Source organism: Lygodium microphyllum, chromosome 7, assembly GCF_053477565.2.
Source record: "Lygodium microphyllum isolate KBCC chromosome 7, Lygodium_microphyllum_v1.1.10, whole genome shotgun sequence".
NCBI classification, from domain to species: Eukaryota; Viridiplantae; Streptophyta; class Polypodiopsida; order Schizaeales; family Lygodiaceae; genus Lygodium; species Lygodium microphyllum.
In genome coordinates, this window is record NC_141141.1 from 65,105,654 (window position 1) to 65,177,742 (window position 72,089).

The following is a 72,089-nucleotide window of genomic DNA, read 5'->3' on the forward strand; positions in this document are numbered from 1 at the left end:
TACGTGCGATAGATCTCAGGGACTACTCTATCTGTCACATGTCCACAAACAGATGAGCACAAGGCCGAGATGGCCAAGATTCCCTATGCCTCAGCCTTGGGCACTCTTATGTATGCCATGATAGCCACCCATCCAGATATAGCTTTTGCAATTGGGGTTGTGGCACATTATATGGCTATACCTGGCAAGAAACATTGGGATGCTGTGAAGGGTATCATGAGGTACCTGAAGGGCACAATAGATATGTGTCTTTGTTATGGCAGACAGGATACAGGAGTTGTAACGTGTCTACCTGTTCCCTTTCAGGACACGTCTTAGCAGTCCATCGGGAAGAGATTCTAGAAAGCTCCGCCCGGCACTCCCATGGAATGTTATGGGGTTTGCGATCTAGGACTTCTCGAGTCTGCCATGTAGCGGAAGTATTCCGACCATTCTCACTTAGGACGGTGTTGTATTGTTGCGCATCCGAGATGTGGAATCCACCAAAGTTGTGTGTGTGACCTTTGTTACTTTGTACATACTTAGTTGTTGTGTTTGCATTTTTGTTCTGTGTGGGCAGTATAGTGGAGAGGGGTTTGGAGCAAGAGGAACCTATCTGCTCTAGTTGGCATGTATGCCAAGTATGGAAACCTACCAGATGCTGATGCACAAAAGTGCAGTTTTTTTTCAGACATGTTTCTTTGCACATGCAGATTTTAATCAGACCAGTACAATTCTGAATGATTTGAGACTACCTAACATTATTCTAGTTCATGGGGAGGCAAACGAAATGGCAAGTTTAAAAGCCAAGTTGCAGATTCAGTTTCAAGAGCATAATGTGAATGTTTTGTCCCCAAAAATCTGTCAGATTGTAGAGATGTTCTTCAAAGGAGAAAAGACAGCAAAGGCAATTGGCAGGCTAGCAGAGAAGCCCCCCAAAGAGGGAGATTCAGTGAGTGAACTACTTGTGAGAAAAGGTTTCACCTACCAGCTCATGGCTCTAGAGGACTTATATGTTTACACTCACTTGACCATGGGTAGTGTAATGCAGCGGCCGTTAGTTCCTTACAAAAGTGCATTTTTGGTTTTACACCACCGCATACAGCAGATGTATGAAAGTGTGGAGATGTTGCCAAAAGCAGAGATGCCCTCCCTAAGAGTGTACGACAAAGTCACTATAAATCAGGAAGGCTCAGATTTCGTTGTCTTGCAGTGGGTCTCAGATCCACTCACTCACATGGTGGCTGATTCCATTGTTGCCATCATTCTGAAGTTGAATGCATGCCCAACTTCTGCTTGTCTCCTTGTTTGGGGATGTGACAATTGATGCAGAGCATCAGAAACTAATGCTTAAAGTAAATGGGAGTGGAAGCCATCATCAACTCAGAAAGTTAGACAAGTGCCTCGAATTAATAAGAGCTGCCACACGCAGAGTGGGTGGTGTGCATGCATATTCAAATCAACAAGGCTGGTGATGGATTGTTTTAGCTTTGACACGATTTTACTGGATTTTATCATGTGAGCTTGTGGAATGACATCATACATGCATGTGTGCATCATTGGCAAGCTATGAAGGCTTTTCATCTCTTTGATTGAATTGAAATTTACGAATATGTAACAAGCGACCCTTAGATACAACATTGTAAATGAAGTTCATGCAAAACTAAGGCTAGTGTTGACTTAATCCATTTCCAAGCATTTTTTTCATGCAACTTACAAGTCTGTGCTTCCATTCCCAAACCATGCAATTGTCCAGGGTTTCATTTTTCATGCCGTGCAATGGACGTTAACAACTCTTTCCATGCGAGACATAACAAGGGAATTATTGACTAAATGCAAGATACTCTTTTCCTTCATGGCCAATGCACTTAACAATTTCCTCTTAACCCTAGGCAATATGCGTTTTAGACTTCCGCTTTGAAAAATACATGACAAGGCAATTTGCAACTAAGTTCATAGGGTGAGTAAGATTTACATTCATAACTTTAGAGATGCAAACGATCCAATTGCATGATATGCACCAATCCTTATCTATCATTCAAATAGATAAATTATCAAATGTGCTTTTATCACTACCACATGAATTAATGATAAGCATAAATTTCATTCTCCCTATGGAATTAAGCATGTTCAAAGCATTTCTTATACGTAGGATTAAATTTGAAAAACTTGGGCTTGTGGATCCGCAGTGATGTCCACGTGTAAGTTCGGGGAAGAACCTCCCACGAGTGTGCCTTGTGACTTCTTGGGAGCCATCGTAGATGTGATAATGGATTCCGCAGATTCCACCTAGCCTTTACTCTCACTCTCCGAGGTCGATACCTTCTCCTCGCATAGGAATAGGAGCTTAATGCACCCGGTTTTAAATCGGGGAAGGGCACGTAGGAACAAGGCCTATGGGCCTTATCCCTTTAGAAGCTTCTTAAATAAGCTTCTAAGAAGCTTCTGATTGTCCAGGACCACATGGGAGAATGGTCAATGATTGGGGAAAGGAGAATTCGACAATGAAGGGGAAGATTGACTCAATGGTGGCAATCGTGAGCTAAGGCGGCTGTAGAGCTGCAATGGCGGCAGTGGGCGGCAGGTCTGGGCGTGGCGGGGCGGTCCTCACAGTGGCTTCTTCCCAGCACGGCAGCCTCTCTTCTATCCTCCCTTCCCCCAAGGCTAAGGGGGGTTCTTATAGCTTTAAAGGGGGAGATGGTGGCCACCACGTGACTGGTGCATGCCTCCCCCCCCTCATACACCTCACTCCACCTCTCTTACTTCATCTCACACTCCCTCTCCTCCAGCCATGCATCGGCTGGGGGAAAGGGATAATAATAAAATATTTGGCCAGAAAAGTATTTGTCTAGAAATGGTTGTCCAAATGGGCCTCCTTATATGGGACAAATACATTTTTGGACAAATACATTTACTTTGCATGAATCTATGGAGGAAAGCACAAATACTAATTGTTCTAAAAGCCCTGGAATAGAGGATAAATCTAATGAGAGCTAAAATATTGAGCAAAACTATGCTTGGTTATATAGAGATTTGCGTCATCGTGCCTCGTTAGACAGGGATAAGACAACAATCAATATGGTGCATCAAAAGAATATGGCAAAACCCTTGGGTATGCGGGAATATTCTGTCCACTATTCTTCAGAAAATGATAGTGATAGTGATATAGCTAATTGGTTGACCACCTCTAATAGTGGTTTATCTAATCTACTAGTAGTTTCTGTGGATGAGGAAAATGTTGGAGATGAATGGGGGATTACTAGTTTAGATGCTAGAAGCTTAGTGGGGGAGAGCCCAAGGTTAAATGTCAATGGAGTACAAGAGCACGATCATTATTCAAGATTTATTCTTTGAGTTTAATTCTTGAGTCAATACACATGAAGAAGAAGCACAAGATGGAATAGAAGAGATGAGTGATGAACCAAACATTGAAGAATTTACACCAGTGTTAGAGGTTAATGAAAGGGAAACATAGAACCTACTTATTACCTTTTCTTCTCTGGGGATGGATAAGATTCCATTTGGGTTTTTGACCAATTACCTTTTTCTATTCAATAATTTTACTTCCATTATTGGAGAAAAAGAATACAAGAATCTCATGGTAATGGGAGTTGTAGGTCTTTTCAATCTCTATCTTGTAAAGAACATGATGATGATTCTCCCAATGGTGCAATTGTCTCCTGTTATGTTACCATGATAGATTGGGAAGAGAAGTGCGGGGATGAGGTCAGTTATCACAATAAAGCTATGGAGATGCCCTCAAGGGAATGTGTTTTACTCAATGGATGCATTGGAGGAGAAAATTTTGTGTAATAAAGATGAGGTAGCAGATGATAATGATCTCATTCAACTGTTGCTAAATAAAATCACTCAACTACAAATAGATAAATATGCTACAGATCATAAAGGATTAAAGAATAAGAAATTGGCTCAATCTTTACAATTATATCATAGCGAGGAGATAAATTATCTAGAGGACATTGTAAGTCAAACTGAGAATTTTGTCGAGCAGGTGTCACAAGAGAAGCAACATATAAAACAAGTATAATTTCAATTGATGGAATAGTCAACTATGAGGGATGCAACCATCAATGTTTTGCAAGCAAAAGTGAGCTTGACATCTCGTAACAACTTGTCTTCAGAGAGAAAAAGTGAAAGCATCCTAGTGCCTACTAGGGGCCAAGGGGCTACAAATGCCCATTGGCTCTATCATCAACTACGTCAACTAGATCATCCAAAAGGGGGAGTGCCTTTGAGATCTAGGATGGGAATTTATTTTCAAATGTAAGTGATGAGTGTGGAAAGAGAAAGATTCCAACAAATTTTACAGAGCTAAAGAGAATTATTCACTATTTAGGCTGTTGCATACAAGGAGAAGAAAATGAAATTATTCACTTGATACTTAAGCTAAAATGTAAGATATGGAAGTGGACTTTTCAAGATCAATGATGTCTTTAGTTTCATAATCAGATTTTGCAACGTTATCGTCAAGGTTTACATGATCAAAGTAAGAATAAAAACAAAAGTACATGGTATTATTAGAAGGACTTGCAAGAGTTAATTGGAAAGCAAGATGTGTTGGATGATTATATGGTTGAAATCACTAAGCTTTCTCCATTAGAGGAACCTTCCAGTGCATTAATTGTGTATTAAACATCTTGCAAATTGCCATCTCATGATCCACAATCTAAAGTTAATGATGGGAAAAATGTGGGGGTGGGTAATCTGCTATGTCATGTACCCATGATGAAATCCACCGATGTACAAGTTATTAAACCTAATAGGGTTCAAACAACTTATGTGCACAATTCAGAAATTGAAACAACACGTTTTGAAGTGGCACCTAATAAATTTTTATTATTGGGCTATCAATTGCAAGGTGTTGCTTTGGAGAAGTTATAGAATGTTTTAAAGAAATATTCTCATGTGTTTGCTTGGAGCTATATGTGGATTTGAAAGGCATGAAACCTGAATTGTATCAATATTATATTGATATTGAACGAGGTGTTAGACCTATACATTAGCATCAACGGTGTACAAATCCTAACTATGCAGATAAAGTATATGCTTAAATTACTAAATTATTAGATATGGGTTTTATATATCATGTTGCATACAACGATTGGGTTTCACCTACAGTCATTGTTCCTAAGAATAATTCCAATAAAATTTGCATATGTATGGATTATCATGCAACTAAATAAGCACACTCATAAGGATAATTTTCCTTTGCCTTTTCTTTGATCAATTATTAGATCGTATAGCAAGATATCAACTATATTCTTTTATTTATGGTTTTAGCAGCTATAATCCAATTTTGATTAACCCTAAAGATCAACCCAAAACTACTTTCACTCTGGAGTCGGGACCTTTGTCTACAAAGTAATGCCATTTGGTTTGTGTAATGCCCCAGCTACTTTTGAAAGAGTAATGATGGCAAATTTTCAGGATTTTATGATTAAATGGATGGAAGTTTTCTTAGATGACTTTTGTGTGCATGGTGATGAGGATGATATGGCTGATCGATTGGAAGAGGTATTCCAACGTTGTGAGAGTACATGTGTTTTTTTAAATTGTGAGAAGTGTGTTTTTGGAGTACCACATGGAATATTATTAGAACATGTAGTTTCAAGTGATGGTATTGCAATGGATATGGAAAAAGTATAGAAAATTGTTGATTTATCTTCACCACAAAATTTGAAGCAATTACGAGGGTTTCTTGGCCATATAAATTTTTATCGATGCTTTATTGAGTCATTTGTAGCAGTAGCTTTGTCTCTAACTTCTTTACTTAAGAAGAATCAACCTCATGATTGGGATTCAGTATGCCAAGTTGCATTTGAGAAATTGAAAGCTAAGTTGGTTGAAGGTCTAATTTTGGTTTCACTTGATTGGACTAAAGAGTTTCATATCCATGTTGATGCTTCTATGGATATAGTGGGAGTTGTTCTTTGTCAGGGAGACGATAAGAATATAGATCATTTGATTTATTATGCTATTCCAAATTTAAGTGATGTTGAGAAAAATTATATAACAATTGAGAATGAGTGTTTATCGATGGTGTTTGCTATTACTAAGTTTAGATATTATTTGTCAGGAAATAAGTGTATTTTTTATCTGGATCATGAAGCATTAAATTAAAATATTTATTAAATAAACCCGAACTTAGTGGCCTAGGTTACTAGATGGATGTTACTTTTTCAAGAATTTAATTTTGAAGTAATTACTCGTGTGAGCCCATCACATGTTCTTGCGAACCATATGTCTTGATTAATTACTGATAATACAGAGAAAGGTGTAGATGATGACCTACCTAATGCTCAATTGTTTGAAGTTCCTATCACAATATCATGGTATGCTGATATTGCTAATTTTCTTAGCACGACTAAATATCCGCCAATTGCACCAAAGCATGAACATCGATATACTTTATTGCAATCACGGTCCTATGTTTTGACGTCAGGCTATTTATATAAGTATTTTCCTCCTGAGAAAATTTATTGAAGGTATGTTCGAGAAGATGAGGTACCATGGATCTTAACTGCATTACATGATGAACCTTGTGGTAGTCATTTTGCAGGAGATTTGACATCAAAGAAAGTATTGTTTACTAGTTATTGGTGGCCTACTTTATACAAGGATGCATATGAACATTGTAGAAAGTGTGAGAAATGCCAATGTACTAGGAGACTGACTAAGTGCTCTATAATGCCATTAACTCCTATATTAGCATTGGCACCTTTTGAGAAATGGGGTATATATTTTGTTGGTCCAATTAATCTGCCTACATGGTATCGTTATAAAAGTTATATTTTAGTGTGTACTGATAATATAACTAAATGGCAAGAGGCTAAAGCACTTAAAACTGATCGAGGCAAGGATATTGCTCTATTCCTTTATGAGAATATTACTACTTGATTTGGTTGTCCCCTAGAGTTGGTTAGCGATCATGGATATCATTTCTTGAATAATTTAATTTCAAAATTGATGTATCTTTATAAAATTAAACATGGGAAGTCTACTCTGTAAAGAAAAATACCCTAACACAGAAACATAAATAGAAACCGCACGACAAAGCACAGACTAATAAAAAGAACACAGTTAGGGTTAGGGTTAGAGTAACTCAGAGACAATGAACACAGTGAATAAATGAAATGATATGACTACTAATAATATGACGCTCATGCAGCAAACACACTATGCAGTGAATGAATACTGAACCTCGAACTCCTATATCTCTAGGATCAGGGCAGGGGTAATGAGCTGGAGAGTGTGTCGTACTCTGAACGGATCCCAAATCACAGCAAGGCAACCTCCGGATGTTGAACACCAGTAAATGCAGCAGTGAGAAGTTGGATCTGATGTAGACAGTAGTGCGGAGAGAGAAAGACTAAAAACGGAGCCTGCAGGAGAGAGAAATACTAAAAATGCAAGCAGGACAGCTTGCAGGAGAGAGAAAATCTAAAAACAGAGCCTGCAGGAGAGAGAAAGACTGAAAATGCAAGCACGACAGCCTACAGGAGAGAGAAAGACTAAAAATGGAGCTTGCAAGAGAGAGAAAGACAAAAAACGTAGGCAGGACAATCTGCAAGAGCGAGAAAGACTACATCGACTATAGAAAGGAGAGAGAAAACTGTCAGGGCGGCAGTTGGAGCCTACAAACGTAGCAGTTTGCTAGCGTGGGATAGACTGTACGACAGCAGTGCAGATGAACAATAGTCGTCCCCAGGCAGAAACATCAGCAGTTAGCATGTGGAGGGCTGGAAACAGGCACCAGATTGTAGGGAACCGTGATGGATAGCAAGGGCTGAGATGTCCTCCGTGACCGGGGTGTGGGCAGCAAGCTGGTAACACCTGAAACCTGCAAAAACAAGATTGTAAAAGAGTGAAGGCTGGTTGCCAATTTATAGAAAATTAAGGTTCTAGATCCTCTTCCACTTAACTTTCTCGATCCACTCCCCGTTTTAGGGTTTTGGCTAAAATAAGCCTAAAATAAGCATGTTTTGAGGTTGTTTAAGTGGCTAAGTGCATTTCTTAGCACAAAATACTCCTTATTATCCACCAGGAGCCAATAGTGCTATAGAAGTTCCTAATCATATTATAATGACAATTCTAACCAAGACAGTAGCTGAGAATAGACATGACTGAGATGAGCGTTTGCCAGAGGCACTCTGGGCATATCGGACTGTCTACAAGGTGATGACTAATAATAGACCATTTAGTTTGGTTTATGGGAATGAGGTTGTATTTCCTATTGAGTTGGAAGTTCCCACTTTGCATGTTGCATTGTCTTATTGCCATGGAGAGCGGGAATCTCTTACTAATCACTTGTATAAGTTAGTTAAGCTTGATGAAGATCGTATGTTTTCTTTACATCGTATTGAAGCCCGTTATAACTGATGCAAAGCTTGGCATGATAGACATTTGAAGCTTAAGGGTTTCTAGAAGATCGATTTGGTTTTGTTGTATGATAGCCGTTATTGTAAATTTCTAGGGAAACTTCCTATTCGATGGTTGGGTCCATTTCAAGTTAAAGAGGTTTATGATAATGGTTCTGTGGAAATTCAAGACTTAGTCATAGTGCATGAATCTTTTAGAGCTAATGGTCTTCGTTTGAAACCTTTTGTGACTTAGTTGAGAAGTTTGGATTGAATGGTGTAGATAAATTATTAAAATGTTTTTCTTGCTTATTTTGGTGTTTTGTTTATTAGGGAAAAAATATTCTTTATGGGATACATGTATGGAGATTTTGTGGATGGAGGCCCTCAGACCTCATCTTGATGATGATAGTCCTGACCCTATGCATACAGGGCCTTATAGCATTCCTCATTTTTAGACGCATAATAGGTTTTTGTATGCTGCGAGAGGTGAGGCATGTTGTGGTACATCTTTTGTGATTCTCGTTTGTTTACAGTATCATCCTCAATTTAGTTGCTGGCCTTGTCAGCGTCATCTTTATGTGCACGCCCATGTACTGTGTTGGCAGTGTGTCGAACTTATTTCCAACATTATGGTACCACTGGCATGCAACAAGCTATTGGGCACACTTATCAGTGCTATGATTATGCTAGTGTATTTTCTCCTGAGCGTGGTGTTGCCCAGTATAGGGTGGATAGAGAGCAACAGGAGTTTGCTCATCATCAGGATGCTCTTTATCGTTTTACTCCCTCTTATCATGGTCTTGAGTTGGATGATATTTGTCCATATACTCGGATTATATTTGTGCTCACATGGATTTGGTTGAGGGTAGTACCCTAAGAAATTCGCATGTGACACCTATGCCACCTTATAGATTGGTACCTGATGCTCCCCTCCATGAGACGGAGAATTCTAGTGATGCGTCTTATGATGCTTTTGATATATCTAATGTGAGTATGTTAGGGATTCTTCAAGATCATCCTGTATGTTGTGATTTGCCTGATAGATTTGATGTTGACAGTTTAGATGATTTCGGGTTACATTTATTGTTTGTTTTAGATGATTTATGGGATTGTGATGATTTTTGTTTAGATTCTTTGTTTCCTTAGTTTACTTAGTTTGTGTTCTACTTTACATGAATTTTAAACAAAAATCAAACCAAAATAACAAAAAAATATTTATTTTAAAAAACGATTCACTTTTAATGTAAGGTTTCCTTTTTTTTAAAAGTTTTTCACACATTAGCTTAGTTAACTTTCACTTAGTTCAGTAGTTAGATACATGCACGATTGGGTTTACCTTTCAGTGTAGATTTTCTTTTCAATTGGCTATGGGTACTACGAAGTTACGATGCATTATTACCAAGTGTTTTCTTTTCTTGTTTTTTTTGAGTTTTTTGTTACTACATTTTCTCTTTTTAGGTGTTTTTTTTGTTATGATAAGAATGTTGTACTTATGAATGTTATGTTCTAAAGAGGGAGGGGGGGGTTCCTGACTCATGCATGACTGTGTATTTTTCCAGTTTGAACTGGCAGAATAGAAACTCACTAGAGTATATCCCCTATGGATTTGTTTCATTTCTTGTTTGGGTTTGCAAAGTCACAAACCATCTCTTCGTGAAATTTTGACTAGTTTGTATGTGATGAAGTTACTTTTATTGAGTCTTGTGAGATTAGCCTAGTTGTCAGATGACTGGTTAGTATAGCTTTTTTGATTAAGTTTCTCGAGGAGGATTGTCGAGCTAGAATGTTTGAATGTTCAATGCTAAATAGTGACCATGTAAATACTGTTAAAATAAACAAGCAAAACTCTTAAATATATTTAACCCCCTACATTAAGTCTTGAAAAAAAAAACAACAAAGTAATGACAAGGAAGAAATAATTTAAAAAAAAAAACTCTTAAAAGTAGATATCCATCGCCTCTCTGGTCCTGGTAGGTTGTAGGGATTTCCTTAACAAGTGCCCTATGTTCGATGCCTTGCATCTCTTTGGGGTGGAACCTTTTGAGCATGGCTGAAACCAAGTCTTTAAAAAAATATATATCTGATAAAAGGAGATAGAGGTGTACTAATACTTATATTCTATATTGTAACCAATTAGTAGCTACACAAATTGTCTCTTCTTTCATGGAGAGTTAGTAGTTCTGCCCTAGAGACTCTATCTTTTGGAGTGTCATATATATGAGTTTTGCTAAGGTCTAGTGTTGGTCTTGCAAGAGTAAGCAAAGTCTTTGTTATGGATATTTGGAAGAAGAGTAGCATAGGATTTCTTTGCTTTGAGAGGTTTTTTGTTGCTTAGCAGCTCTTCTAGTTTTCTTTTTGGTTGGATTCTTGCTTGGGAATCGCGATGTCATGCACATCATTGGACAGAGTGGTTTGGGGACTAGTTTTATTGTCACATTAAGTTAGTTCTTAATTGTAGAAGGCAAAGCTTATTATTTTTTGGAATATACTTGTTTTCTTTGTACTCCTTGCAGGATTGTTGCAAATGTCACTGTGCTCATGGGGACGCTTGAGATTTGTGGGGGGAGAATAATTATTTTTTCACATGACCTATGGAAGCTTTCTTGGATATTGTTGCTATTGAAGCTGTTTTTGAAGACTGGAATAGTTGTCTTTTTGTTAGTTCACAGGAGCTCACTCAAGCTAGTAAGGGAGGAATGATAACTGCTTATTGTGCACCATTTTTACACTATTTTTTGGCAAAACTAGAGGGCTTTGGCTCTGTATTATCCACAAATTTTCATACAATTTAATTAAAATAAAGTTTGTAAAGTCGTATTTAGATTGTGCTAAGGTGAAATTAGAAGGTGAGAGTTAGGGCATTTTTAGATGAAGAATTTAGGTATCGAAAAAAGTATAAGTGATAGAAGACGGATGCTGAAAATTTTTAGTGAAAAGCATAGATATTTTGGAGACGGGTAGAAATACGAGTATAATTTAGCATGCATACATGGAGTTTGGGTCAAGAAGTTGTGGGTAGGGAAAAATTAGGTCTAGAGATGTTAAAGAAACCGGTTCAGATGGAAAAATGGTAATTTTTTTAAAAGAGGTTATTCAAAAAGTTGAGAGGGGGGTTGTCAAGTGAAGAGAGGGGAGTTGTAGAGAGACAAAGAGACAAGAAAATATATTTTCTTAGTGAAAAGAAAGAAACCCTTAAGAACATGTTCTAGGCTTGAAAACCTAGATTGAAAAAGAGATGCGTCTATTAAAGACATTACCTTGAGAATGGAGCTTAGAAGGGAACACCAAAGACATGGGGAACAAACTGCAAGAATATCTATCTTGTTTCACCAACACAAGCTTGATATTCATGCTTTAGAAAACTGCAAGAAGGAAAAGGAACACCAAGAAGAAACTTTGTACGTTTCGTATTACTCCCATGGATTTACTATAGATCACTACACATTTTTCATAGCAGCAAATTAACAATGATTTGAACAAGTAAACACTCAATTTTGAATGGAATTCATCACATAGATATCATTATTTATGTTTCAAAGTTTGCTTCTCTCAATCTCTCACAATATCTCATATAGATACATTATTTTCAAGCTTATCCTCTTCTAAGGTTACAACTTTAATTTCCTACTCTTTAATAGTGGCTTGGGGGAAGAGGGGGCAGGGAAGGGGCAAACCAACGGTGGGGAGGGGTAACGGGGTAGTAAGGGGTTGTGTGGGATCTAGGTTAGTTGGGGGGTGGAAAGGGGATGGCGGGAATGTGGGTGGTTGGGAAGGGGATGGAGGGTGGAGAGGGAGGTTGGAGGAGGGAGAGAAGGAGGAAGTGAACTCAAGGAGGAAGTGGAGGCATCGGGTGGCGGTGGCGATGTACTAATCAATAGCAGCATATTGAGGGGTGAGCACAGTAACCAGATTGGCTAGACATGAGACGTCAGAGGGAGAGGCAACCTGGACAATATGGTGCTAGTCACGACGAAGGCCATCATGTGAGAAAAGTGCTGGTGGAGGGTGGTGATGGTGAGGACACTTGGTGGAGGTGAGAGATGATTGAGAGGAGAAAGGAAAACAATGGAGCAGAAGAAGAAGAGGTGAAGGGGACGAAATATGAAGAGGAAAGAAGAGGCAGAGAAGAAGAAAGGAGGAGGAGAGGGGAAGAAAAGGAGACGAGTGAGAAGAGGAGGGGATGGAGGGAAAAGGGTGAGGGGGGTGGGGGCAGGAAGCAAGGAGAGAGAGCGAGAGAATGAGAGAGAAATAAGAGAGAGAGGGAGGGGGTGTCGGGGAGGTGAGAGAAAGAAAGAACGAGAGAGGGAGGGAAAAGAAGAAGAGAGGAGAGAAAAAGGGAGCGGGGGATGGGTGGTTACCGAGATGGTAGGAAGGTGTTTTTATTGTTGTTGGATTTTAAGATTAATATATGTTCATTTTATATTTGGTTTTTTTTAAAAATAAAAAATAAAACATGGCCCCTATTCATGCACATAAATGCAAGTAGAGTAAACAAATTTGAACTAGTAGGATCAGATAGGAGCAAAAGGCCATACATGAGCATGAGCAAGGTGAACTTGACATGTTAGACATGTGGCCGTGCACAATGCAAGTCAAAAACAAACTTTCACATGGGAACACGGGAGGTTGACGTGCTTAAAAGTGTAGAAAAATAAAATTTGGGCAAATCAAACATTGGATTAAAGTGCCGAAAAAAGGAAAAGTGGGTAAGGTGGCAAGGGGAATAGGATGGGTAATTCAAATTGTGTTTTTTATGTTATAAAGGCACATTCACATGGAAAATAGACAAAAAAGACACATGTGCTAGTGCTTGAAAATTAATATTGTGAGATTTTTCCATTGGAACAAAGTCCAGCAAAAATGAAAAAAATCCAAGATGACAAGCTGCACATGGTTCTCTAGTCAAAACACAATTTGAATGTGAAAGGAATGGGTTCTCATAGAAAAATGTCAAAAATCACACATGCAAGATGGATCAAAAATTAATTTGAGAAGATCCATGAGTCAAAACATAAGGCAATGAGAAGAGAAAAAATATCAAGGTTCAAATGCTCGATAAGACTAACAAGTGAAGATGCAATTTTGGTGGCAATGGAGTACATTTACATGGTAAAATGAAAAAAACACATACAAAAACACAATAAAAAATTAATAACAAGAAACCTGTGCTCTGGAACAAGATTCAAGAGACAAAATCTCCAGTTTGATGAGTCGCAGAGGGCTATCCTATTAGAACATAGTTTTAATGAGATAAACGATGTTCAAATGAAAAAATAGCAAACACAGGTAATATTAATACTCGTAACCATGCAAAAATTAATAATGGCCAATCCATGCATTGAATTAATAGGCTATAAAAATAAAAAATATCCAAGGAAAGGGGAATGTAAGGGTTGTCATGTCCAATCTTTGTTTTGATGTGAAAAAAGTGTATTTTCATGAAAACACATCTGATTCATGTAAAACTATGATATCAAATTTAAGTCTTAGTTAACTTAGGAAACATTCATATAAAAAACTCGTGAATTAAAAAATGGCAAAATGGAAAGGGAAAAACCCCCTGGTATGGGGGTGATATGATAGCTAGATGGGGCAGGGACCTAGCAAGACATAAAGAAGAAAAAAATTCAATTGGTTAATTGTAAAGACTATTCATATGTATTTATGCAAGATGGATGTGCAAGGATGCATCTCCACACTTATGACTTTACAGGATCAAGCAATGACAACCTATAGCAGCTATCCACTATGACAAACAATTGGACCTTGATGTTCTCATACTTAAGACATTACACACACATATATACACAAGATTAGGGTTAGAAATACTTGACTTGTTTAGTAGGTGGTCGAGAAGTAGATAATTATTGTGGCACGAGGTGTCATAGTCAACTGTGCAGGAGGTGCCATAGCTTAGCAAAGCAAGGGAACACATGGCACGGAACATGTAGCGATACCCATGGAGGTCGCATAGTTGATGAAAGAATGCAAGTTGTCATTATCGAAGCAGATTGCCCTCAAACTTACCAGGCACTCATGTTGACAGAAGAGATCATTGGCCCATCCCGTTTACTCACATTGCATAACAGATGTTGAAGGATCCATATCTTACACACTAGTTTAGACTTTGATAAGATGAGGAGACTTAAAAGAAAGTATATCAACATGTGCAATTGTTGGTGTATCCGTGTGTCCCAAACTGGCTACCATGATGGGTGCAAGAAGGAAGGCTAGGGAGACTCGTAGTGTAGTGCATAGAACAGAGTGACATGACTTGTGGCGATAGGAGGGACCCATCCATGTGTGTAGGGGAAAATGAGAATGTACTTAATTTTTCCAGTTATCTTAAATCTTGACCCCTTAGTTGATTGAAGAGAACATCACTCATACTTCCCCCCTCTATCTCATGCTTAATTGATATATATAAGAGGAGGGTGCAATGCTTCAGTCCACACATCTTACCTTCCATTGATAGAAGAAAAATGACAAGTCACTTATCCCTGCCTCTGTCTCACTCTTTTAATAGATATAGAAGGAAGCCTATACTCATATCCCCATTCTATTGTTAGGATGAAAGCTCACATTGCTCAAGGGTTATCGATGAGAATCACTCATCATTGATGTCAGAGTGTTTGATGCAAAGCTGCATCCAAGGAGATAGCCAACAGATCCAGAACTTGGTTTAGGTGTAGGATATATCGTCTATTTATAGGAGTCATATACCTTTTTGACATGATAGGATACATCACACCAAGGGAGACGGCTTCGAAACTACATCATAGAGAGTTCAAGTGATGACTCAACTAATCTAAACAGTGAGGTATTGCTACCTTTCCCATAGCCAACTTCTCGCCCAAGGGTATTGTCATTTTTCTTGGATGAAGGCTGCTATGATAGGGTATTTTTTCCTTTTCTCCCATAATAGATTGTGTTTTTTATTTTGTTCTTTATCCTTTTATTTTTATTTTCTCTTTTTTCTCTTTCTATTCGTGAGAAAATTTCCATTAATTTTGAAAACTAGATCAATATGATAGGGACAAAAGTCATTTTCGCCCATTGAATTTATTTTCTTTAAATAATGGCATACATACCATCCATTAGAACCATCTATGCCACGTCTGTTGGATTGAAAGGGAAGGTAACAGAACATGGGGGTTAAAGCTAGAGCTGAGGGGATAGAAGCTTCATCCACCTCATCAGCATAAGAAATAAAAATATTAGTTGACACCATGAGAATCAAGAATGAGCAATGCCTAAGAGGGATAGGGACTGTTGACTTTTATTATCAAGATCCCCAAGGAGGAAAGTACTTCTTTAGAAAATAGCTATTAATCAGGAAGGGATCTTAAAAGCATCAATGGCTTTTATCTAAACAAAGCTGTTAGGTTGATTGCTAGCACTTTATAAGGGCCCCATCTGGTGTTGTTGGAGCTTTCCTAAAAACTTGCTGAAGTGGGAATCTTAGGCTAGAATGATGTTACCTTTCACGAGTTATTTGTGCAGCTATTGTGGTAGGCCACCTTGCATTGAGTTTATGTGGCTTCCATGCACTATAGGGCCATCTGATGTATTTCATCTAAGCATTTCAAGTGCATAAGATGATCCTACAGGGAATCATCATCTCCGAGGCACTGTTTGGTATTGCAAAAGAGGGAAGGTCTAGCTCCACAGGGAAATAACTTCTGTGTCGTACACCAACTAAAATGGTGTTTATCCTACAACCACCTTGTGAGAGGTTCTATACCCCTAGAGGGCCTCTGTAAGTTGATCATCGGAGTCATGATGATATGTGATAACCCTCCATATTGGAATTAACTAGAAGACGCAATTGGTAACTTCAACTTGGCCATTGGCTTTGGGGTAGTAAGGTGTGGACTTGCCATGGTAGATCTTATAAAGCTCTATTAGCTCTTCGATAATATTGTTCAAAAATTGAGTGTCTATCACTTACCAGCTCTAAGGGACTGCCAAAACGGGCAATGATATGCTTGTATAAAAAAGGGCCATGCTATTGCCATCATTCCGCTTGAGAGCCTTAGCTTCATAGCATTTTGTAAGAGAATCAATACATATCATTATGTATCTGTTTTGCTTCCTTTTAGTGGTTGGAGTATGGCTTTAAGGGAAGGATTGGTTGTAGCAATATGGCATTGGAATTGGTGGGCTTTCCTATACCTTGACAGGCATCGCATTTCTTATAGCAATTAATCCTAGGCATCCTTATGGAGGGTCGACCATTAGTATCTTGCGAGCAGAGCCTTTCTAGTTGTGGCTTCTCCTACGAAGTGTCCTCCACATGACTTATCATGGCAAGCCTTTAGAAAAATCCTGATCTCATCTCTTACAATACATCTCTGTAGCACTTCATCTTTTCCTTTCTTGTATAGTGTGTCACCTAACATAGTGTAGGGGGTTGATTCCAATAGAAGCTTCGTTTTCTCTCTAATAGAGAGACTACGAGGGTATTGTTGAGTCGGAGGAGGTTGGCAATATCTACATACCAAGGGATAACAATCTAGACCAAAAATAGGGAAGCATCACGGTGGTTCCGATCATCTTACTCCTTTTCTTTACTTTAAGGAATCCACGACAAAGATCGGCTAGGATATGGGAGTGATTGAGCTTGCTAACCACTTCAAAGTCAGGATCCTAGAATATTAGGAGTCATCTTTTTATTTATCCTTTGGCATTTGCCTTGTTCATTAGGAAGGACAATGCTTCATTATCTATGTAAAATTTGAAATGGGTTGATATCAAGTAGTGTCAAAACTTTTGCAAGGCAAGCACCATCACCAAGTACTTGAGCCCTATCACTATATAATTTTACACTTTGTTAATAACCTTTCATCTTGCATAGTAAATCCATTCATCCAACTTTGAAGAGCCCTGATGCTAGAAGGCATATTCCACCGTGGATTCCGTGATTATATTTATTTGCAGGGGTGCGCACACAAGGTTGATTCCTTGTGCGAGAAGTTGACGAGGACGCATATCCTTTTTGGATGTTAGATTAATTTATTGTGCACATGGGTGATTCCACAGCGGGTGATTATGCAAAATACATATTAAATTAATGGATGCTTATGAGTTTAGAATGCGCACTCGAATTAAATTAAGGTTAGGATAGAGTTCCAGCCTATTTAATTATTTTGTAGCTAAAGACAGCTATATATTCACGTTTGTCGGGTTTTATCTAATTATTTTCTAACAATTGTGAATGCTTTAGTTGATGTGTAGAGCAGGCGACGATGGAATTGGGTAGCACCAGGCCATGACATGAATCCAAATGCCTAAAAGAGTTACTATTTTTTATGGTGCGTGCCTTATCACTAAAATCATGGCACCAATATTTATTTTAGCGCACTTATTTATTAAAGTGCTTGACAAAATATTTATTATCTTGTATGCGTTGTCGTACTGCTGGCATCCACCAAAAAGTTGTGTGTGTGACATTTGTTACTTTGTACATACTTAGTCGTTGTGTTTGCATTTTTGTTCTGCGTGGGCAGTATAGTGGAGAGGGGTTTGGAGCAAGAGGAACTTATCTATAATGCTCTGATTGACATGTATGCAAAATCTGACATGCTTGGAAAAGCCCAAGAAGTATTTGACAATATTTCAGCTCGAGATATCATATCATGGAGTGCGTTGATTACAGGCTATGTTCAACATGGATATGATGAGTAAGGAGTGATATGTTTTGTACAGATGCAGCTTGAAGGTATGTCTCCAAATGCTGTTACATTTGTTTGTAGCTTGAAAGCATAGGATCCATGAATGCGGGCAAACAATTATATATGGAGGTTGTGAAGAGAGGTTTGGAAGTGAATATATTTGTGGGAAGCATAGTGGTGGATATGTTTGGGAAGTTTGGCTCAGTTTCAGAAGCATTAGAAGATCGATTACCATCTACCTTGGATCTTGCAATGGAGGTTCCTGAAGTTGAAAAGCTAAGGGCTGCAACAGAGGTCATTAAGGAAGAGCATCTAGTCCTCCCCACAGAAGGTCCACTGAATCCCAAGGCCAATAGAGAGAAGATGACATAAATAATGTTTGATACATTCAATGTGCCTACTATGAATGTTGCAATTTAGGTTCTGATGTAAAGTTTTTTACTCTTCTGGGTCTTCTATCTTCATGATCAATCATTCTCTGCTGTCAGACCCAACTGATAAAACAAGATCACTTTGACAGAAGTGAAGAACACGGTCTTTTTCTTTGTTTCACAAAATTGTTGGATTTTTTTTTTGTGATATAAGAAATCGCCGTTGCTCAGATCAACATCTTTTTCGTGCCATAAGGACTTGCAATTTCTCAGATCAGCAACTTTTTGTCAGATAAGCAGATTGCAGTTGCTTAGATCAACAACTTAACTGATAAGGCAGCAGACAGTCACCACAGGGCTTCTCCCAATTCCCTCTTTCAGGATGTGTTTTCACAAAGGCAACTGCATATAAGATTCTTATCTAATGCAAATGCTTGGTGGACTAAAGGTATATATTCAATCAAATAGCTACAGTCAGCCGGAGAAAGTGGCATTAGCACACATAGCATTTTCTTTGTAGAGTCAATGAAGATGGATGTGGTACCTTACAGTTTCTTTTTGAGAAGTCCATGCCAGACATTATAATGTTGCCTTCTCAAGGCTCATATGCAGTCATCATAGTTTTTAGATCATACACAAATATCTCCTACACATAGCTAGTCGTAATCTTTTGATCAATCAAATGTATATCTGATCATACATCACTTTCGAAGAGGCAGAACACAAAAAGCTTGACAGTGTCTTGGGCAGCTTGTAAGTCGAGATGATGTTTTCACTACATGCTCAGGCCACAATGTTACATTGCATATTTGGACTCCAGAGCAGGATGTTCCCCACAAAACAATACGAGTCATCTAGGAATTTTTGTACACAGTGTGAAGAAGAAGGCTTCCGGAAGATCACATTTTACCAGGATCGACCTGATGTTATGGAAAAATTTACCACCCGCATAGAGGCTCAGAAAGATTTATATCCGGTTCTTTTATCCAATGGAAATCTAGTTGAGCAAGGAGATCTTTCTGAGGGTAGACACTATGCAGTTTGTGAGGATCCATTCAAAAAACCATGCTACTTGTTTGCTTTAGTGGCTGGGCCGCTTTTTTTATCAAAAAGGGGGATTGTTGTTGGCCGCCTGGGGGAAAAAAAAGAGGGAACGGAAACAGGGGGGAGAGCTATTGTAGAAGGAACAAGCAATTGTGAAAAAAAAAAGCAACTTGGAGAGGCTTTGATCAGATCGAGAAGTTTTTGGACCAAAGTTGCTGTGAAAGGAAGCTTCTTGTTGAATAAGAAAAAGGATCATCAGCTCAGGACTGTGCTCTGTGGGAGATGCCCCTTATTAGCTCATGGCCAGATGATTCCTGCAATAGGTGGGCATGGTGGTTATGCTAGAGGGAAAATATTTGTTTCAGCCGAGCAACTTCGTTCACAGTTGTCACATATTTCTAACGAGAAAGCACTAATAATATAGCTGGTAGATATTGTTGATTTCAATGGAAGTTTTCTTGCAAGAATTCGTGATCTGGTTGGAGCCAATCCAATCGTATTGGTTGCAACAAAGATTGATCTTCTTCCAAAGGAAACTGATCTGAATGCTGTTGGTGAGTGGATCGTGGAATATTTGATAAGAAAGAAGGTTAAAGAAGGAAGCGACCAAGACCAGATTTTTGGGATCCTGCACCAGTCTTGTTCTGGAATCTAGCTCCAACTAATCTGTCTGCTTTGAATTACTTCTTAGGCCTTCTTTCCTCATTTAGAGAGAATTGAAAAATCCTTTTGTGATCCATACTTTTCAGCGTGCTGGTCTTTTATCCAGAGGTACTGAAGCTGTAAAATTAACAGAAGCAGGCTTTCAATTCCTATTAATGGATATAAATTACCAACTGTGGAAAATTGTTCGAGAATACATCTATGCTGCTGAGATTTTCAGGATAGAGGGATCAAGAATGTGGAGCTGATTTGGTTTCTCCTTGAACTTGGACTTCATATTGTTGGGGAGAAAAAGCAAAGGGAAAGCACAGAAGATTGCTAAAAATTTAGAAACATATTCTCAAACAGAAGTATGCAGTATATGTGGTGCAAAAGTTCCATACCTTTATGCAGAAATAGGGGAATGTGAAGGACAAAGAAAGAAGAAAAGACTATCAGCTGTATTTTCAAAAATGGGACTATCACCTGCACCTCTTCTTGAATTGAGATACCATCTTGGTCATCCCACTCCACAGTGGCTAGAAGCTCTTGTAATATATGCATTGCTTGTGACCTGTTAGAGGTGCAGGCGTGATTAGATCTATATACAAGCAGGATAAACTCTCCCAATCAGGTGTAGTTGACTGTATGTCTCACATTATCTGAAATTGAGCTTTCAAATTGAATTTGATATCGCTAGATTAATCTTCTATCTTGAAATTTATCAAGGTCCTCTATGGATGCGACTTCGCTTTCGAAAACCCTTCGACATCTTTGGTGAACCCGAAGTGAAAGCGTTGCATTAAATTTTTTCAAGATGGTAGATACTTCAGCATCACTTTCAGCCTCTTCTACGATTCCTGCTTTGTCCTCTACTTCAGCTTCATCATCGACTTCTGCTTCAAGTACTTCTATGGATGATTTAAAGCAGATTTTGCAGAATATGTCTATGTATATGCAGCTTCAAAATCAGTAGACACAATTGTATATGCAGTAGCAACAACAGTTGCATCAACATTAATAGTTGTCTCAGCAAAGGCAACTATATTCGGAGCAAGAGAATGCAATCAGTGCGACTAAGGCAATTGAAGCAGTTGAGAATGAAAAGAAGCTATTTGATGGTTGTAATGTATCGGCTTATTTGAAGACGTATGAGATCAAGATGGGGTTTTTTGGAGTACCAACAGGACTTATGAGTAAATATTTCCTTCACCTTGTCACAGCTACCTTGAGGGTAAAAGTGACTGATATTTTCCTTCAAAATTCACATTGGAAAGATTTTAAGAAGGCCATGAAAGAGGAGTATTTTCTTGAGGACTTTGGAATGGCTACACGGCGGTCATTCCGAGAGTGGGTCTACATGCCAAACAAAGGTCTAGGTGCTTTAGAATTGATACAAGAATTTGAAGAGAGGTATAGTCAGCTTGATGCCATTGAACAAAGAGCATTGGATGTTGAGAAAGTTGAGCTTTTCTTGCAAGCTGTAGATCCTGCTCTTCAAGAAGAATTAGGAGAGCTTCTTGATCCATGACACCAACGCCGTCTTCTGCTCCTATGTCTGCTTCTACCCCTATCATTTCTTCTCTTCCTCAGCTAGTTACTTGGCCTATGCTAGTGCCTATTGTTTCTAATCCTCATGTTCCTCCTGTTCCAAGATGGATGCTGGCTCCTTCTGCTCCAAAACCATCCGCTCCATCGGTTCCTTCCTCTCTTGATGACATACTCAAAGGCATAATGGATTTGACACTGGAGTCAGTTAAATCAGAATTGGTGGGGAAATTGAAAGAACAGTTTGCTTCAACTGCGCCTACTATTTCTTCTAGTGCTCCTACTGTACCTAGGAGTGCTCCTAGTGCACCTAGGAGAGATCGAAGATGTATTTGGTGTGATAGTATGGACCGTCAGCATTGCAAGGATTGCGAATCTTTTCAAGATGCAAGGAGGAAGAATTTGGTATTTTGGGGACAAGATGGCAAGATCTGGTTGACTGAAACAGGAGCTCCGCTTGCTACCAATTTTGGGAAAGGCAGAATGAAGAAATTAGTAGATGATATGGTTGCGCGTACTTCTTATGTGGCAACTAGAGGAGGTGCTTCTGCATATGGAGTCTAGATTGAGAAAGGATCAGAGAATCAGTCAGTATTATGGACCTATGCTATGGAGATAGCAAACAAGGGGAAAATTCAGCAGACTGTTTTGACTAGTGCAGGTTCTAGCATCAGATCCGAGATAGGTTGGGATTCGCTTGTTGACAGGTACACTATTTATGCCTACTTGGCTAAGTCTCAGGGAGCAGATGTACTTGTTGAGGAGAAGCGTAAGAGGGATGAAGAGAATCCAAATGCAGCTAAAAAGACTAGAGGGGGTGAGTTTGTTACTCCACCTACTGTAGGGCCGTCTTTGAGACCAGGGCCAGAATGACAAATGGAGGATGCTCAAAAGAAAGAAAAGATGTAGAAACCTAGATAGAGAAAGCAGCCAGGGTTTAGATTGATGTCCGATATTGAGACATCTACGGACATGAAGAAAATCTTTAATGATAAGATACTTGGCAATGAGGTGACTTTTACTATTTCTGAGGTTTTGGGCATCTCGAAAAGAGAGTTTCAAGATCAGTTCCAAGAAGTCATGAAGAGAAAAAGACATGCATTGCCTACTACTGATACACAGGGAGTTTCGATTGGGGAGTTGGATGAGGATGAGGATGAGGTTATGGTTGAAAATGCTTCTGTTTTTCTGCAAACAGAGAAGAGGGTTCAGCCTATGCATTATGCTGAAACTGATGAGCCTATCTTGGTACCGTGTAGCCACTTTTCGCGGAATCATTGGGCTAGGGAAACTACAGAAACAATGGTAAAAATTGGAGAGAAACAGGTGCCTTATGTTGCTTTGTGGATCATGGTTCAGAGATTAATCTCATAGTTCATGGAGTTTATGAAAGTAATAGATGGCCTATGGATGCAGAGCATGGGTGGCGTATGAGAGCCGCCAACAATACTGCAAGTGATTTGTATGCTGCCTGTCCCAGTGTCAGTATTTCTATTGGAGATGTAGAGGAGGATTTCCATTTCTTTGTGCAGGATTCATGCTCTTACCCCATAATCCTTGGACAGCCATTCATCACAGAGATGCGCATGGAGACGAAAGTAATGGATGATGGATTTGCTTATGCACGGATTTGCAGTAAAGATGGTATGAGAGCAGTCCAGTTTATGACTATGTGTGTAATCATGCTAGAAACAGGGATACTCTTTGAGATGCACCTTTGCCCACTATGAGGGATTCGGGTTCTTATTAGGTACCGCTGTCCCGCGAGACGACGGTGGTACAGAACAGAGGAGATTCGAGTTCTCACCTCCTGGTAGCAGTGTTTTCTCCTCCAATTTTGTTGGAATTTTAGCAGACAGTTCGATGAGTTATCAGAAGATTTCTAAGTTGCTTAGATTTGCCAGGCAGTACATATGCAGGAAGGAGAAAGATTTGAAAAATGCAGGTATTTTAGAGGATGATGAGCATATAGATGGGATGTATGATAGTATGGTTTGTGCAGATACAATGACAGAGATGGAAAATATGCTGAAAACTGATATGCAGAGTTGTCACAGTAATGTATGAGTGCAGTCCATGGACATGTTTCATGAAATTTTAGATTTTGTGTCATAGATAGAGTTAGAGGCTGAGGTGACTCAGCAAAAAGTGTTGAGTGCTGAAGAAATTCAACAAACAGAGTTTCTGGCTGATTATGATCAACCTACAGAGACACAGAGGGCTGAAAACTTTCAGCCAACAGAGTTTACTGATGAAATATTTCAGCAACTAGAGTTTATGGCTGTTCCTATGCAGTCCATAGAGCAGAGGGCTGAGGATATTCAACCACCAGAGTGCATAATTGTTGATTTACAGCAAGATTTGAGTAATGCAAAGGATCATAATGAAGCCAGGGTTGACACGAAATACAAGATTGTGGATAAGAAGGTAAAGTTGGTAGCTGGACCGCTTCCACCTAACAATGATGAGCAAATAGAGAGGGCTGCCAAGCAGCCAATTTTGAGGAATCCAGAGCATATAGGCCATAAATTTTCAGCAGAGACTCTTGCTGAATTAAAAATTGGAAATGGTGATTTCTTGCTATCCTTAGAGAATCAATGCTTTCAGGATATGCTTGAGAGACATGGAAGGGGGTTTGCTTTCTTCTCGCATGAGATTGGATGTGTGAATCCAGATATTGTTGCCCCTATGGTGATCTTTACTATTCCTCATATTCCATGGAACCTCCGACCTATTCCAGTGCTTAAGGCACACTTGCCAAAGCTAGTTGACTTGTTGAATGAGAAAATCAGGATGGGAATCCTAGAGCCATCATCTACACCATACTCAAATAGGTGGTTTACGGTTCCAAAGAAGAATGGTACTCTCCAATTTATACAGGACATGCAGCTAGTTAAACAGAGTTACTATCAGGAATGTTGGTATAGGTCTAGTTGTGGATGAGTTTGCAAAAGCATGCTATTTGTAAAGTGGGCTATTATTGAGCTAAAATATAAATAAATCTATAAATACATGCCTTGTGAAGCACTCAGACAAGGCATGGGGGGAGATTGCACACAATTTGTCTTTTTGGTCTCATGTCGTGCAAATTTTCTTTTGCTTTTATGAAGGTTTGTAGAGTTCTTTATTCTTGGGGACCTTCCGGCATTCGCTACGCATGCATACAACATTTGATCTATGCACCAGTAATATTAGAGCGAAGCTGAGATTAAGAGCTTCCAATCGCTTACCATCTTGCCCGAAGGCAAATCTCCTAGAATGAATGGGCTCTATAGGCTATCTCACAATGAACTAACAATACAGGCATGTTCCTCGCATTGAAGAACCCTCTATTGTACCCTCTGATCGCGAAGGACCTCTCCCAAGAGGTGGAGGACCACTCGGGAAGTCTCCTCTTCAAGTCATTTTTTCCTAAGAGATTAAAAAATTGATTTATAAGAATTGTCAAGCTTAATGTTTAAGATTCGAAAGAGCTTAAGCTCTAATCCTTCAAACCAATAACGCGGCATGTCATTGAAGTCGTCGCCATAAAAAATGTGCCGCCATCCTGTGCTGCCAATGTTTTGCTTAGGCTTTTGTTTTAAAAAGCTTTAAGCTATTTACTAAGATTACTCTTAACATTAAAGTTTCAACTAACAATCTCTTCCATAATGGGTGTTCACACTATGGTATTCCCGAACGAGTTTCAAAGTTCCAGCAAGCCCCTATTTCATGTTGCAACTTGGCAAAGTCGATTTATAGCAAGAAGGCTATCACGCGCAATCTATGAGGAAGACTATTTTTCTCGGAAGAATATCATTTTCAATTGTCGTACGTGAGAAAAACAAGATCGTAAAAGCAAAGGTATCCTAATAACCAAAGCAAGTTCGTGGTGATCTTCTTCACACATGACTAGAAGACAAGTGACGAATCTTTATCAAATCCCGAATGTCAGATCATAATATGGACGATTCTATGGGTGAAGGCAATTTGCCAGAGCCGACTATGGAGCAAAAATTGGATCTAATCATGATGCAACTTCAAGAAGAGTGAAGAGCAGGCCAAAACTTGTAGGCATACTTGGCTTCACTTCAAGAATCCACTGTCGATCAAGACGGAGCGCAACCTGAAGATGTTATTCGACGTACTATTGATGCGACACTAGATGCATAGGCTCTTAGCAAAGAGGCCAAGATAAGTAATGGAAATTTCAAATTCCGTACATTTAATGGGCAACACGATGGAAAACATTTTCTTTCTTTCATTAGTCAGTTTGATGACTATTTTCATGAAGAACAATATGTTGAAAAAGATAAACTTAAATGTGTCAAGTGTTGTTGAGAAATAACAAACGATGTATGCTCTAGGAAGAGATGTCCTAAATCCCATATGCACAATGAGGAGAATGGAACAACTCAACTTCTATAAAGCATTGTACTTGACTATGGAATGAATACAATATCATGATGCTCTGTACTTTCACTTAGTGTCTTGTCAAAGTTAGTTCATTACACAAGATTGTCTTTATGAGTCCAAGCTAATCTATCTTAGAACCTAATTCACTTGTGCAACAGTTGGTCTATCTTTGCCTATGTTAGCATGAGTCTTCTCTTTGTCTTTCTTCCTCCATAGCTCCATAGCTGAGCATGGCATAGCTCCATATACTACTCTCCTAATCCCTCCGCACCTCTAGTCATCTCTCTTCAGTTCATTGCTGGCCCATGACTCCAGTTTCCAGCTTCACCTTCAACTTGACTTTGTGACTGCCATAGCCAACTTGCATCCACCTTTGGTTGAGCTCTTGGATCTCCTCAGCCAGATCCTATCTCAACTTGCTCTCTTCAAGAGAGTTGTTCCCTAACTTTAGACACTCCTCCTTGTCACGTCAAATGTGAGCATTGTGCGCCCTAGCACCCGACATTGCAGAGATTGCAACTCGCTGCTAGAAACATGAGAGTAGACTGTCATATAGTTGAATCTCCCCGTGCGCGCTGCTGGATGCGCTGTAACCATAGGGCTTTGGAAGCTTGGGTTATAAGATTCCTCTTTATCAAATGATTCACCATATAAGTGTGTCTACGAGCTGCCCCAAGTAGAAAACCAGTCGCCTCTCTGATTAACCCTAATTCCACCATAGCCACTTTAACTACAAGCTCATTCTCATCTCATTCCCTCACTATATGCAGTACACTAATGCTATTGCCACTCTAATTGCACTGAATTTGAAAGTTTGAACAAGAATCAGAATACTTTGAAGATTCTTTTTAAGTGTTGAAGACCTCGAGCAATAGCATCAACACCAAGGCTTCTTTCTTTGCCTCATTCTTCCTCCATTTGGCAAGGCAAATACTGTCACTCTGATCTGAGTGTTTACTCAATGATTTTACTAGCAAGGAGGGGACTCAAGTTGAAGGAAAATACAAGCATCAAATAATCACCATCAAGAAGGAAAAAGAGTCAAGCTCAAAGACCAAACATAGTATCTCTTGATACTACAAAGTGCACATTCACATTATCTTACACTTGTGTCTCTTGACACATCAAAATACAACTCTTTTTCTGAATAATTGAAGCTTATCAACATGGCAGAACTTGAGCAAATAGCAAATTTTAATAGAGAAGGTTTCCATGCATGGAAGGAAAAGACCATGTACCACCTCGTGAGGAAAGACCTCTGGGATCTCTTTGAAAATGATGAAGGTGATGCAGATGATAGGGAAGAAGATTCAAAAAGCGGAATCCTTGCAGTAACTTCATCAAAAACCAAAGAATGGAATACGATGAAAAAAAAGGTACTAGGAATCAATGCTTGGGACTAATTGATGATGTGCTACATCATATCTCTGGCATTAGAGATGCTAGAACCGCTTGGGAGGAACTTGACAGGATGTTTGATACCCAAACGAAGATTTCAAAGGTAAAATTACTCATGCAGTTTTATAAACTTGATATAAAAGACAGTCCTTCCATGACCATACACATTAACAAGTTCAAGAGCCTAAAAACCCAGCTTGCAACTCTTAAGAAGAATATTGATGAAGATGAAGCAATAGCCGTATTGCTTGCAAGTGTAAATAAAGATCCATATGAGAATCTTATGTCCACCTTAAATAATGTTCTAAGTCTCCCACTTAAAGATATTGAGCACTCTCTTCTTGATGAAGAGAACAAACAGAAGAACAAGAATGCAAAAGATGGTATTCCATCTAGGGAAAATCTCTTATACACCAAAGGAGCTGCTAGACCCAAAGGAAGAGGTTGAGGATTCAACATCGACAACAAAAGTTGGATGACATGTCATTATTGTGGTAAGAATGGTCATATAGCTATTGAATGTTTCCATAAGAAAAGAGCACAACAGTTGTAGAATGATCACCGTCAAAACCAATACATGAATGAAGAAGAAGAAGAAGATGCTTCCGCTACAATCAATAACTCTGACAGATTGTTCTAAGGAATGTGTTCCCATAGTGGATCTCTATGTTTCCCTTAGTGGATTTGCTTTGTAAAAACCCTTGCCAAAGATGTAAAGTCTCAAGCTTTAACTTGACTAGGATGCCTATGAGCTAGTCTCAAGGGCCATGTTATCATGTAGGGGGGGCAAAAGCCATCAAGTGTAGGGACTCATCATTTGAGGGGGGGTGTTGAGAAATAAAAAATGATGTATGATCCATGAAGAGATGTCTTGAATCCCATATACACAATGAGGAGAGTGGAACAACTCAACTTCTATAAAGCATTGTACTTGACTATGGAATGCATACAATATCATGATGCTTTGTGCTTTCACTTGGTGACTTGTCAATGTCAGTTCATTACACAAGATTGTCTTTATGAGTTGAATTTAATCTATCTTGGAACCTAATTCACTTGTGTAACAATTGGTCTATCTTTGCCTATGTCAACATGAGTCTTCTCTTCATCTTTCATCCTCCATAGTTCCTACCATGCTCTAGATCTGTGTTTTTTAACATCACTAACTATCTAGTAGATAGATCATCATTATGGTGGACTGTTGTCCACAAGAGTGTTGATTGTCCCTCTACTTGGGAAGCCTTTCAAAAGAAAATTTTGCTAAATTTCCTTCCATCTCAATTCCATGAGAAAGCTATCAAATAGTGGGATCTCCTGCAACAAAGAGATCATGAATCCATCTCACAATACATTGAGCATTTCTGGAGTACCTTACTTTAACTTCAAATGCTTGAAGATGTTCTTAAGGCGACCCACAAGTGCAAGTATATATGTTTGGTTTTCTTGGCCAATTCTATGTGAAAGTGAATATGTTCAAGCCAAAGACTTTCGAGGATGCGATTTCTTTAACGCATGATGCGAATGATAAAATTCGTGAACAAGAAAAGTGATCGCAACAATTTTTGGTTAATGGTAACTTTGATACAAAGTAATTCAATTCTAACTTCCAAAGATTCAATCAAAATCACTTTGCTCCTTCTTCTTTTTATAAACCCTGGACTCGACCTCCTGCTTTACCATCAAATAAAAATTCAAACCCTAAGCCTTCCCTCTAGTCAAATCCCAATATACCTAAACTTCCAACCCTTCCCAGTAATGTCTCCAAAGCAAAGCCTATGGTTTGCTACAAGTGTCATCAGCCTCGACACTTAGCAGTGAACTATCAGTTCAAGAAGTAAGCTGTTCAAATCAATCACTTGGGAGCACCTGATGATGAGAACCATGAAGATATACCAGACTTCAGTGAAGATAATGATGAAATCGGTGATGCTTCAGATACTTTACTAGGTATGCCAAATCCTCAAATTTTATTGCTAACAATGAAATGTTTTGTGCATGGTCAAGCAAAGATTGTTTTACACAATGATGAAAGAACACATGATTTTATTTCTGCAAATTTGGTAAAAGAATTGAATTTACCTACTATTCCAACTCATTACTGCATAAAGGCTGCATTCTTAGGCACTAGATACAATGGTACACAAGAAGTACGTGATTTAGATATTAAAATCGGTGATTATATTGAGCAAAGAAATTTCTTGGTTGTGCCTTTGCAAGCTAGTGATATTATTTTAGGAATGCCTTGGCGTCACAAATATAATCTTGGCATAGATTATTCCACACATTCCATGAAAATTTATTTTAACAAAAACCAAATCATATTATATGGATTGCAAACCTTTGATAATTTTCCACTGCTTAGTCACACACAGGCTAAATGTACATTGAGAAAAGGTAGTGAATCATATTTAGTATGGGTGAATGAAATTGAAGGTAAGGAAAATAAGATGTATCCTAGGCATGCACAATTTCTTTCACAATTTAAAGATTTTTTTGTTGCTGATTTACCACCTACACATCCTGAAGACCATAAAATGGATTTAATCGTAGGTTCTCAACCACCATGTAAAGCACCTTATAGACACAATCACATTGAACAAAAAGAAATCCAAATACAAGTTGAAGAACTGTTGAACTGAGGACTCATTAGGCCCAGTAGTTCTCCTTTTGGTGCACTTTTTCTATTAGTTAAGAAGAAAAATAATACCTATAGGATACGTATTGATTATCGTGCCCTAAACAAAATCACTATTAAGAATAGATATATGATCCCTAGGGTAGATGACCTCATGGATAAACTACAAGGGACCACTGTTTTTAGCAAGATAGATCCCAAATTTGGATATCATCAAGTACATTTAGATACCCTTGAAATTTTTAAGTCTGCATTTAGAACTCAGTTTGGTCATTATGAATTTCTTGTTATGCCTTTTGGTTTGACCAATGCACCAGCTATATTTAGTCGTATGATGAAATATATATTTTTGAATTATTAGAATTGGGTGATTTTTTTCTTTGATGATATATTGGTTTTCAGTAACAATGAGAATGAGCATTGTGAACATCTATCTTTAGTTTCCAAATTGTCAAGAGAGAATCAATTATATGCTAACCCTGACAAGAGTAAAATTTTCCAAACTCAGATTGTATACTTAGGTCACATTGTTTCTTCTAATGGTATTCGCGTTGATCCTAAAAAGATAGAGGCAAATTTGAATTGTCCAATCCCCAAAAATGTGTATGAGTTATGTTCTACTAGTCATCACTAATGCTAACAGATCATGAATAGGAGTTGTCCTCATGCAAGATTCACCACCCATAGCCTATTCTAGTTGCAAAATTAAACCTTTTGAATTGAAGTATTCCACCTATGATAAATAATTATTAGCTGTAGTTTAACCCTTATGTTAATGGAAACATTATCTGATGGGATTCGAATTTATGATTAAAACTGACAAGCAAAGTGTCAAACCTCTCCTTAGTCAGCCACAAATTTCTGACCGTCATATTAAATGGAATGCTTTCATTCAAAGTTTTTATCCACTTGTCCAATATCAGCCAGGAAGAGAAAATGTTGTTGCCGGTGCATTGAGGAGAAGACCAAGTATCCATAATATTTCCCTTCTATCATTTGATTCCATTACTCCTATGAAGGATACCTATGACCATGACTCCATTTTTCAAGCTGATTGGAACAAATTAGTTGCTAATAAGTGGATTTCAATTGATTCTTTGTCTTATTCTAATGGATTTATGTTTTATGAGAAAAGTTTGTGTATCACTATTCAATTTAGATAATTTGTGTTTCACGAAATTCATTGTCCTCCATATCAAGGTAATAGAGGTATTATTTTCACTTTAAGAACATTGGTTGAAGATTTTTATTGGTTGCAAATGGAATCTGATGTTCCTAACTTTGTTTCTGAGTGTTTAATTTGCCAAAGAGTCAAGCGACACCATGGTAAGCAATATAGTTTGTTAGTGCCTTTATCAATTCCTGACCGTCCATGGAAACATACTTCAATGGATTTTATAATTGGTTTGACTAATACACAAGCTAATCATGATATGATTTGGACTATATTAGATTGATTTAGTCAACAAGCATATTTTCTACCATGTAAGAAAACATTAACTGCATCTCAAGCTGCACAATTGTTTTTGAAGACAGTTTTCACTAATCATGGTTTGCCAAAAGTTATTATTTTTTATCATGATTCTAGATTTTGTAATAATTTTTGGACTACTTTGTTTGCTAATTTGGGTACTAAGATTGATTTCTCATCTACATTCCATCCTGAAACCAATGGGCAAACAGAAGCTACTAATAATACAATTTTAAATCTTTTGCGTACATGCACAATTTCAAAATCACAAACATGAGGTACACATTTACATCTACTTCAATTTACGCACAATAATACACCACACACAATTATGAACAAAGCACCTTTTGAAATCATTTATGGACATAGATTGCCTACACCTGTTACATCATTGCCAAACAAAGTTAAAGCTGCTGATGATATTGCCAATATGCATGCTACTATTTTTCCTCAAGTTAAAGTTATGATTGCGAAAGCCCAGTAATCATACACTCAATAAGCTAATAAGAAAAGACAAGCCATGAGTTTCAATGTTGGTGATTATGTTTGGTTATGCATTGAAAAGAGAAGATTGCAAAGTGTTGAGAAACACCATGTTGTTAAATTAGCACCTAGGTTTTATGGACCTTTCAAAATAATTCACAAGATCAATGACAATGCATTTAAATTAGAACTACCCAAACATTGGAAGATCCATAATACTTTTCATATTAGTTTATTATGACCTTTTAGAGGCCAATTACCTGTCCACACCCTACCTATAAAAACCCTCCTTTGTTAGAAGAATAAACTGAAAACCTTGACCCTAAAACTATTCTAGACACTGACTTTATGACCACTAGAACTGGCCGTAGATATTCTAGATATTTGGTTAAGTTTAAAAATCATCCTGTTGAATAGGCCCAATGGATGCATGCCCGTGACCTAAGTGCTTAGCCCTCATTGCTCGATCCACAATGAGCTAATAGAAATTGAGGACAATTGTTATCCCACCCTCAGGATATGATGCCATGAGGCATATTCCATGGTGGATTCCATGATTATATTTATTTTCCAGGGCTTGTACACAATATGGATTCTTTGTGCGAGAAGTTGACGGGGACACTTGTCCTTTTCGGGCATCAGATTAATTTATTGTACACGTGGGTGATTCCTCAAAATACATATTAAATTAATGGATGTTTATGAGTTTATAATGTGCACTCGAATTAAATTAAGGTTAGGATAGAGTTTCAACCTATTTAATTATTTTGTAGTTGAAGACGGCTAGGTATTTACTTTTGTCGAGTTTTATCTAATTATTTTCTAACAATTGTGAATGCTTTAGTTGATGTTTAGAGCAGGTGATGATGGTGTTGGGTAGCACTGGGCAATGATGTGAATCCAAATACCTAGAAGAGTTACTACTTTTGATGGGTGTGCATCTTATCACTAAAGGTGTGGTACCAATATTTATTTAAGCGCACTTATTTATTAAAGCACTTGACAAAACATTTATTATCTTGTATGCGCATAGGTATTTGGTTAAATATTTCATTATTTGACATTTGTATTTGGGCACAGCCTTTGGATGCCCAAACACTTTATTCTATATTTGGGCAAAAGCAAACACAAAAGCCAAAATCATGCTATTTGTAAAGTGGGATATTATTGTGCTAAAGGATAAATAAATCTATAAATACATGCCTTGTGAAGCGCTCACACAAGGCATGGGGGGAGATTGCACCGAATTTATCTTTTTGGTCTCATTTCGTGCAAATTCCCTTTTGCTTTTATGAAGGTTTGTAGAGTTGTTTGTTCTTGGGGACCTTCCGGCATGCGTTGTGCACACATATAGTGCATGCATATAGCATCCGATTTGCACACCAAGCCCTTTTAGCATAGGACAACACCTACCCCTTTGACAGATGCATCCGTGTGCACATGAAACTCCTTCATCCAATGAGGTTGTAGGATCGATGATTTGATGAGGCATTGCTTCAGGGAATTAAAGGCATCTATTTGGTTAAACTTGGTATGTTTCCTCAAGATCCTATGTAGGAGAGTTGCCTTAGTCACGCGAAATATGCAATGAACCTCCTACAGTAGCCCACATAGCTAAGAAATTTCCTTAACTGTTTGAGGTTAATTGGTGAACTCAAAGTGGCAATCTTCTCAATCTTGGCAAGGTCTATGGCTATCTCCTATATAGAAATAATGTGGCCCAACAAGGCACCTAAGAGACTCCAAATATACCTTTGTTAGGGTTGAGAGAGATCCCATACTCCTAGCATCAATCAAAGCACTACTGCAGGTACCCTAGTGTTTATAGAGTAGACTGAACACACAAAAATCCTCTAGGTATACCTCAATGAAATCATGTAGATGATTCTAGAATGCAGCCATCATCACTCTTTGGAACATGGTAGGGGCATTGTAGAGCCTAAATGGCATCACCTTGTAGGCATAGATCTTCCATTTTGTGGTGAAGGTTGCCTTGGATTGGTCCTCCTCGATGATCTACACCTGATTATATCCACCGATTCCATTTAACAATGGATAGAGCTTATGTCCTACAACTGTGTCCAATTAACTGGTCTATTAAAGGAATAGAAAAGTGATATTTCTTAGTTTTGAAATTTAATTTGTGAAAGTTCACACAGATGCAAAGCTTTCTCTTCTTGGGTACTATTATGATAGGTGAGGCCCATTCACTATTGGCTACGGGGTAAATGGCGTCATCAACTCTATTTTCACCAAGACTGAGTAATTTGGATTCATTCTTCTCTGATGTTGCCTTACTAGTTTGGTATTAAGTTCCAAATTAATGTGTTGTTGACACACTATGGGATTAGTCCCCTTCAAGTCTTTGTAAGACCAGACAAACATATCCAAATTCAACACTATATTAGAGAATTTGGAAATTTTCCGAGTCCCAATTTCAAATAAGTGATAAACATTTGGCACGTGGCTAAATATTGATCCATATTTGAAAGTGGGATTTGGAAAGGTAGCTTATGTAGCCTTTAGGGTAGATTCCACCTTTAAGTAAGACAATAAGATTTGACCATATGGTCAAATAATAAAGGTATAGGGGGTTCCCAAACTACATGAAAATTTCCAAATTCCCTAATATAGTGTTATTCTCCTTTAAAAGGTTCTAAAGAACAATAACTCCTCATCAAGGAGGCCACTTCCACTTTCAGGTGATGCTCAATACCATCTACGTCAATAAAGGTTGACAGTTTCTAACCTTCCATTTCTTTGATGAAGGTCCCGTGGATTGCTTTTGGGTATAGATCCAAATCCTTCAAGGCAGTGGTTTCTTCATCTGATACTCTACTAGAACCAATGTATTTCTTCATTGATTTTATCTATTGAGAAATAAGGCATAGCCTAAGCCTTATCCTATGGTTATATTAAGTAAGTGTGTGAGACACTGTGTAAAGTGTCCTAAAGGTCAAAGTGTCTATCATTTTGTAAGATACTTGGAAAAGTGGACGGTTGAGAAGATAGAATGAGAAGAATGAAGAAGAAGAGAATGAAGAAAGCTTGAGCCTCCATATCCATGTCTCAACCAACTTCCATTGTGCATCCCCATTGAATCTATCATCTACTTTCAGTCGGTATTAGAGTCGAGGACAAGAAAGGCTGTAGCTAATATGACTGCCACTAATAAGCAAGAAGAGAAGGAAGGTGGACCCAATGTCAATTCTGGTACAGAGTTGCAAGCGAAACTTGGGAATGAGATAGAGGCAGCAAGGATAAAAGGACTGGAGGTATGGCTGCTACAAGCTCCACTAGGGGCAAGGATTTTATTGGTGGTCTTACATGGGGCACTACCACAAAGATGCTTTTGGATCACTTAAAGAAGTATGGAGATATTACTGATTCGGTAAAAATGAAGAATCAAAAGACTGGTCATTTGAGGGACTTTGACTTTGCTACATTTGCAGATCCGTTTGTCTCTACAACCAGATCTTGGAAAATACCCATGTCATTGATGGTAGGACTTGTGAGGCCAAGCAAACTGTACCTTGAGAGGACATGCCATTGGGTGATGCAAGAAATTGGTGCCATGAATGGCCACTAGCAGCTCACTCTATTGATTTCATTTTTTAGAAAGGCCTATTAAGCCTTAAACAGTAAGGCTTATACTCCATTCACAATTGTCTTGTGTTCACATTGGAAGTTGGAGGAATTTTATATTTTGTGGAATGTCTTTCACACTAGAAGGAATACATGAACTATTTATGCTGAGAATTGGTTCACTGAACAGAAGGTTCACTGAACAGAAGGTTCACACTGCAAGCAGAGAGAACTAGATGTTTTGGAGGTGTAGAAGGCCAGTTTCATGCCATTTTGGAGGCTAAAAATTTGCAAAAAGAATTTGAATTTTTTTTAATAGCTTCAACTTGATTGGGACTTCATTCTTGGCACAAAGAACTATAGGAAAATAGCAAGAAAATTGATCGATTTTAAGCCTGCATTTTGATGGTTTTTTGGGTCATATGATCACTGTTTGAGCTCCGTTTTGGATGTTTCTTACTGAACAACTAATGTATGATGTATGGGCATCATGTATGAATGTATATAATAGAATTGGAGCTCATGTGAAGTAGTCATTCTCTTGGACATGAATTCACATGTATTTTTTAAACCTATTTTTGGTGCATTTTTTGTCTCGAGTTAACCATTTGAGGCAGTGGATTGGTTCATGTTGCTAAATGCTTGATTGGGGCAACACATACTACTAGTTTTTCTAAAATTGTAGCTATTAAAATGTCAGCGACATCTCAAATTACTTAGATTGTTGGAGATAAACTGACCAAGGACAACTCTCGGGTAAGTTACTCATGAATATATGTGTGCATCACGTGGGTTCAAAATAAGGTATTTTAAAAATACAAATTTTATACATTTTTTACATAAAAAAGGATGTAATATAAAGGGGTTATTTACAGATTGAATAAAAAATAGTTATGTTTTATTCAAGAAAAATTCACTGATAAGGATATTCATAAATAGGCCTTGAACGCACGTAATGTAGAGGATATATATATAGTAACTTCCCCGAGGGACAACTATAGTGTTTGGTCATACAGGATGGAGAACCTTTTGATGGTGGGGAGAGGTCTCATGGACCCCATTACAGGTGATAACGCATATCCACAGCTTCCTGAGGAGCCCACAAAATAGCAAAAGAAGGCATACAAGGATTGGACTTGAAAGTACAAGAAGGTTTTGCATTGGATCTCTATATGCCTATTAGAGACTTTGATTCCTCATATCAAGAAGGCAAGTGCTTGTAAGGAAGAATGGGATATTGTGGAGAAGATGTATACGACATGTACAGAGGCAAGGAAGGTACAACTTCAACAAAGATTGCAAGGAGAATGGAGAGGAAACTGCACCATTAGTGACTATGTTGCAGAGATCAAACATGTTGCAGAAGATCTTGCAACTATAAATGTACCAATGGATGATGATGACTTGGTTTCAGTCACCCTAAATGGACTTTGGCCCAGCATATAAATCATTGGATACCACTATTTCACTTGGAGGAGGGTCCATGCGAAACTTTGAAGAATTGATTGCTTTGCTACTCATAGAAGAAATAAATTTGGTTTTGAATGCATCTAGCAGTAGCAAGAATGCAAGTGGAGATATTGTCTTCTATCATCACAGAGGGCATGGCAGCCCATCTAGAGCTAGAGGCTCATCTTATGGCCATGTCCATGGATTAGCGTGCAAGGTATGTGAATTTTGAATACCCGCATTATGCATGCAAGTTGAACAAGGCATTGTATGGACTAAAGCAAGTACCAAGAGCTTGGTGTGAGAGGATTAGCGAATTATTTTGTAGCATGGGATTTCAACAGAATATGGTTGATTACTCACTCTATGCGGGACATATAGAGGATGGCATGGTTGTGGTTGTTATCTATTTTGATGATCTCATTATTACAGGTACAGTTGAGTAGGAGTTTGTTGAAGTTAATCATGGTCTTCATAAAAAGTTTGACATAAAGGATCTTGGTTTGTTGAGATAGTTTTTGTGCATTGATCATGGTATTTGGTTGGTACAAATACATTATTCTTTGGAGATGTTGGAGAAGTATGCCATGACAGGATGTAAGCCAGTGGATACTCCTTTGGATCAGAACATTAAAATTATTGATGATGGACATTATGTGGATGATGTCACTATGTTTAGATAGTTGGTAGTCTTACCTACTTAACCGTTACAAGGCTAGATTTTAGTTATGATGTTGGATTGATCGACCAATTTATGCAAAGACCATGTAAATCACATTTGGATGCAAAGAGGAGAGTTCTAAGGTATATGAAGAAAACAATTGGATATGGCTTATTCTATGAGAAGGGAATAAAGCCTACCTTGTTCGGGTATACTAATGAAAACTAGGTAGGTAATCTTATGGATAGGAGATCTACTAGTGGTTATGCATTTTCATTTGGATCATCCATGATAAGTTGGAGCAATAAAAATAAACCTACAATTTCTTTATCAAGTATAGAAGCTGAGTATTGAGGTATTGCATTGGCAGCATGTGAGCAGACATGACTGAGATTGTTTTTATGTGACATGGGGATTGAAATTGATGGTGGAGTCATTATGTATTGTGACAACATTAGTAGTATAATGTTGGTAAAGAACCGAGTCTACCATGCTAGGACAAAACAAATAGAACTGCACTATCACTTCATTAGAGAGAAGGTCATTGATGGAGAGGTTGACTTGGTCTATGTCAAAACAAATGACCAAGTTGCTGATATCTTTACCAAAGCATTAGGTAAATATAAGTTTGAGTATTTGAGGAGTGCACTTGGAGTATTACCTTTGCAATCTCATTTTGAGCTTGAGGGGGAGTGTTGAGAAATAAAGCATAGCATAATCCTTATCCTATGGTTGTATTAAGTAAGTGTGGGAGAGGCTATGTAAAGTCTCCTAAAGGTCAAAGTGTCTATCTCTTTGTAAGATACTTGGAAAAGTGGATGGTTGAGAAGATAGAACGAGAAGAATGAAGAAGAAGAGAATGAAGAAAGCTCGAGCCTCCATATCCATGTCTCAACCACCTTCCGTTGTGCATCTCCATCGAATCTATCATCTACTAAGGCATAGCCTAAGCCTTATTTCTCAACATTATCTAATCCTTTGGATTGCTAGAATGGTACCAAGGATGTTTTTGTTTTTGTTTTAGGGGTAGTCCCTTCTATATTTGAAAATACATCTTTGGAGGATGTATCCAAGAATGCCAAATAACACGAATCTTCCATGTTTCCTTGCTTTGGTTGATTTAATGCCTATTGTTGGGGGTCATCATAATCTTCTCTCCAAAATAAAAGGCTAGGATGGCAAGAGGTTGGTGAATGAAACCTTCAGACACTTGATCCATTGCTTATGTGACTTTTGCATAATTTGCGATCCATTAACCAACCCAAATGACACCATCCTCATTCCATAAAAAAACCTAGGATCCTTAGTCTTTGAGGTCTCTATGATATCTTCATAATCTTGCTTTTCACTTTCATCTTCACTTTCATCATCTTCCTTTGTAGGATTTGTCTTTGTTTTGGAAAGGGATCTACAGGAGAAAAAGAGGTTCTTTGTTTCAAAGTCATATTTTGTTTGTAGCTCCACTATTGCCATATTATAGAGCAAGTAGTACATCCATGCTTCTATTTTTGTATTTGAACTAATTTTAGAGGTAACTCCAGGCTCCAACAAGAGGTATTTGCCCATTGTTAATGATTTTTCTCTTGTGCCTATGTTTTATTGGGAAATATCTATTTGACAACTTTTTCTTCTAATGATGTGTCATCTCTAACTTCATTGGAAGATTCTAATAAGATTTCAATGGAGTGGATCCATTACGTTTTTGTGAGCCATACAACTTCAAAACCATTTTGTTAGGACATTTATTTAGGGTCACAACTTCCTTGAACCAATCCATCCTTGCTCTTACTTCAAATAGCCATAGTCTTCCTAGTAATCGAGGGTATGAGGTCCTATAGGAATTTGGTTTCACTATCAAATAAGTAAGCCAATAATCTCTTCTTTTTAGGGTTGACTTGACATATGGAAGAATGCCTAAAGGCTTGATTCTACTCTGGTCTGTGCTATCTGATAACCCGATGTGTAGGATACATACCATGCAAGCCTAAATCCTTCATTGGCACATCCATCATTATGTTTAATGATGACTCCCCAACCATTAGTCAAAGCATTTCCAATAAGACACCCTTCTATTCAAATTCCAGTCTCTAGGATGGCAGGATCCAAGAAGCCATTGTCAATATCCACTTCTTTTATTGGCTCTCAGACCTTATTAAACCTAGTTGCAATTGAGGGACAAATCCTGAACCCAAGTCTCTATGTTAGGATGCTTTTTAATTTATTTCAACAACCCTCGGAGATAATAATATCGACACTCGAAATGTTAGCTTGAGTGGAAGGTATCTAGCCTCTTTGGTGAAGTCAAACTCCTTGAAAGGGTCCATTGGCTTCTCCAACCAACTAGGGAATGGGGTGATACCCACGTTCATCTTCCTCTTTCTTCTTGGAGTAACATCATCTAAAATAATACTATCATTGGGGTACCTTTGCCTTTTCTATCTCCTGTACATCCAACCCTATCATCAACTGGACTCTCTATGTCTCTTTGTGGCACCATAGTACTATATATTGCATTGTTCTATTTCTCTGTTGAAGTATTGAACCTTAGAATTTGATCAAAGGATTATTTTCTTTCTAGACAAGTGGTTCCTTTTTCTTGGCACATGTAACTGTAGCAAGTTTCAATTCCACCAAGTTGGAAGTAGGCTCTTGGGCTTTGGTCTAGTTTTTAATAGCACTAGCCTTCATAGGAGTTAGACTAGGATAGTCTTTTGTAGTGTGGCCCTCTCCTTTGCACCTACTGCATGAGGGATCATAGTCCATAGACCTTCTAGAGTCTGGAAAATTTGGTGAAATATGTCTATTTTCTTTGTATTTGTAACACTCTACTTCTGATCTCAAGCCACTATTAGAATGTCTTCCTCTATATCTTTAAGAATGGAGTGAATGAGCCACAATATTATCCTTGCCTCGAGTGTGCCAAATGTCAAAGTCATAGTTTTGTAAGGTTGCCACCCATCTCCTTTGCTTAGGAGTCAAGGTGGACTAAGTCAAGAAGTACTGGAGGACTCAGTGGTCACTTTTTACTTGGAAACGATTGTCATACAAATAGTGGTGCCATTTCTTAATGTCATGGAGGGTGGCCAACATCTCTTGGTCATATACATTCATTTACATTTCCTTCTCATCAAGCTTGCAGCTCTTGAATACAATCACACCATGCTCTTGCAACAATACTGCACCGATACCCTTTCCATTAGCTTCACAATGAATGGTAAATATCTTGGATAAGTCAAGGCAAACAAGGATGGGGGTGGAAGTATGCACGTCCTTTAATTGTTTGAAGCTATGATTAGTAGTGGCATCCCAAAAGAATGACTCCTTTTTAAAGCAACCAGACAATGGTGTTAAAAAGTTTATTGTTCATAATATAGAACATGGAATTCTTATGAACACAGAAGAACTTTACTAGGATTTATATGAGGAATTTTCATACATAACTCAGTCATTGTTACCCAACAACCAACTTAGATATCACTTAGTTTCATAAGTTCTTTTGTATCTGTCATACAATTTTTCAATTGTATCATGTATATTGATAAAAAATTAAGTCTATGGGAACCCACAACTTGATCAGCTGGAAGTAATTGACAGTTTGCAGGCCTTATCACACTGGTTCAAGAGGAAAAAAATGGTTAGAAATCTAGAAAACTGCCAAAATTCCACTAGGTTCATCTGGGACCTGAAATAATGGACTAAAATGACTTGTAAGTGACCTAAGTGGTCAAAATGATAAGTGGTGAGTAGGATGCAGCCCGCATTTTTCATTGCAAAAAACGGGCTTGCATACCTGTGGCAGATGGAGAATGAGCTGTGGGCTATGGTGCATGCTCTAAAGCATGCAATCTCAAGGCTAACTGGAGCTGAAGAAGGAGATACAAACAAGGAAAGTGAGAGCTCTTCTTCCCCGTCCATTTGGTATGACGAAAATGAATGGTATGATAGTCCATAAAAGGGGGAAAACTTGAGAAAAAGTATGCAGCCTGCTCTTATGTACGTTTTCTCTCATTCTTTTACCTTATTCATGGTCCAATGAAGCCCCTCTTGTACCCAAGTACTTGAGTGACTTTGGGGCAAGCAAAGGGGAGGTTTTTGAAGGTGTACGGGCTGTTATGGACTGAAAAAACCAGTCATAAATAGGGCAGCCCACTATTCTTGTCCATTTTGATGAGTAAATTAGTGATCTATGTGGTTGTAATAGAGGAAATTGACCTCTTAACATCAGGGCTTCACTTGTGAATAATTAGAGGAGCTTATTCTTGGGATTATGTATACTTTTGGAGCTTTATTATGGGCTAGAAATTACTGTTTTAAAACAATGCTGAAGTTAAAATTATGCTTTATCAATGCATTTCATGAGCTTTTGATCTATGTCTTGAATGTATTTGAGTCTACCATCAAAATACTTGTATCTTTGAGTTGTTATCCATTCATGTTCATGAAATGGAAACCATTTGAGCTTGCATTTGGAATATGCATTTGGATTAAATCAAAGATTATCCTTAATGTAATGGCTTATTATTCCCATATGCATTTGATGTGATCAAGGCAAAGTCTTTCATTCCATTCATGTATGCTAAATAAAAAGAAAAAGTTTGATATCTTCTTTTTCAACTAAGTCATTTCTAAAACCCAAATCTTATCAAACCCCAATCTTTTCTCCTTCTCCAAACCTTGAATCCCACACTCCTCTTCTGCTCTAAACCTCGGTGGTAGACCTTCAACCCCCAACACGAGGAGAGTGGTGAACCCGATGTGAAGGTCATCCCCCACGGAAGAGGCAATACAATGGGAGAATCATCAAGTTCGGGAGGAGATGCCTTGCAACAGTTGGTTCGTCTGATGCAAGAAAGCCAACAACAACAATTTCAATTTCAGTAATAGTTTCAACTGCAACAAGAGCGGAGACAAGAAGAAGAGCGGAATGATGTCACTGCCATTAAAGCTTTAGAAGTAGTTGGGCAAGAGCTCAAGCAATTTAATGGGCAAAATGTGTCCTCTTTTATCTACCTCTATACTGACAAGATGATCTTCTTTGGAGTTCCTCATCATGCCTGGAGCCGATACTTTGCCCGTTTGTGGCCTCCAGGACCGAATTCATGGTCTTTTCCAAAAAGATGCGGGATGGTTCACATTTAAGAAGGCTCTTTGAGAAGAATTTTTTCTTGAAGATTCTAGCCTCATGACGAAGAAAGTCTTCACTGAATGGGTCAAAAGGCTCAATAAGGGACTAACCGCCACTGCTCTTCACTGCGAATTTGAAAGCAAATTTTCTCAACTAGATCCTGACGATCAGCAGGGTATGGAAAGCCAGAAGATTGAATTATTTCTAAAGGCTATGGATCCTTTTCTTCAAGAGAAGCTAACTGATCGGCTTGAAGATCCTGACTCTAAGATGGGATTGAAGACTGCTTGGAGTGATGTCACTGAAGTAGTTAATATGATTGCTCAAAGAGAGCGGATGCGCCTAAGATGGGGATCTACCTCTGCACCAACTGAATCCATGAAGGAGCCTGTTCGTGTATCTCGACCTCCTATCTCTATGGCCGAGCAACCAAGAAATCTTGCTGTTCCACCTCCAAAGAAGGATGTCATGGACGAGCTAATTAAGAGCATGCGAGATCTCCATCTTAATCTAACAGAGATTAATTCTAAGGTGGAAACGCTTGATGTGAAAGTGGAAGAAAGAGGACGGACAACTACCCAAAGACCCATACGAGAAGGCTTCAAAAGACGCTGTATCTGGTGTGAAAGCCTACAACATGATAAGAGGGAGTGCGGTGCATTCCGTGAAGCTGAAGCGCAAAAATTAGTCTTTTGGAAGGATGGTAAAATTCATGCAATCGAAACCGGGCTTCCTCTTGAGCCAAACTTGGTAACGGTGGCATGAAGAAAAGACTAGAGGATTTGGCAACAAGAACAGCCTATGCAGCTGTTGATGCAGCAACCTATGGGCTGCAAATTGAACCAACTAATGAAATTGTTAAAGCATGTAAAACTGATGCAAAATCTAAAGTGTGGATGCAGGCCTTAGATCGCATGGAGCAAGGCAAGGCAACCAAAGATGATTTAACTGCTGCCAGTCAAAGCGGCCGAGGAAGAACCGGATGGACCGAGCCAGTTGATTCATTTTCAGCTTTCGCGCGATTGGCTAAAATTAATAATCATGAAGCTATGGTAGAAGAAAAGAGAAGAAGAGATGAAGATGTTGCCAGTCCCTCCTCTACGGGGCCAACTAAACGTGTGGCAAGAAGTAAACCGGATCATCGGAAGGCTGCTAAAAATCCACCACCACTAGAGCTTGATATGGGAGATGCCCCTCAAGCAAAGAAGACGGAAGGAAAAAGAAAAGGCAAACAACCCGGCTACGTTGCAGTCTGACATAGAGACTGTGATAGATCTCAAGGGAATCCTAGAAGAAGGGATTCTTGGAAGTAGAATTGAATTTACATTAGGTGAAATTCTTAGAACTGCAAAATGAGGATTTCATGATGTAATAATTGGTGTAATTAAACAAAAAAGACAATATGTTGGTGAGGAAACTGAAGAATCTATGCATGCTTTTTTGCAAGCACTTCATGTGTATTTGCAGGATGAAGAGAAGCTGAAAACTCAAGGGATTCGATTAGAGGCAATCAAAGAATTGATTACAGCCATAGAAGCCAAAGATGAAGACATCTATGAAGCAGAAATTGAAGAAGCTATTGCAGAAAATGTTATGGTGGGGTCTTCTTAATCAAAGTGCAGCCCATGCATAAGAAAGAGGCTCATCTTCACAACATGCAAGAAGAAAATGATGCTCACTTTATTCCTAGTAGTTACTACTCCCGTACCCATTGGGCAAGGGTGACCACCGAAACTGTTGTCAAGATTGGAGAAAAAGAGACTCCATGCATTGCCCTTATAGACCATGGCTTGGAAATCAATGTCATGTCAAGAAGTCTCTACGAGAATGGCGGATGGCCCATAGATGTGGACCTAGGATGGTGCATGAAAGCGGCCAATAACTCCTCTGGTGATCTCTATGCGGCATGCCCTTATGTACAAGTTACTATTGGTAATGTAAAAGATGAATTTCATTTCTTTGTTCAAGATTCCTGCAGCTATCCTATCATTCTTAGCCAACCTTTTATTTCTGAGTCTCGTTTGGAGACAAAGGCCCTTGATGATGGTTCATCATATGCTCGAATAAGAAGTAAGGATAATGACAAAGCTATCCAATTTTTGACTATATGTGTAAATCATCACCGGAATAGAGATCGATTGAGAGATAATCATGTACCTCCTAATGCTTGAGAATTTAGAGGTTTTTGATTAGCACTGCTATAAGTGGAGGCTATGGCAGTGCTTCATGTCATAAAAATTTGCCTCCACATGTAAAGGGGGCTATGCCAAAAGCTGACTTGCAGATTTTTACGGCCAACAGTGTGGGCTGTTATAAACAGTTTTCAGCCATGAATAGGGCTGAAAGAAAGCATTTATGTCATGTGAAACAAGAGCTGAAGCAAATTGATGTTTTGACTGAAAATGAAGAAATTTTAGGGCTATTTCATGGGCTGATTTATAATGATACATTGGCTGAAATATTTGCATCTATTCATGCAGAAGATCAAGTTGGAAATCAGTCCATACAGGTATGCACATTGGATGTTTATGACATCATTCAAGAATTTGCAGATCAAGAAGCTTTTGGACAGCCAAACAAGGATGAGGTAAGAGTAGAAAAAAAATATAAGACAGTTGAGAAGAAGGTCAAGCCGGCGGCTACTCCCCTACCTCCCAAAAGTGAAGGACTGGTGGAAAGGGCATCCAAACAGCCAAGCCTTCGTGATCCCAAAGATACTGGTCACCAATTTATAGCTGAAAGTTTACAAGAGCTGAAAATTGGTGAAGACTCTTTTCTCTTGCCAGCTGAAAAGCAAATCTTCATGTAGATATTAAAGAAACATGGAAAAGCCATTTCATTTCAACCACATGAATTGGCTGTGTGGATCCAAGTGTTGTGGCACCAATGGTGATTTTCACGGTCCCACACATTCCTTGGAATCTTAAACCAATTCCGGTACCAAGGGCTCATTTGCCTAAGTTACTAGAGCTTTTAAATGAAAAGATAAAAATGCGAATATTGGAGCCATCTTCAGCTCCATATTCCAACCGATGGTTTACTGTGCCTAAGAAGAATGGATCTTTGTGATTCATTCAAGATTTACAACCTGTCAATAAAGTCACTATTAGAAATGTTGGTTCGGGGCCAATTGTTGATGAATTTGCTAAGGCTTTTGCAGGTAGAGCAATTCATTCCATGGGAGATTTATATTCGGGTTATGACCAATTCTAGCTTGCTTTGGAGAGCCGCGAGATTACCACAATGAAGACACCTCTTGGTTTAGTCCTCATGTGTACTCTACCTCAAGGAGCTACAAATTTAGTAGCTCACATGATGAATGCCATGCATAAAGTATTGAGAGATTATATTCCCCAACTAACTCTTCCTTTCCTTGATGATGTACCGATCAAAGGATGTGAAGTTCATGAGAAGAGTGAAGAACTCAATGAACTTGGATGTCGCAAGTTAGTTTCCAATCATATTAATGATTGTGCTCAAATCTTGTCTAAATTGGAAGAAGTCCATCTTACTCTTTCAGGTGCTAAATCTGTTTTTGGAGTAGAAGAAGTTCTTGTGGTAGGGCATATGTGTGGTCCATATGGCCGAAAGCCTTCTCCAACCAAGATTGATAGTATCAGCAAAATGTGGGAAATATGCACAAATGTTTCGGAGGTGAGAAGATTTCTTAGAGCATGTGTCTTCTACCTTATTTGGATCCCACATTTTGCTCATGTTGCTGAAAATCTTTATCAACTGTTAAGAAAAGGCCAAAAGTTTATATGGGAAAAAGAGCATACTCAAGCTATTTGGAAATTGAAGAAATTGTTGATTTCAGCCCCCACCTTAAAGAGGGCTAATTACTCTAATGGACAGCCTATCATACTCACAGTGGACACAAGTCCTATTGGAATAGGATGGGCAGTCGGTCAAGACGACCTTGAAGGCAACAGATATGCAATTCACTTTGGAGCGAAGGTTCTTAATGAACGTCAAAGAAGGTATGCTCAAATTAAAAGACAACTTTGGGGAGTGGTAACTACATTGAAATGTGACCGGGAGTACTTCATGGGCGCACATATAATAGTTGAAACATATTGTCTTCCACTCTTGGGCATGATTGCCAAATGCTCCACTCCCGACATAGCTATGCTAAGATGGATAGCCTATATTAAATCCTTAAATCCTGATTTAAAACATATTGCAAGAAGAGATAATCCAGTTGCTGACATGCTTTCGCATGCCAGATATAAGGATGAAGAAGAGATGATGGATGAGGAAGAATCAGAGTCTATATTTGCTAAAAATGATGCTGTAATTGTAGGTTCAATTCTGAAAACAACAAGTACAGCTGTACCTAATGATGGTTCAGCCGTCAAAAATGTAGATACAATATTAATTACAGCAAGTACAACAGGTTCAATTGCTGAAACAAAATTTACAGTAGCAAAGAAAGAAGAAAAAACTATAGAAGGACAGTGGGCAACTGAAAGACAGGATGCTCAATGTTTTGTTATGGTTTGTTTGCACTTTAAAGAAGAATATTATGCAGGTGATTGGCTAAAAATTGGCCAATTTCTAAGCACTATGACAAAGAAGGAAGATTGGACTAATGAAGAGTTCAAGACAATCAAGAGAAAAGCTTATGGCTTTTTTATCAAAGATGGCTACCTTTGGAGGCATGCGAAAAAGAAAGGAAGGGTGCATGTTCATGTCTTAGGAGACAAGAAGACTCAAAGACAGGTCATGCAAGAATTTCATGAAAGCCTATTGGCTGGTCATAGAGGCATATGGGGCAGTTTTGCCAAAATAAAAGAGAAATTTTGGTGGCAAAACATGTATAAAGACATTGAGCATTTTGTTGAGTCTTGTCATGTTTGTCAAATGTACTCTATGGTTAAGCATAGAGATGGGCTTCAGCCTACCTTTTCTTTATCCATTCACTATAGATGGGTTATTGATTTAGTAACCATGCCTAGAAGAATTTGGAACATGAGATATCTAGCACTTGCTAGAGAAGATCTCACAAATCAAGTGGAAGGAAAAGCCTTGACAACAAATTCTACTCAAGCCGTTTGTAGATTTTTACTTGAAGAAGTATTTTGCAAGTATGGCTATGTTGCCAAAGTAACTGCTGATAGAGGAGAATTGGATGCCGATGAGGCTCGCCATTTCTTTGCTCAATTGGGAATCAAGCTATCTCTTACATCAGCCTACAATCTTGAAGGCAATGGTAAGAGTGAAAGAGGTCATCAACCAATTCTCAAAGCATTGGTGAAATCTTGTAGAGGAAAGATGAAAGAATGGCCTAGAATGCTTCCATTTGCATAATGGGCTGATAGAACTACCCATAGTGCTATATGCCGGCTGAACTGATATATGGGCAGCCACCTATTATGCCTATTGAGGAGTCTACTGTCACATGGAGTATCTTGCATTGGGATGAAGGCATAAATAGAGAAGAGCTGCTGATTTTGCGCATAAGGCAGCTTGAAAGAAGGCTAGAAGATGTCAAGACAGCCATTGAAAGGCTGAAGGTAGCAAGATTGAAGAATAAGAAGAGGTTTGACAAGCATCATCGACTCCATCCAAGAGCTATTCAAGAGAATGATTGGGTACTTGTCTATGACAGTAGCCTGGATAATCAATATAGTGCTCATAGGAAGTTAGCCAAGCAATGGTTTGGACCATATGTGGTGAAAGTAGTACATGATAATGCTACTTATACTTTGGCTGAAATGGATGGGACCATGGTCAAGGTACTAATAGCCGGTAAACGTATCAAGCTCTTTAAATGAAGAGAGTCTTCTACTTATGAGCTTGAAGACTTGGATATGAGCCATCTACTTGAAGACAAGTAAGATGAAGAAGACTTAGAGGATGAAGATGAAGATATGTCAAAAGAAGACCCTTCTTAACCTGTGTAATTTTGTGAAATGGCACATGCCGGAGGATGTGCAGGTTAGGAGGGGGTGAACGTCAGAAAGTTTATTGTTCATAATATAAAACATGGAATTCTTATGAACACAGAAGAACTTTACTAGGATTTATATGAGGAATTTTCATACATAACTTAGTCGTTGTTACCCAACAACCAACTTAGATATCACTTAGTTTCATAAGTTCTTTTGTATCTGTCATACAAATTTTCAATTGTACCATGTATATTGATAAAAAATTAAGTCTATGGGAACCCACAACTTGATCAGTTGGAAGTAATTGACAGTTTGCAAGCTAAGTCACACTGGTTCAAGAGGAAAAAAATGGTTAGAAATCAAGAAAAGTGCCAAAAGTCCACTAGGTTCATCTGGGACCTGAAATAATGGACTAAAATGACTTGTAAGTGACCTAAGTGGTCAAAATGATAAGTGGGAGCTGAGCAGGATGCAGCCCATATTTTTTGGCGCAAAAAACGGGCCTGCATACCTGTGGCAAATGGAGAATGAGCTGTGGGCTATAGTGCATGCTCTAAAGCATGAAATCTCAAGGCTAACTGGAGCTGAAGAAGGATATACAAACAAGGAAGGTGAGAGCTCTTCTTACCCATCCATTTGGTATGACGAAAAAGAATGGTATGATAGTCCATAAAAGGGGGAAAACTTGAGAAAAAGTATTTAGCCTGCTCTTATGTACGTCTTCTCTCATTCTTTTACTTTATTCATGGTCCAATGAAGCCTGTCTTGTACCCAAGTACTTGAGTGACTTTGGGGCAAGAAAAGGGGAGGTTTTTGAAGGTGTATGTTATGGACTGAAAAAACCAGTCATAAACAGGGCAGCCCACTATTCTTGTCCATTTTGATGAGTAAACTAGTGATCTATGTGGTTGTAATAGAGGAAATTGACCTCTTAACATCAGGGCTTCACTTGTGAATGATTAGAGGAGCTTATTCTTGGGATTATATACAATTTTGGAGCTTGATTATGGGCTGGAAATTACTGCTTTAAAATAGGGCTGAAGTTAAAATTATGCTTTATCAATGCATTTCATGAGCTTTTGATCTATGTCTTGAATGTATTTGAGTCTACCATCAAAATACTTGTATCTTAGAGTTGTTATCCATTCATGTTCATGAAATGGAAACCATTTGAGCTTGCATTTGGAATATGCATTTGGATTAAATCTGAGATGATCCTTAATGTAATGGCTTATTATTCCCATATGCATTTGATGTGATCAAGACAAAGTCTTTCATTCCATTCATGTATGCTAAATAAAAAGAAAAAGCTTGATATCTTCTTCTTCAACTAAGTCATTTCTCAAACCCAAATCTTATCAAACCCCAATCTTTTCTCCTTCTCCAAACCTTGAATCCCACACTCCACTTCTGGTCTAAACCCCGGTGGTAGACCTTCAACCCCCAACACGACGACAACGATGCTACAATGGTGGAATAGTGCTTAATGAAGCATCTATATAATGAAGAGAGACCAAGAAATCCATGCAAGGAAGTGGTGGTGGAAGGAGTGGGCTAGTCTCTAACACATTGCACCTTCTTCAGGTCAGCCTGTATGCCACTTTTGCTCACAATGTGTCCCAAGTGCTCTATAGATGTTTGCATGAAGGTGCATTTTCTCTCCTTAGCAAAGAGTTGATGCTCTCTCAATATGTCAAACACCCTTTTAACATGTGTCAAGTGCTCCTTGGATGACTTGCTATAAATGAGGATGTCATCAAAGAAAACAAGCACAAACTTGAATAGAAAGGGTCATAGGATTTTGTTCATTAGGCTTTGAAATGTGGCAGGGCCATTAGTCAACCCAAAAGGCATCACTAGAAAATGATAAAGTCTGTGATTAGTCTTGAAGGCTATTTTGACCTCATCTCCCTCCCTCATATGAATCTAACAATAGCTAGAGCGTAAGTCAATCTTAGTGAAAAATCATGCCCCTTTTAACTCATCCAGAAAATCGTCAATCCGTGGAATGGGGTAGCAATTCTTCACTGTGATTTTGTTAAAGTCTCTGTAGTCAATGCACATGAAAAAGGAGCCATCTTTCTTCTTGACTAACAAGATAAGGGATGCATAGGGGGAAGAAATCAGTTTAATAAAACCCATCTCTAACAACTCCTTGACTTGCTTTGTAACCTCTTTATGCTCACACTTGGAGAGTTTATAAGGGGACTTGTTTACTGGCTTAGAATGGGGCTCTAAATAAAGCGGATGGTCCACTTGCCTCTTATGAGGAAGGGCTATAGGCATCTAAAATATGTCACTCTATTCCTCAAGTAAGGCCTGCAAGGTTGAATCATTAGATACTGCAGAGGGCTGACTTGAATTGTCCTTATTTAACTACAAAAAATATATTTGTGAGCATTTCTTAAACTCCCTTTTGAGTTGCTTTGTTATAATGAGCTGAAAATCAACATGATCTTAAACTCCCTCTAGGTGGATGGGATGTCCATGCATCATAAACTCCATATAGAGCTAAGATAAGTCCATAGCAAATTTCCCCAATTGTTTCAGTCAATGACAGCCCAAGACAACATCAATGGGGCCCATATCTAGGGCAATTAGATCAACTAGTGCCACATAATTTTCAGTCAAGCATAAGGAGAACGTGTGACATACATGTGTGCTGATTGCTTCTTCTCCATTTACTACTTGGACTTTCAAGGGGTGGTGTAATTCCATAGGGGTGCATTTCAACTAATCAATGACTGATTTATTGACAAAACTATGAGTGCTACCACTATCCACAAGGATGAATACATGCTTTCCTTGAATACTTCCTTGAATGCGAAGGGTGTTGGGGCTTCAAAAACTCGTCCAAGCATCCAAGAAGATAGAGAAAAGGGAAGTGGTAGGTGGGTGGGATGTCAGATCCAGTATCCGTGTGGTGACGGGCCAAAGGGAAACCCATCCTTTGGGTCATAGAACTGCTCATGATCAACATCCTTCGTAGGCTCAGCCTAGTCGATGGCCAATTCATCCTCATCATTGTGCCAATCTTCTATGACATACATGCAATGAACCTTGACCTTAGCTCTCTTATAAGGGCATTTGGAGGCATGATCAGCAGTGTACTCATCTCCACATTTAAAGAATACCCCTTTTCCTTCACAACATCTAGAGAAATATAACATGTCTACGTGTTCACTTGCAAGACACGTCTTAGCAGCCCATGGGAAAGAGGGTCTAGAAGGCTCCACACGGCACTCCCATGGAATGTTACGGGGTTTGCAATCTAGGTCTTTCTGAGTTTGCCACGTAGCGGAAGTATTCAAGCCATTTCCACTTAGGACCGCCGACCTGAATCAGGGTTTCCTCTTGTGGTCAAATTCTTGGAGAGTAACTACATCAGGCTAACTACTTTACACAGAAACGTCAAGGTCGAAGCGGATTCATGCAGCACTTGGTTCAAGGAGAATGAAAAATGAGAGGGATGCAAAACTTGACCTCTCTGCCCATAAGGCATAGTCCCATTTTGTTCCCCTAAAATAGCATAAATCGGAATTCTAGTAATCTAAACTTAAGGTCAAGGCTCCTTGCTGTTCGTTTCCTTCGAGCAAAGTTTCCTGCTGTCCATTTCATTTGAGAAAAGTTCTCGGCCAACCGGGACCACCCATCTATAGGACCCATGGCCACATCCACCGCACTTTCTTCAGGGTTTGTTTAGTTGTCTAATTACCTACCACATTTACTTGGACATGCATCAAGCAGCTTCCTTAATTAGCCAATTAGACACCGGTTCCTTCACGTAATCTTAGCACTTGACATAGAAAAACAATGTCAAACAAGTTCCTTTTCAACAGGTTATCTTATTTATCTTTGGAATACATCCATATAATATAGCCCGTAGGCTAATCCATAATCCACCCAAAGGCAATCCATAATCCGCCCGAAGGCTATCCAGCAATCCAGAGGGATTACTAATCCAAGATTCTGCCTATAGACTAGTATGCGGGCCTCGAGATCCAATCGAGAGTCACGTTGGCCTCGTGTGTAGGGCCCTGAAGGCAAGGGATTTACAGCCAGAGCCCCCCTGGCACCCAAGAGTCCTCTTGCTCCAAGTAGCGCCCAACGGAGAGACCTCTCGTGGCGGGTTCAGTCCATGTTCCCGGCACGGGTAACAACCCCCTTGGTTAGGGTTAGGCAGACAGTCGGGTGTAACTGATGCTGCCTCTCCCATCTTCAACCTGAAGCATTAGTTATCTTTCCATCTTTAGTTCCTTGAGCAAACAATGCAAAAACTGCTCCTAAATTGTTACAAGCACAATCAATCCAGTGGTCGTTTATTTGGCCAATTGCTAAGGAGCGAATCCTTCTCTCCGAATGCATCCAGCATTCGATCTGAGATCAATTGCGACCTGGCAAGATCCCCAAGGGTTTGTTTGTTTACCCTTTTATCCTTGGGTTAGGGTCATACCCTGTTAACCCAACTTAACCAACACCTTAGGTTTCATAAATTAAAACAGTGAATCTTGCCGACCATGTCACTCTAACTTGATTGATCCTTTGCTTACTAGGCAAATACATAACTTCCCTTAACTTGGCAAACCAGCCCAAGAAAGGTGATGTAGCGGGATGACTACTCATCCTCTTGCAAGTTAGACTTGCGCTAGAACCTGCCAACCTTATTCCGAGGAGTGGCAAATTGATCTTGTGGATAAACCACAAGCTGTGCAACGTTGCAACTTGTTGCACAAGTGTCGCACCTAACTCATGGGATCATTTCACCCATTGATCGGTGTTTCCTCCCCAAGAAATTTTGTTTAGACAAGAAGCAGGGTTTAGGGTGTCTTCTTACCCAACCCAACCCTAATTGTACTAGGCTGACAACATTCGGTCCTAGGGTTTCCAAACTCAATCCGAGTTTTAGCATTAGGTCAAACAATCCTTAGGGTTAAAACCCTATATCGTTGTTTGCATGAGCGTCCAATTGATCCAAACATTCTGTGAATGTGGGTAGGACCTTTGGGCTTGAGGGTTTCGACTTGCCATCCAAGTTCGATACTAGCTGCATTCCTAACATGCCAATCCCTAGCTAGTACTTGAGGTGTTTGTTGTACCACCAGATATGCTTATACGAATCACTAACGGGTTATAATATTACAAGTGTTCTAGCCAAATCAGTCTACTTGTCTTGCGACAAGAGAGATCCTTTCCTAGAGATGATAAACTTGATCTAAAGGAGAAAAATAGTTGCAAAATGTCACAATACATGTAAACATGCGATTCATTGCTTCTACGCACCACAAGATCTACAATCACCCTATCTTTTCTTGCTAAAGTCAAAATGCATGATAATTTGAAGATTAACTTACATAGGATCTACTAAGATTTACATCGAGGAATAATGCCTACAACCTTTTGTCTAAGCATTTGAGTTTCATGCTTTGATAGGCCATACAACCTCTCCTAAATGCAGCTCTTGATGAATGAATTTTTCGCATGTTGAATATGTAACATGCAACCCTTAGATACAACATCTTAAATGAAGTTCAGGCAAGACTAAGGCTTAGTGATGACTTAGTCCATTTCCAAGCATCTTTTGCATGCAACTTGCAATGTCCATTGTTTCATTTTCATGCCATGCAGTGGACTTTAACCATTCTTTCCAGGCGAGTCATAACAAGAAAGTTATTGACTAATGCAAGATACTCTTTTCCTTCACGGCCAATGCACTTAACAATTTCCCTTTAACGCTAGGCAATATGCGTTTTAGACTTTCATTTTGAAAATGCACGACAAGGAAATTTGCAACTAAGTTTATAGCGCGAGTAATATTTACATTCATAACTTTGGAGATGCAATGATCCAATTGCATGATATGCACCAATCCTTGTCTATCGTTCAAAGAGATAATTTATCAAATGTACTTTTATCACTACCACACGAATTAACGAGAAACGTAAAATGCATTCTCCCTATGGAATTAAGCGTGTTTAAAGCATTTCTTATATGTGGGATTAAATTCAAAAAACCTGGGCTTGTGGATCCGCGGTGATGTCCATGTGTAAGTTCGGGGAGGAACCTCCCGCGGTGCGCCTTGCGACTTCTTGGAGCCATCGTAGGCATGATAATAGACTCCGCGGATTCCCTCTAGCCTTTACTCTGGCTCTCCGAGACTGCCTGGAGGTGGATACCTTCTGCTCATGTAGGAATAGGAGCTTAATGCACCTGGTTTTAAAATCGGGGAAGGGCACGTAGGAACAAGGCCTATGGGCCTTATCCCTTTAGAAGCTTCTTAAAGAAGCTTCTAAGAAGCTTCTAAGGACCAGCAGAGACGTCGTGGGAGGGCCAATGATTGGGAAGTAGAAGGCATCAAAGACAAGGAGAGGGATTTGATGACGATGGCAGGGATAGTGGCGGCGATCATGGTGGCGGTACAGCAGGCGGCGTCAGCAATGTTCTCCTTCTCTCCACGATCGTGTAGCACGACCGTATCCTCCTCTTCCTTTCTCCCCTTGTGCCACACTAAGGGGTGTTTTTATAGCCTTGGAGGGTGAAAGGGAAGCTCCACCACATGGGTTCTGCATGGCTATTCCCTCCTCATGCTCCCTACACCACACCTACTTAGGCTACTTCCTCCTCATGCTCCCTACACCACACCTACTTAGGCTATTCCTCCCCACACTCCCTCTCCTCTAGCCATGCATCGGCTGGGGGAAGGGATAAGTATTAAAAAATTTGACTTAAATTTCATCATTATCCCTATTGCCCCTTCAAAAAGGGTGTTCTCCCACGGGTTTTTACAGTCTTCAACCCCAGCCTCGATTTCACAATGAGGAGGCCTCATTTTTTGCACGTGCGGGGTACGGATTAATCTACCGATAATGTGTGGAAGATAACATTTCACAGGTTTTTCGCGGCGTGCGGGGAGTCAAGTTCAACAATATTTTTGAGCGGAAATATTACATTCTCTCACCCTTAGAGGAATCGAGATGTCCTCATCTCAAGAAGAACTGGGGGTATTGTTGGTTGAGAGTACTTTCATCTATCCAAGTGGCATCCTCCTTGGGATAAGCTTTCCACTGGATGAGACATTCTCTCAAGGTTCTGGATCTCAATTCTCTCTCCCTAACATCTAAGATCCTGTCAGGCCATAGCTTAAGGACTCCTTGGCTAGGCATTACAACTTGTTGATCATCAAGTACATGGCTAGGATTAGGTACATACTTCTTCAGTAGGCTGATGTGGAATACATTATGAACCTTTAGGTTCTCAGGGAGTTGCAGTCTATAAGCATAGGGTCCTAGGCACTTGAGGATCTTGTAGGGTCCACAATACCTTGGACTTAGCTTCTTGCAATCTCCTAAGGATAGGGAACTCTTCTTTCGGCGTACGTGAATGAAGACCATGTCTCCTTCCTCGAAGGTTCTATCTTGACGTTTCAAATCCGCGTATGCCTTTTGTCTATCCTTGGTGGCTTGAATGTCGTGTCTTATGGACTTCATTTGGTCGTCCATATCTTCCAGCATCTGCCTTGAAGCTTCAACTCTTAGGATTGGATCTGAGAAGTTTAAAGGACTTTGACATTCGTGCCCATACAATGCTTGAAAAGGGGTCATCTAAACGCTTTGTTGGTAAGAAGCATTGTAGGCAAACTCAACCAGTGGCAAGTATTGAATCCACCTTTTTGGTTCATGGCAACAGTGTGCCCTTAGTATATCCTCAATGACTTGGTTGACTCGCTCTGTTTGGCCATCGGTTTGGGGATGGTAAGCTATACTAAAACATAGTTGAGTCCCAATGGCTGCAAGCATAGCTCTCCAGAAGTGTGAAGTGAAGAGAGAATCACAATCACTAATGATTCTTCTGGGCAACCCATGTAGCCTGAATATCTCCTTGATGAACAACCTTGCAATGTCTGAGGCTTTGTAGTTTGTCTTAATAGGAATAAGATGTGCAACCTTAGTGAGCATATCAACCACAACTAGAATGAAGTTGTATCCTCCCTAAACTTGGGGTAGGCCAACAACAAAGTCCATACTGATGAATTCCCATTTCATTTGGGGAATGTCAAGTGATTGCATTTTTCCTGGCATTTTGACATGTTCGGCCTCAATACGTTGACAAGACAAACACTTAGTGACATATTTGAGAACGTCACCTTTAATCCTCTCCCAATAGTAGCTCTTCCTCACTGCATTGAGGGTCTTGGCATAGCCAGGATGTCATGAGAAAGGGGAATCATGAGCTTCCCAAAGTATCTTCTGTTTGAGTGACTGGCTTGCCAGTATACATAATCTCGTTCTATAGTGGACAAGTCCACTATTGATAGAGAATTCTGTTAGATATGATCAATGCCCCACCCTCATTAGGTGCTACCAATGATCCATGGTGCTCAAAGTTGTAAGGCCCCCATTATGAGGAGAAGCCAAATGTGAGCCCGGACATTGGTTGAGTCCTGACTTGTATATCAGATGAGGTCTATGTGACCGGATGGCAAAAAGGTGACTGTTGTGGGTCTAATCTTTGGGTTAGACGGAGTGGTTAAGCTGGTAGCAACTCGAGGCACATTGCATTGAGTTGCGTGGTAATATTCCCTGGCCGACTAGTGGAGGCTCATATGGTAGGTCGGCCGACCTAATGACCTTCGCGGGCTATAAAAACTAAACCCCTTCGCAGCCATCATACACTTATCTTTCACCCAGTCAGAGTTGTTATTCCAGCTAGCCTTAAGCTCTTCACCTATCTTCTGTCTAGATCACCATCTAAGCTTCACACAGTGGAAGCGCACGGGTGGACAGAGCCATCTTTGTATCAGTTGTTTGGAGTTAAAGAATTTACCGATTCTCCTCTTATCTGTTGTGTACTCTCTATCTTTTTCTCAGATTCTGTTCGCTGCGCCGTGTAATATTTTACAAATTCTTGATACTTAGCCTGTAGATTTTGGTCCTAATCCTTGATAGGGATCTCCCTTAGCATCTTTTGATAGGTTGGATCATGGCATGCTTCATCTCTAGCTAGCTCAAGCATTGGGTTGTTTGGCATGGATACCTTTGTGGCTAGAGATTTAGCTGTTGATGGATTTTTCCAGATTAGAGAATTAAGGAATGCCTTGCGACTAAGTGCATTGGCAACTACATTCTCCTTTCCAGGCTGGTATTTGATTTCAAAATCATACTCCTCCAGCACTTCAATCCACCGACGTTGCCTCATGTTGAGTTCATTCTAGGTAAAGACCCACTTGAGACTTTTATGATCCGTCACTAGGGTAAACTTGTTACCCAGCAGGTAATTGTCTCCAAAGCTTTAGAGCATGGATGAAAGTTAATAGCTCTAGGTCATGGGTAGCATAATTCTTATCGTGGCTCTTCAGTTTCCTTGAAGAGTATGCTACAGGATGACCTTCTTGCATAAGCACACATCCTAGGGCAATGTGTGCTAGCATCAATTACTACTTCGAACTCCTTACTGAGGTCAGGAAGTTTCAGGATAGCTGCTGATACTAAACTTTTCTTTAGTCTATCAAAGCTAGATTGTTCAACAGTTGACCATACAATCGATGTTTACTTCTTCAGTAGATCAGTCAAAGGTGCTGCAATCAAAGCATAGTTTTTTATAAAGACCCTATACCATACTATCAATCCAAGAAAACTGTGTATTTCCTTGACAGTTGTTGGTATTGGCCATTCTAGAACATCTCTAACTTTGGCCGGATCCACTGAGATTCCTTTCGTTGATACGATAAATCCCAGATATTCAATCTGACATTTGAAGAATGCACACTTCTTCATCTTGGCATAAAGCTTGTGTGCTCTCATTGTCTCAAGAACAATGCAAAGCTGGGGTTCATGATCTTCTTCCTGTTTGGAATAGACTAAGGTATCGTCAAAGAAGATAAGTACAAATTCGTCAAGATATGGCCTAAAGATGTCTTGCATTAACCTATTGAAGGTGGCAGGTGCATTCGTCAGCCCGAATGACATGACCCTGAATCTGACCGAAGTCGAATTCCACATTACATTACATGTCCACTTTAGCTTTTAGCCAAGTGACCAAATCACTTAACTTCTTTATCAATATAGACAGTCAAGACAATCATTGATAAAAAGAAGTCTTATTTCATTCATAAGGGCATAACCCTTTCAAGTACAATCATTCTTGGGAGATGGAACAAGCTGCTACATTATTTCAAGGAGAATAAGATGTTGTTGCATTTAGCTACGGGAACTGTGTAATAGTATGGATTGGGTCATGGATTTTCAGGAATCGATAAGTCATTGGAAGATTAGGGTATCTTTTCCTTTGATATCTGTTCTTCTCATGACGTCCCAACACTTTAATTTTGTCAGCAGGGATTACTCGAGTCACTTCCCCGTACACATACTTATTCTGATTAACCCTTTGACCCCCGACATGTAAGGTCGTATTTGCGTGAGCCTCAACAAAGAGGAACAGCTTTACGATCTTTAAGTCCTCCATCCACTTGATTCTCTTCAAGTTAATTTGAAGATATGCAAGTCGGTGGGCAGCTATGTAATAGATCCCTGAAACACCCATCCATCTCTGTTCCATGTACAAGGGTGATGGATTGTAAATGCGGTCTAGGATATTCATCATATCGAGCCTTCGTTGATAATCGGAAGCATGCACCAGGATCATAAACATGACCTGGAACGCCATGAATCTGTTCCATGCTTCATGACTTTGCAAGACAGCATCGACAAGCAAGAAAATATTCTTAACAACAACATTTGCTTTACTTCTTTTTATTAAGTTTCCTTGTAAAGAAAGATCCTTCATTGGTTCAACTGTAACGTGTTCGCCTGTTTACTTGGAGGACACATCTTAGCAGCCCATCGGAAAGAGGGTCTAGAAGGCCTTGCCCGGCACTCCCATGGAATGTTACGGGGTTTGCAATCTAGGTCTTTCCGAGTTTGCTACGTAGCAGAAGTATTCTGGCCATTTCCACTTAGGACCAACCTGAATCAAGGTTTCCTCTTGTGGTCAAATTCCTGGAGAGTAACTAGCGTCGAACCCCATGCAAACTACTTTACGCAGAAACGTTGGTGTTGAAGCAGATTCATGCTACACTTGGTTCAAGGAGAATGGGAAACGAGAGGGATGCAAAACTCGACCTCTTTGCCCATAAGGCATAGTCCCATTCCGTTCCCCTAAAATAGCATAAATCAGAATTCTAGTAATCTAGAATTAAGGTCAATGCTCCTTGCTATTCATTTCCTTCAAGCAAAGTTTCCTGCTGTCAAATTCATTTGAGAAAAGTTCCCGGTCACGCTTTAGTTGTCTAATTACCTACCACATTTAGTTGGACATGCATCAAGCAGCTTCCTTAATTAGCCAGTTAGACACTGGTTCCTTCACGTAATCTTAGCACTTGACATAGAAAAACAATGTTAAACAAGTTCCTTTTCAACATGTTATCTTATTTACCTTTGGAATATATCCATATAATCCAGCTCGTAGGCTATTCCATAATCCACCCGAAGGCTATCCAGCAATCCACAGGGATTACTAATCCAAGATTTCGCCCATAGACTAGTATGCGGGCCTCGAGATCCAATCAGGAGTCGCGTTGGCCTCTTGTGTAGGGCCCTAAAGGCAAGGGATTTACGGCCAGAGCCCCCTGGCACCCAGGCGTCCTCCTGCTCCAAGTAGCGCCCAACGGAGAGACCTCTTGCAGCGGGTCCGGTCCACGTTCTTGGTGCGGATAACAACCCCCTTGGTTAGGGTCAGGCAAACATTCAGGGGTAGCTGATCCTGCCTCTCCCATCTTCAACCTGAAGCATTAGTTATCTTTCCATCTTTAGTTCCTTGAGCAAACAATGCAAAAACTGCTCCTAAATTGTTACAACCACAATCAATCCAGTGGTCGTTTATTTGGCCAATTGCTAAGGAGTGAATACTTCTCTCCGAATGCATCCAACATTTGATCCGGGATCAATTGCGACTTGGCAAGATCCCCAAGGGTTTGTTTATTTACCCTTTTATCCTTGGGTTAGGGTCATACCCTATTAACCCAACTTAACCAACACCTTAGGTTTCATAAATTAAAACAGTGAATCCTGGTGACCATGTCGCTCTAACTTGATTGATCCTTTGCTTACCAGGAAAATACATAACTTTCCTTAACTTGGCAAATCAGCCCAAGAAAGGTGATGTAGCACGATGAGTACTCATCCTCTTGCAAGTTAGACTTGCGTTAGAACCTGCCAACCTTATTCCGAGGAGTGGCAAATTGATCTTGTGGATAAACTGCAAGCCGTGCAACGTTGCAACTTGTTGCACAAGTGTCGCACCTAACTCATGGAATCATTTCACCCATTGATCGGCGTTTCCTTGTCAAGGAATTTCATTTAGACAAGATGTAGGGTTTAGGGTGTCTTCTTACCCAACCCAACCCTAATTGTACTAGGCCAACAACGTCCTAGGGTTTTCAAACTCAATCCGAGTTTTAGCATTAGGTCGAATGATCCTTAGGGTTAAAACCCTAGATCGTTGTTTGCATGAGCGTCCAATTGATCCAAACATTGTGTGAATGTGGGTAGGACCTTTAGGCTTGAGGGTTTCGACTTGGCGTCCAAGTTCGATATACCAGCTGCATTTCTAACGTGCCAACCCCAGCTAGTACTTGAGGTGTTTGTTGTACCACTAGATATGCTTATACAAATCACTAATGGGTTATAATATTACAAGTATTCTAGCCAAATCAGTCTACTTATCTTGCGACAAGAGCGATCCTTTCCTAGACATGATAAACTTGATCTAAAGGAGAAAAATATTTGTAAAATGTCACAATACATGTAAACATGCGATTCATTGCTTCTACGCACCACAAGATCTACAATCACCCTACCTTTTCTTGCTAAAGTCAAAATGCATGATAATTTGAAGATTAACTTACATAGGACCTACTAGGAGTTACATCGAGGAATAATGCCTACAACCTTTTGTCTAAGCATTTGATTTTCATGCTTTGATGGGCCCTACAACCTCTCCTAAATGCAGCTCTTGATGAATGAATTTTTCGCATGTCGAATATGTAACATGCAACCCTTAGATACAACATCTTAAATGAAGTTCAGGCAAGACTAAGGCTTAGTGATGACTTAATCCATTTCCAAGCATCTTTTGCATGCAACTTGCAATGTCCATTGTTTCATTTTCATGCTGTGCAACGGACGTTAACCATTATTTCCATGTGAGTCATAACAAGAAAGTTATTGACTAATGCAAGATACTTTTTTCTTTCACAGCCAATGCAATTAACGATTTCCTCTTTAACCCTAGGCAATATGCGTTTTAGACTTCCATTTTGAAAATGCATGAGAAGGCAATTTGCAACTAATTTTATAGGGAAAGTAAGATTTACATTCATAACTTTGGAGATGCAATGATCCAATTGCATGATATACACCAATCCTTGTCTATCGTTCAAAGAGATAATTTATCAAATTTACTTTTATCACTACTACATGAATTAACGATAAACGTAAAATGCATTCTCCCTATGGAATTAAGCGTGTTTAAACCATTTCTTATACGTGGGATTAAATTCGAAAAACCTGGGCTTGTGGATCCGCGGTGATGTCCACGTGTAAGTTCGGGGAAGAGCCTCCCGTGGCGCGCCTTGTGACTTCTTGGGAGCCATCGTAGAAGTAACAATGGACTCCACGGATTTCCTCTAGCCTTTACTCTTGCTCTTCGAGACTGCCTAGAGGTCGATACCTTCTCCTCGTGTAGGAATAGGAGCTTAATGCACCCGGTTTTAAAATCGGGGAAGGGCACGTAGGAACAAGGCCTATAGGCCTTATCCCTTTAGAAGCTTCTTAAAGAAGCTTCTGAGGACCACCAGAGACGTTGTGGGAGGGCCAATGATTGGGAAGTAGAAGGCATTGAAGACAGGGGGAGGGATTTGATGACGATGGCAGGGATGGGCGGCGCCTTGGTGGCGATCACGATGGCTGTACAGCAGGTGGCGGTAGCAACATTCTCCTTCTCTCCACAATCGTGCAGCACGGCCGTATCCTCATCTTCCTTCCTCCCCTTGTGCCACACTAGGGGGTGTTATTATAGCCTTGGAGGGGGAAAGGGAAGTTCCACCACGTGGGTTCTGCATGGCTATTCCCTCCTCATGCTCCCTACACCACACCTACTTAGGCTATTCCCTCCTCATGCTCCCTACACCAAACCTACTTAGGCCATTCCTCCCCACACTCCCTCTCCTCCAGCCATGCATCGGCTGGGGCAAGGGATAATTATAAAGAAATTTGACTTAAATTTCATAATTATCCCTATTGCCCCTTCAAAAAGGGTGTTCTCCTGCGGTTTTTACGATCTTCAACCATGGCCTTGATTTCACAATGTGGAGGCCTCATTTTTGCACGTGCGGGGTACGGATTAATCTACCGATAATTACAGTGTGGGAGATAACCTTGCACAAGTTTTACGCGGTGTGCGGGGAGTCAAGTTCAACAATATTTTTGAGCGGAAATATTACATTCTCTCCCCCTTGGAGGAATCAAGATGTCCTCATCTCGAGAAGAACTGGGGGTATTGTTGGTGGTTGAGAGTACTTTCATCTATCCAAGTGGCATCCTCCTCGGGATAAGCTTTCCACTGGATGAGACATTCTCTCAAGGTTTTGGATCTCAATTCTCTCTCCCTAACATCTAAGATCCTGTCAGATCGTAGCTTAAGGACTCCTTGGCTAGGCATTACAACTTGTTGATCATCAAGTACATGGCTAGGATGAGGTACGTACTTCTTCAGTAGGCTGATGTGGAATACATTATGAACCTTTAGGTTCTCAGGGAGTTACAGTCTATAAGCATTGGGTCCTAGGAACTTGAGGATCTTGTAGGGTCCACAATACCTTGGACTTAGCTTATTGCAATCTTCTAAGGATAGGGAACTCTTCTTTGGGCATACGCAAATGAAGACCATGTCTCCTTCCTCAAAGGTTCTATCTTGACGTTTCAAATCCGCATATGCCTTTTGTCTATCCTTGGCGGCTTGAATGTTGTGTCTTATGGACTTCATTTGGTCGTCCATATCTTCCAGCATCTGCCTTGAAGCTTCAACTCTTAGGGTTGGATCTGAGAAGTTTAAAGGACTTTGACATTCGTGCCCATACAATGCTTGAAAAGGGGTCATCTAAACGCTTTGTTGGTAAGAAGCATTGTAGGCAAACTCAACCAGTGGCAAGTATTGAATCCACCTTTTTGGTTCATGGCAACAATGTGCCCTTAGTATATCCTCAATGACTTGGTTGACTCGCTCCGTTTGGCCATCCATCGGTTTGGGGATGGTAAGCTATACTAAAACATAGTTGAGTCCCAATGGCTTCAAAGATAGCTCTCCAGAAGTGTGAAGTGAAGAGAGAATCACAATCACTAATGATTCTTCTGGGCAACCCATGTAGCTTGAATATCTCCTTGATGAACAACCTTGCAATGTCTGAGGCTTTGTAGTTTGTCTTAATAGGAATAAGGTGTGCAACCTTAGTGAGCATATCAACCACAACTAGAATGGAGTTGTATCCTCCCTAAACTTGGGGTAGGCCAACAACAAAGTCCATACTGATGAATTCCCATTTCATTTGGGGAATGTCAAGTAATTGCATTTTTCCTGGCATTTTGACATGTTCGGCCTCAATACATTGACAAGACAAACACTTAGTGACATATTTGAGAATGTCACCTTTAAGCCTCTCCTAATAGTAGCTCTTCCTCACTGCATTGAGGGTCATGGCATAGCCAGGATGTCATGAGAAAGGGGAATCATGAGCTTCCCAAAGTATTTTCTATTTGAGTGACTGGCTTGCCAGTATATATAATCTCGTTCTATAGTAGACAAGTCCACTATTGACAGAGAATTCTTGATACTTAGCCTGTAGCTTTTGGTCCTGATCCTTGATAGGGATCTCCCTTAGTATCTTCTGATAGGTTGGATCATGGCATACTTCATCTCTAGCTAGCTCAAGCATTGGGTTGTTTGGCATGGATACCTTTGTGGCTAGAGATCTAGCTGTTGATGGATTTTTCTAGATTAGAGAATTAAGGAATGCCTTGCGACTAAGTGCATTCGCAACTACATTCTCCTTTCCAGGCTGGTATTTGATTTCAAAATCATACTCCTCCAGCACTTCAATCCACCGACGTTGCCTCATGTTGAGTTCATTCTAGGTAAAGATCCACTTGAGACTTTTATGATCCGTCACTAGGGTAAACTTGTTACCCAGCAGGTAATTGTCTCCAAAGCTTTAGAGCATGGATGAAAGTTAATAGCTCTAGGTCATGGGTAGCATAATTCTTATCGTGGCTCTTCAGTTTCCTTGAAGAGTATGCTACAGGATGACCTTCTTGCATAAGCACACATCCTAGGGCAATGTGTGCTAGCATCAATTACTACTTCGAACTCCTTACTGAGGTCAGGAAGTTTCAGGATAGCTGCTGATACTAAACTTTTCTTTAGTCTATCAAAGCTAGATTGTTCAACAGTTGACCATACAATCGATGTTTACTTCTTCAGTAGATCAGTCAAAGGTGCTGCAATCAAAGCATAGTTTTTTATAAAGACCCTATACCATACTATCAATCCAAGAAAACTGTGTATTTCCTTGACAGTTGTTGGTATTGGCCATTCTAGAACATCTCTAACTTTGGCCGGATCCACTGAGATTCCTTTCGTTGATACGATAAATCCCAGATATTCAATCTGACATTTGAAGAATGCACACTTCTTCATCTTGGCATAAAGCTTGTGTGCTCTCATTGTCTCAAGAACAATGCAAAGCTGGGGTTCATGATCTTCTTCCTGTTTGGAATAGACTAAGGTATCGTCAAAGAAGATAAGTACAAATTCGTCAAGATATGGCCTAAAGATGTCTTGCATTAACCTATTGAAGGTGGCAGGTGCATTCGTCAGCCCGAATGACATGACCCTGAATCTGACCGAAGTCGAATTCCACATTACATTACATGTCCACTTTAGCTTTTAGCCAAGTGACCAAATCACTTAACTTCTTTATCAATATAGACAGTCAAGACAATCATTGATAAAAAGAAGTCTTATTTCATTCATATCGGCATAGCCCTTTCAAATACAATCATTCTTGGGGAGATGGAACAAGCTGCTACATTAACTAGAGGAGAATAAGATGTTGTTGCGTTCAGCTACGGGAACTGTGTAATAGTATGGATTGGGGTCATGGATTTTCAAGAATCGATAAGTCATTGCAAGATTAGGGTATCTTTTCCTTTGATATCCGTTCTTCTCATGACGTCCCAACACTTTAATTCTGTCAGCAGGGATTACTCGAGTCACTTTCCCGTATACATACTTATTCTAATTAACCCTTCGACCCCCGACATGTAAGGTCACGTTTGCATGAGCCTCAACAAAGACCAACAGCTTCATGATCTTTAAGTCCTCCATCCACTTGATTCTCTTCAAGTTAATTTGAAGATATGCAAGTCGGTGGGCAGCTATGTAATAGATCCCTGAAACACCCATCCATCTCCGTTCCATGTACAAGGGTGATGGATTGTAAATGCGGTCTAGGATATTCATCATATCGAGTCTTCATCGATAATCCGAAGCATGCATCACGGTCATAAACATGACCTGGAACACCATGAATCTGTTCCATGCTTCATGGCTCTGCAAGACAGCATCGACAAGTAAGAAAATGTTCTTAATATCATTCCTTGTAAAGACAGATCCTTCGTTGGTTCGCTCTGATACCAACTGTAACATGTCCGCCTGCTCACTTGTAGGACACATCTTAGCAGCCCATTGGAAAGAGGGTCTAGAAGGCTCTGCCCGACACTCCCATGGAATGTTACGGAGTTTGCAATCTAGGTCTTTCCAATTTTGCCATGTAGCGAAAGTATTCTGGCCATTTCCACTTAGGACCGATCTGAATTAGGGTTTCCTCTTGTGGTCAAATTCCTCGAGAGTAACTAGCGTCGAACCCCAGGCAAACCCCAAGCGAACTACTTTATGCAGAAATGTTAGTGTCGAAGTAGATTCATGCTACACTTGGTTCAAGGAGAATGGGAAACGAGAGGGATACAAAACTCGACCTCTCTGCCCATAAGGCATCGTCCCATTCTATTTCCCTAAAAAAAGCATAAATCGGAATTCTAGTAATCTAGACTTAAGGTCAATGCTCCTTGCTGTTCGTTTCCTTCGAGCAAAGTTTCCTATTGTCGATTTCATTTGAGAAAAGTTCCCGGCCCACCGGGACCATCCATCCGTAAGACGGACCCATGGCCACATCCACTGCACTTTCCTCAGGGCTGCTTTAGTTGTCTAATTACCTACCACATTTACTTGGACATGCATCAAGCAGCTTCCTTAATTAGCCAATTAGACACCGGTTCCTTCACGTAATCTTAGCACTTGACATAGAAAAACAATGTCAAACAAGTTCCTTTTCAACAGGTTATCTTATTTATCTTTGGAATACATCCATATAATACAGCCTGTAGGCTAATCCATAATCCACCCAAAGCCAATCCATAATCTGCCCGAAGGCTATCTAGCAATCCATAGGGATTACTAATCCAAGATTTCGCCCGTAGGCTTGTATGCGGGCCTTGAGATCCAATCCAGAGTCATGTTGGCCTCTTGTGTAGGGCCCGGAGGAAGGCAAGGGATTTACGGCTAGAGCTACCCCTCGCACCCAAGCGTCCTCTTGCTCCAAGTAGCGCCAACGGAGAGACCTCTCATGGCGGGTTCGGTCCATGTTCCAGGCATGGCTAACAACCCCCTTGGTTAGGGTCATGCAGACAGTCGGGTGTAACTGATGCTGCCTCTCCCATCTTCAACCTGAAGCATTAGTTATCTTTCCATCTTTAGTTCCTTGAGCAAACAATGCAAAAAGTGCTCCTAAATTGTTACAAGCACAATCAATCCAGTGATTGTTTATTTGGCCGATTGCTAAGGAGTGAATCCTTCTCTCCGAATGCATCCAGCATTCGATCCGGGATTAATTGCGACCTGGAAAGATCCCCAAGGGTTTGTTTGTTTACCCTTTTATCCTTGGGTTAGCTCATACCCTGTTAACCCAACTTAACCAATACCTTAGGTTTCATAAATTAAAACAGTGAATCCTGGCAACCATGTCGCTCTAACTTGATTGATCCTTTTCTTACCAGGCAAATACATAACTTTCCTTAACTTGGCAAACGAGCCCAAGAAAGGTGATGTAGCAGGATAACTACTCATCCTCTTGCAAGTTAGACTTGCGCTAGAACCTGCCAACCTTATTCCGAGGAGTGGAAAATTGATCTTGTGGATTAACCACAAGCTGTGCAATGTTGCAACTTGTTGCACAAGTGTCGCACCTAACTCATGGGATCATTTCACCGATTGATCGGCATTTCCTCCTCAAGAAATTTTGTTTAGACAAGAAGCAGGGTTTAGGGTGTCTTCTTACCCAACCCAACCCTAATTGTACTAGGCCGACAACGTTCGGTCCTAGGGTTTCCAAACTCAATCTGAGTTTTAGCATTAGGTCAAATGATCCTTAGGGTTAAAACCCTATATCGTTGTTTGCATGAGCGTCCAATTGATCCAAACATTCTGTGAATGTGGGTAGGACCTTTGGGCTTGAGGGTTTCAACTTGGCGTCCCAGTTCGATACTGGCTGCATTCCTAACGTGCCAAGCCATAGCTAGTACTTGAGGTGTTTGTTGTATCACTAGATATGCTTATACAAATCACTAACAGGTTATAATATTACAAGTGTTCTAGCCAAATCAGTCTACTTGTCTTGCAACAAGAGCGATCCTTTCCTAGACATGATAAACTTGATCTAAAGGAGAAAAATAGTTGCAAAATGTCACAATATATGTAAACATGTGATTCGTTGCTTCTACGCACCACAAGATCTGCAATCACCCTATCTTTTCTTGCTAAAGTCAAAATGCATGATAATTTGAAGATTAACTTACATAGGACCTACTAGGAGTTACATCGAGGAATAATGCCTACAACCTTTTGTCTAAGCATTTGAGTTTCATGCTTTTATACGCCATACAACCTCTCCTAAATGCAGCTCTTGATGAATGAATTTTTTGCATGTCAAATATGTAACATGCAACCCTTAGATACAACATCTTAAATGAAGTTCAGGCAAGACTAAGGCTTAGTAATGACTTAATCCATTTCCAAGCATCTTTTGCATGCAACTTGCAATGTCCATTGTTTCATTTTCATGCCGTGCAACGGACGTTAACCATTCTTTCCATGCGAGTCATAACAAGAAAGTTATTGACTAATGCAAGATACTCTTTTCCTTCACGGCCAATGCACTTAACGATTTCCTCTTTAACCCTAGGCAATATGCGTTTTAGACTTCCATTTTGAAAATGCATGACAAGGCAATTTGCAACTAAGTTTATAAGGCGAGTAAGATTTACATTCATAACTTTGGAGATGCAACAATCCAATTGCATGATATGCACCAATCCTTGTCTATCGTTCAAAGAGATAATTTATCAAATGTACTTTTATCACTACCACATGAATTAACGATAAACGTAAAATGCATTCTCCCTATGGAATTAAGCGTGTTTAAAGCATTTCTTATACGTGGGATTAAATTCGAAAAACCTGGGCCTTGCGACTTCTTGGGAGCCATTGTAGACGTGATAATGGACTCCACGGATTCCCTTTAGCCTTTACTCTGGCTCTCCGAGACTGCCTAGAGGTCGATACCTTCTCCTCACGTAGGAATAGGAGCTTAATGCACCCGGTTTTAAAATCGGGGAAGGGCACATAGGAACAAGGCCTATGGGCCTTATCCCCTTAGAAGCTTCTTAAAGAAGCTTCGAAGGACTAGCACAGACGTCGTGGGAGGTCCAATGATTGGGAAGTAGAAGGCGTCGGCCTAGCGGTGATCACGGTGACAATACAGCAGGCGGCGGGAGCAACGTTCTCCTTCTCTCCACGATCGTGCAGCACGACCGTATCCTCCTCTTCCTTCCTTCCCTTGTGCCACACTAAGGGGTGTTTTTATAGCCTTGGGGGGGGGGAGGGGGGGGAAGGGAAGCTCTACCACATGGGTTCTGCATGGCTATTCCCTCCTCATGCTCCCTACACCACACCTACTTAGGCCATTCCTCCCCAAACTCCCTCTCCTCCAGCCATGCATCGGCTGGGAGAAGGGATAATTATAAAAAAATTTGACTTAAATTTCATCATTATCCCTATTGCCCCTTCAAAAAGGGTTTTCTCCCGCGGGGTTTTATGGTCTTCAACCCTGGCCTCGATTTCACAATGCAGAGGCCTCATTTTTGCACATGCGGGGTACGGATTAATCTACTGATAATTACGGTGTGGGAGATAACCTTGCAAGGTTTTACGCGGCATGCGGGGAGTCAAGTTCAACAATATTTTTGAGCGGAAATATTACAAGAAATGAAGCATTGCCTACTAGATCATTGGGAAGGTGATGCAGTGGACTGTTTATTTTCAGCATACTTATTCTCAGCATTAGAGCCAAATGTTGTCCCAAAAGTGCCCATTTTTCTTTCAACATGGTATAGAAGCTCCTCAAAAAACACCTCAAAAGTATTTTGGGGCTATTATTAGGTATAGAAGCTCCTCAAAAAACACCTCTGTATAGGGCTAATCGTGGAGGGATGCAGGGCTCTCCAGAACCTTGCTCAAAATGTTCATTCTTATGGTACTTTCTTGCATATCTCTTAGCTAGTTCAATTGCATCGAACAATGTGGTAGATTTTTGGTCCATGAAATCTGCCGATAGGCTTGGTTCAAACCCATAGATATACTTGTGCAATGTAGCATCATTGCTAATGCTGGCAGATAGGCTTGGTTCAAACCCATAGATATACTTGTGCAATGTAGCATCATTGCTAATGCTCTCCACATAAATGGTCAAGTTCATGAACTGATTTGTGTATTCACGTATAGTGAAGTTACGTTGGTCAAGAGTGTACCATCATCTTGACAACCACTCTTTTTCCAAAAGACACAAAAACTTGGACCATATTCATTTTAAAATATTCCCAGTCAATGAATTGTTGATTCTCTTGATTGATATAGAGCCACCATGTGTGGGCAAATCCTTCCAAGTGGAGAAGAAAAAATGATGTTTTGATCATTAGACTACTATGAGCAATTCTAATGCTATGCTTTTGTATGCTAATGTAGAGAGTGCTCTACTCATGGAAGAAAAGAATCAACAGAACAACGCATCCAGTAAGTTTTCCAATGCTTTGCATACTAGACGTAGATCATAGTAGAAAGACAAATTTAATAGTAAGGGACGCAGTAAATTTCGTGGTAAGGATGTTGAATGCCATCATTGTGGCAAGAAGGGTCACTTCAAACATGACTACTATAAATGGAAGAAAGAGAAAGGGAAGGGAAAGAAGACATATGACAATAAGGAAGAGAAGAAAGAGAGTCAGCCTGCTAAGAAGAGCAGTGTAAAGATTGAAGAGGTGAATGTAATTAGCCATGAGAGTGATAGTGGAAATGATGTAATCTTTGTCTCTTCGTGTTCACTACACATGCTTTGATATCCGATATAGAAGATGACATGCACACTTGGATTTTGGATTTAGGTGCCTCTTTTCATGTTACACCTCACTATGAGTGGTTTACAAACTATACAGGAGGTCGACATGGTGTTGTCCATCTTGGGGACAATTATGCATGTGACGTTGCAAGCATTGGCAGTGTGCAACTGCAGTTTTAGCATGGATCTATCTTCACTCTTTAGAATGTAAGGCATGTACTGCAGCTCAAGAAGAGCTTGATTATTACTGGTCAACTAGATGATGATGGTTTGCATACCACCTTTGGTGATGGTAAATGGAAGATGTGTAAGGGATCTAGGGTTATTGTTAAAGGTTGCAAGAGTGATACTTTGTATCCACTTTATGTATCTAGTGTGAGTAACCATGTTGTCACCGTGATGACTGAGCAGCCAAGTGTTTCCTTGTGGCATGGCTGGTTGGGACACATGAATCAAGTAGGAACGAAAGTATTTTCTTGTTTCCGTTACTTGCCTTGTCTTCATTATGTTGATTTTGAGCACTGTGATCATTGTGTTTATGGTAAGCATGCATAGACATCTCATAAAAAGTCTCTTTCACTGAAATCCTTGCCTCTAGAGTTATTACATTTTGATGTATGTCAAATTCCATCTCTAGGAGGAAAGAAATACTTTGTCACATTTGTCTATGACACTACACGGAAGGTATGGGTTTACCCTATTCGTAGTAAGGATGACGTGCTTGACAGTTTTCAAAAATACTTGGCATTGGTATAGAACCAGACTCATGTTTGTCAATGGTGGGGAGTGTGTGTTCAAAGCC